At 34.4% G+C, this 70,885-nt stretch overlaps 7 protein-coding genes across 10 annotated transcripts; 2 read left to right on the plus strand and 5 right to left on the minus strand.

Moving 5' to 3' along the window:
- Nucleotides 1–7,514: 7,514 nt before the first annotated feature.
- Nucleotides 7,515–14,262, minus strand: LOC148203865 (uncharacterized). Its single transcript, XM_088106335.1, has 2 exons — nt 13,715–14,262; nt 7,515–7,721 (listed from the first exon to the last, which is right to left on the minus strand). The coding sequence occupies exons 1-2, from the start codon at nt 14,109–14,111 to the stop codon at nt 7,690–7,692; spliced, it is 429 nt and encodes a 142-aa protein (XP_087962461.1). The 5' UTR covers nt 14,112–14,262; the 3' UTR covers nt 7,515–7,689.
- A 17,548-nt stretch (nt 14,263–31,810) lies between these two features.
- On the plus strand, nt 31,811–36,668 carry LOC124840003 (autophagy-related protein 18d-like). The gene is made up of 6 exons (XM_047315970.2): nt 31,811–31,926; nt 32,522–32,613; nt 33,186–34,003; nt 34,432–34,690; nt 35,348–35,471; nt 36,056–36,668. Exons 3-6 carry the CDS (start codon nt 33,248–33,250, stop codon nt 36,129–36,131), a joined length of 1,215 nt encoding a protein of 404 aa, XP_047171926.1. The 5' UTR covers nt 31,811–31,926; nt 32,522–32,613; nt 33,186–33,247; the 3' UTR covers nt 36,132–36,668.
- Nucleotides 36,669–37,538: 870 nt separating this feature from the next.
- Nucleotides 37,539–45,495, minus strand: LOC124840026 (GroES-like zinc-binding alcohol dehydrogenase family protein). Its single transcript, XM_047316006.2, has 6 exons — nt 44,923–45,495; nt 44,741–44,849; nt 44,545–44,636; nt 39,963–40,221; nt 38,669–38,812; nt 37,539–37,998 (listed from the first exon to the last, which is right to left on the minus strand). The coding sequence occupies exons 1-6, from the start codon at nt 45,264–45,266 to the stop codon at nt 37,906–37,908; spliced, it is 1,041 nt and encodes a 346-aa protein (XP_047171962.1). The 5' UTR covers nt 45,267–45,495; the 3' UTR covers nt 37,539–37,905.
- A 495-nt stretch (nt 45,496–45,990) lies between these two features.
- On the plus strand, nt 45,991–50,412 carry LOC124839976 (alpha/beta-Hydrolases superfamily protein). Of its 4 annotated transcripts, none has more exons than XM_047315953.2 (7): nt 45,991–46,623; nt 47,119–47,185; nt 47,534–48,009; nt 48,509–48,839; nt 49,233–49,331; nt 49,429–49,549; nt 49,876–50,412. In XM_047315953.2, exons 3-7 carry the CDS (start codon nt 47,567–47,569, stop codon nt 50,088–50,090), a joined length of 1,209 nt encoding a protein of 402 aa, XP_047171909.1. In that variant the 5' UTR covers nt 45,991–46,623; nt 47,119–47,185; nt 47,534–47,566; the 3' UTR covers nt 50,091–50,412. The 4 variants fall into 4 exon arrangements, with proteins under 4 accessions (XP_047171909.1, XP_047171902.1, XP_047171889.1 ...); XM_047315946.2 differs by having other exon boundaries at nt 45,992–46,623; nt 47,529–48,009; XM_047315939.2 differs by lacking the exon at nt 45,991–46,623 and adding an exon at nt 46,647–46,983 and having other exon boundaries at nt 47,529–48,009.
- A 235-nt stretch (nt 50,413–50,647) lies between these two features.
- Nucleotides 50,648–52,321, minus strand: LOC124840046 (uncharacterized). The gene is made up of 2 exons (XM_047316032.2): nt 51,522–52,321; nt 50,648–51,334 (listed from the first exon to the last, which is right to left on the minus strand). Exons 1-2 carry the CDS (start codon nt 51,976–51,978, stop codon nt 50,769–50,771), a joined length of 1,023 nt encoding a protein of 340 aa, XP_047171988.1. The 5' UTR covers nt 51,979–52,321; the 3' UTR covers nt 50,648–50,768.
- Nucleotides 52,322–52,454: 133 nt separating this feature from the next.
- On the minus strand, nt 52,455–54,604 carry LOC124840057 (Acyl-CoA N-acyltransferases (NAT) superfamily protein). The gene is made up of 4 exons (XM_047316051.2): nt 54,020–54,604; nt 53,863–53,921; nt 52,938–52,994; nt 52,455–52,863 (listed from the first exon to the last, which is right to left on the minus strand). Exons 1-4 carry the CDS (start codon nt 54,515–54,517, stop codon nt 52,764–52,766), a joined length of 714 nt encoding a protein of 237 aa, XP_047172007.1. The 5' UTR covers nt 54,518–54,604; the 3' UTR covers nt 52,455–52,763.
- Nucleotides 54,605–55,436: 832 nt separating this feature from the next.
- On the minus strand, nt 55,437–60,595 carry LOC124840069 (cytochrome P450 714A1-like). Its single transcript, XM_047316060.2, has 5 exons — nt 60,011–60,595; nt 57,893–58,119; nt 57,195–57,448; nt 56,352–56,736; nt 55,437–56,114 (listed from the first exon to the last, which is right to left on the minus strand). The coding sequence occupies exons 1-5, from the start codon at nt 60,321–60,323 to the stop codon at nt 55,689–55,691; spliced, it is 1,605 nt and encodes a 534-aa protein (XP_047172016.2). The 5' UTR covers nt 60,324–60,595; the 3' UTR covers nt 55,437–55,688.
- Between the last annotated feature and the right edge of the window lie 10,290 nt (nt 60,596–70,885).

Consider the following 70,885-nt stretch of genomic DNA (forward strand, 5'->3'; position numbering starts at 1 on the left):
TCCTTAAAACCATTCCTATCACTGCTGAGGGCAAACAGAACCCCTCAACGCAACCTGTGCAGAGAACCAGCAAGCAAAACAAGCTTAAACACCATTCTGCAGAAATCGTGCTCAGGGGAAATTTTCGCTGAGCGACAATTCTGTAGATCTTTCAAAATGCCCCAAAATGCTTCTAATCTCCACACACATGCATTCTTCCTAGTTCCAGACCCAAATCAAACAATTTAATCGGTCCAAACAGTGATTAATTCATCTAATCATGCATAAAAATCAAAATTCTTCAAAAATCATGCTTAGACAACCATGTTCATACCAATTCATGCTTTCAAAAACCCTAGAATGTAAAGTGCATGTACTTACTTGGGTGGAGATTCTAAATATGTATAGAATGCTCTAGGAAAGTGAAGAAATCAACCCCTAACAGCAATGCTCTCACACAACCCCAAACTTGGATGGAAACTTGATGCAAAAATGGTTGAAAGAGAGGTTTTATGAAGGGGAAAGAAGGGAAAAGTGAAGAGAACTCTTTGGAGAGTGCTTGAGAGTGTTTGGGAAGAGTGGGATCTGAAAGTGACGGCCAAGACGCGGCCCAGGGTATGAAAAAGACCTAATGGGCCAAATACTACTGAGCCCAATTTTAAAGACCCAAAAAGAAAAATCTGCAGCGTTCGCGCTCAGCTGTAATTACCGTTGAGCGGCATACGCGACACCCACTTTCTTCCTTTCTAGCTTGCCCTAAGTGTCCTTTACTAATGTCTCTCAACTTCAACTCTCAATTTTTCAAATCTCATATATTTTCCACTCACTCTCACTTAACCAATGCACTTAGTCTCTCACACCACTCAAACATTCAAGTCAATCCCTATAATGCAACTAGTGCATAACCAAAACAAACAAGCAAAGATAAAGTCAATCAACTGGGTTGCCTCCCAGGTAGCGCTTGTTTAACGTCAAGAGCCTGACCCAAAATCCTCCAACACCCATCAGTAGGTGCAAATCTTACCATCACCCTTCAATAGGTGTACCTTCTGAGTATCCTTCAGTAAATACTCACCAACCTAGCATCCATCAGTAGATGCTAAACCCAAATATAACATTGTTCCAAAGTTTCAAATTACATCATCAAAATAAATAAATTCAAAGAAATTAATGTTCTCAAATCACTAGGGTGCCTCCCAGCAAGCGCTCTTTTAACGTCACTAGCTTGACCCAATAAAGCTGAAGCTCCTTCTTCAATGTTGGTGTTCCTCTTGCTTTCATCACACCAACTCATCAATTGCTTTCGGTCCACCTTCTTGACTCTCCTTGAATATGGAGCTTTAATCTCTATCACTTTGTTTTCTTTGAAATCTTTCACAACCCACAACTTGTTCTTGAATCTTACCGGTGTGCCAAGTTTGAATTGTGCATCCATCAAGTCACCATGAACCATCCTTCCTTTGCCATCTTTTTCTTCTTCCCTAACCTGTGACAAAAAATAATTTTTACCATTGGTGACCGGCTTTGCAACTTTAGGGCTAGTCACTTGTGCATCCTTACATGCAGCTTTATGCTTAGTCTCCTTCTCTTGAATCTGCTGCTCAGCTTTGAAGACATTAAAGATCACCTTTTCCGCTCGGTCTTGAAGCACTATCAACCCATCATCCACATTGATGATTACTTTTGCCGTTTTCATAAACGACCTTCCAAGAATAACTAGGATCTTCTCATCTTCCTCCATCTCTATCACCACAAAATCCACCAGGAATTTAAGTTGCTTTATACAAACCACAACATCTTCCACTACATCATAGGGTTTCTTCGAAGATCCATCCGCCATGAGAAAAGTCACCTTGGTTGGCTTGACTTCAAGATCACCCATCCTTTCAAGCATAGATAAGGTAATCAAATTAATGCTTGATCCTAAATCAATTAAGGCCTTCCTTATATTCTCCTTCCCAATGACACAAGGAATAGTAAAACTTCCTGGATCTTTCACTTTTGAAGGAAGTGGTTTCTCCAAAATAGATCTGCATTCTCTCTACCTATCACGAGTTTCCTCCTCTAAATATCTCTTTTTTGCGAGGATTTGCTTCATGTGCTTTGCATAAGCAGGAATTTGTTGCAGTGCTTCAGTCAAAGGTATCTTAATCTCCAATAGCTTGAAGATCTCTTTAAAACGCTTATATTGTCTCTCTTTATCAAATTTTTCACTCCCTTTAGGATAAGGAAGAACTCTTCCACTTTTTTCACACTTTTTCACTCCCCTCTTCTTTTCTTTCTCTTTTTTCTCATCCTCACCTTTTCTCTCTTCTTTTTCGTCTCTCTTTTCTAACTCAACTCTGTCTTTTTCATCTACCCTCTCATCACATATACTCACAATAGCTTTACACTCTTCCTTAAGGTTAACCTTAGTATTAGCTCCAAAACTCCTGTCAGGCATATCCTCCAACTTCTTAGCCATTTGGCCAACCTGGATCACTAGATTTCTAATTGTAGCTTCAGTGCTCTTGTGATTGGAGATAGTCACCTGGATAAATTGTTGAAGAGTTTCTTCAAGCTTTGTTGATCTCTCATTAAGCGCAGATACTTGTTGCCATAGTGATGGTTGTTGTTATGGTGTACTAACTTGCTCTGCTTGTCCAGCTTTTCCATTCTGACCTTGACCCATGCTTGGGTGAGGTTTCCTCCCTTAGTTGAAACTCCCTTGGCGGTATTGAAATTGATTCTGGAATTGATTGGCCATAAAATTGACATCTTCTAGGGCCTCCACTGGAAAAACACATTTACCATTGATATGGTCACCACCACACAATTCACAGAGTTGTTGTTGAACCTGTGAAACGTTCTTCGACTCCTTTGGAAACTGAGCGAGTGTCTTTGTCAAATTCTCCAACTGTTGAGTTATGATTTTATTTTGTACAAGCAAGACATCTTGAGATTGCAACTGTACTCCCTTCTATTGAGGTGGAGCTCCTCTTTCACTATGCATCTCATTGTCATTAGTAGCCATGTTGTCAATCAATTCAAAAGCTTCCTCTGGAATCTTGCATTTAATATTACCTCCAGCTCAAGCATCTAGCATCAATTTGGTTTGTGAACCAAGACCTCCAAGGAAAAGAATTACTATCGTTGCTTCGTCAAAGCCATGAGTGGGCGTATTTCTCAACAAGCTCTTGTATTTATCCCATGCTTGACCTAGCGTCTCCTCCATGCCTTATCTAAAAGAAGAAATTTCTTGCATACCTTTGTTGATTTTGGATTGTGGGAAGTACTTGCTTAGAAACTTTGAAACCACGACTTCCCATTCAGTAAAGCTATCCTCTGAGAAAGAATTCAACCATAGCTTAGCATTGCCTCCCAATGAGAAAAGAAACAAGCTTAGCTTTATTGCACCATTCGGCACACCATTGATCTTCACAGTGTTGCAAATCTCGTTGAATGTGGTTAGATGCTCATATGGACTTTCATGTGACAGTCCATTAAATTGGTTGCTCTTCACCAATTGTATCAACGCCGGTTTCACCTCCATGTTTACAGCATTGACCCTCGGCCTTGCAATGTTATTAAAGTGATGATGGCCAACAACATTGGTGTAATCCATCAGAGTATGTCTACCATTATTTTCTCCAGCCATTTCTTCAGTACTTTGGTTAGATCTTTGTGGTGAGGGTTGTAGAAGTGTCTCCGGAGAAGGAAATAATTCTCTAGAAGTTCGGATCCTCCTTCTCCTTCTACTTTCGTCCAATCCTTCAAGAAGAGGTTTCGTTGTTTTCTTGCTCCTAGTCCGAATTGTATCCTGCATACACAAGAAAACAAACCCTAGAAACAATTGTTAGCACAAAAAGATAAAAAGATAAAAAGATAACAAAAATAAAAAGATAAACTAAAAAGATAAAACAAAAAGATTAAAAAAATAAAAAGATAAAACAAACAAGTCAAAGCTAATCAATAATCACACAAATAGAATAGTTAAACCACGAGTCCCCGGCAATGGCACCAAAAACTTGTTAACACTTCGGCAAGTGTACCGAATCGTATCAAGTAATAATAAAATGGTAAGATCAATTATCGTTTCCCAAAGGACTCACGGCCTAGACAGTTATGTGATTTATTGATTAAATTATACTTGTGAACAAAATCATTGTTTTTGATTTGCGGAAAATAAACATGAATGCAAGTTTTGATCAATTGGATTGAAAGAAGCAAAAGAGATTCATGTAAAATATGGAATAATGATGTTGTTGGGGTTTCCAACTTATCCTATCCACTCTAATGTATTCATGAATTCATCTTTCTTCATTAATGTTAATGCCACTTTCTAATTTACCTTAAACTCGGTGTCTCGGTGAAGAAAGCCTACTCCTAATCACTAGTTTACAATGTCTTGTCTCCCTAGCAATTATTCATGCATTACAATCGCACAGAAGCTTAAAGGCAATCGATCCTCCTATTCCTATGTCTAGGTAATATTGCTTCTGGGAGAGTTTCCCCAATTCTAGATTTACCTATATGTGTCCATATAGATAACATCAATGATCATGCAATTGAATGAGTTAAACAAAGCATGCATAGAGCGTAGAAGAAAAACCCTAACAATTAATGAAACAAAGAATATAAAATATAGAACCAATTCAATACATGAGAGTTTCAAAGGATTACATCGGTTCCCCAACAACAATGGAGGTTTAGTTCACCATAGAAATGGTAAAACTAGATGAAAATAATGAAAAGAATGAAAGATAGAACCCTAGAATTTGAAAAAAGGAGCTTCTGCATCCAAAATCTGCCTTCAAGGGGTGAAGAAAGTGTGATTTCGCATGTTTCTATCCAAAGATATCAACCCTAGATCGACTAAAACCTTATATAGTTTATTAAAAATTACAGAAAATAGGCCCAAGCCCAATTAAATGGCGCACAGTGGCAGAATTGCGCTCAATGGTAAGTGCGGTTCTTCAGAATGACGCTCAGCGGCAGTTTTAACCCTCAACGATGACTGTGGTGCTTCAGAATGTCGCTCAACGGTAAAAGTTACGCTCAGCAGTGACTGAGGCTCTTCTTTTGTGCAATTTTACTTCCTTTTCTAAGTCTAGCTCCTTACTACTTCAACTTCTTTCATCTAATTGATCTTAATCCCTGCCAAAACAAAGAAAACCAAGCATAAAACCCATTCAACTTTCTTATTTCCAAAACTTAAGCAAAAACATGATTCCAAGCTAGTTTTTAAGTCATAAAGGTTGTTTTTAATATCAAAATTAAGTGTAAAAATAACGGTTTTTCAACCGTTATCACAAGGTCGTGAGTTACACGAAAAAAAAAAGAAAGAAATATATATTACAAAGCCAAAAATTACAATCAAATCAAAGCTACCACCAAAGGTGTTTCTCTCCTTTCTTTTTGGCTACCACTCTAGACTTCAAGCTTCCTTTGGGTATCCACCAAGGCTACTTCTAAGATAATCACCTCACAAAGAGAACCTACACCACACAAAGTAACCAAAGCCGAAATTGTGCAAGAAGAAACAAGGGATAAAAGAAATAAAAAGGTTAAAACAAGAAAGGCTTTGCAAAAGGAATTTAATTATGAAAAAACTAATAAATCTAAGAAGACAAGCAAGAAATTAAAGGTTAAGAAACAAAGGTTAGCACTCAAAAGAAATACTAATGAAAGGTGCTAGAATAGATTCACAAAACAAAAACTACTAGAAGAAAAGTGAGTGGTTCTTGTCTTTTGGCAACTTTGAGCAAATGAGGCTCTAAGGCCACTCTTTTAACATCCTAGCCAAGACTTTTAGCCACTGGAAAGTGAAGAGAAAAAGCCCAAAAACAGTGAACAAAACGTTCCAAACAGATTGCACAAAAATAGTGGTAGTGGTCCAAGCACACAATTTTTTTTTCAGCACTTTTTAGGCTCTCTTTTGGTACTCTTTTAAAGCCTTTTGCTTAAAAGCTTTTAGCACTTCTTTTTCTACTCTTTTATGATGCAAAATAAGACCATCACACACTTGGAACAGAGGTGATATATGGGTTTTAAAAGCCACAAAGACAAGAAACACAAAATAGAAGAGAATCCTACTAGAATCAAAATGGAGTTGAAAATTAAAAACGTCAATAGAGAAATTTTCTTTTAAGAGCTTGCCAATGATCTAATGGCAAGTATGAATCCTAAACATCAAAGATAAGACCCCCAAATGGGTGTATATGTGCAGTTTTGCAAACTAAGTTATATATTTTTTGATGATTTTTCAAAGGTTACTAGAGAAAATTGACAAACTCTGGTTGAGTAGTTGACTAGTTGACTTTTCTACATTCGGGTTAACTTTTCTGCACTCTGGTTGACTTTTCTGCATTCTGGTTGACTTTTCTGTATTTCAACCATTTTCTGTATTTCAACCATTCGGTACTTTAACTTTTCTTTCAAATCATTCCAATAACTTACAAAATCAAGGGAATCTAGCACAAAACCATTAAATTCACCTTCAACTTTCTTATTCACAAAACTAAAGCAAAAACATGAGTTAAAGCAAGTTCCTAAGTCAAAAAGGGTTGCTTTATTATCAAAATTATGTATAAAAATAACGGTATTTCAACCGTTATCACAACCCCAAACTTAAAACTTTGCTTGTCCTCAAGCAAACAAGATGTAACTCAATCTTCCACCAACTAATGCAATGGTTCAACACATTAAAAAACTCTTTCTTCTAAGACAAGTAATTACTCAATCCAGCTCATCAAATAGAATTCAGTCAAGATGTGCACATGCTTTGATTAATAATCACTCATCATGATGTTCACATAATCACATAATATCCCACAGATGTTATCTTCATGAATGATCAATTAACTAAGCACAGATGTAATCATGTATTCATGGAACTCTTCCTCACCAGACAAAGTGTTTCACTCAATCACCCAGGTGTATATAGAGGTCACTCTTTCACTCTACTATCCCAATGTCACATAGAACAAAATTGCCTTTCATTTACCACAATCAATCATACTCACAGACAAGAATCATCACAAGGACTTTTTATGGCTTGTAACATGGTTGGGCTAAGAAGAAAAATTGATTTTTCAAGATCACAAAATCCTTGAGTTAAGAGAGTCATTCATAAATTTATCATTCAAATACAATCTCTCTTTAGACAAACCAATCTCACTCATTCCCAACTTTCCCCTTTTTACATTGAGCTTTTCTTTCTTTGCATTCTATTTTCTTTTCTCTTTTTCATACTTGCTTAACACTTAGCTCAATGCTTTCCTTTTCAATTCTCCCAACAACCCCAAACTTAGACCTTTATTAATACCACACAATGATTCTCAACTTAACTTAAGGTAAAGATTTTCACAAAAGAGTTGTTTAAGGCTTGAGGTTCCAAAAAAATAGAACACTTCATGCTCTTTTTCATTTGGTTACAAATCATGCATTGGCTAAGAAAAAGGGTAATCAAAAATGGCGTTGATTGTAACACCCGAATATTTTAAAGGGTATTACTGATAGTAGAGACTAAATTAATTTGATATCTCATATAAACAATCAAACTTTATTTCAATTACTTCAAAGTACAATACCAAACTTACAAACTTTAAACAATATAGTCTTCACCATTGAAATTTCAACTTATAAATTTTACACAACATAATCTTCCCAATACAAATTTATTCTTTTTACAAAAATCCCTGAAAGTTTTTCCCCGCATCTCTCTCATCTCTAAGCTTTTTCAACCGCATCTGCAACATTATCTAATCACATATAACATGAGTTATATGATCATAGTACAAACAAATAAGGGTAAGCCAACCATATCATAAAATCATTAAACTTGTAACAAAAATATTAAAATCAGGTATTTCTGCAATTGATAAAATATCATTATTCCGATGTCATTAATTCATCATTATCAAAATCATCATTCTCATTTTCATAAATCTTACAAGTGTACCATGCTTACTCATGAAGCCTTATGGTCAGACCGCTCTCTGCCTGCTTCCTTAAGCCTCACTTACATACTATGTCTTACTTTCTGAAGCCTTATGGTCAGACCCCTCTCTGCCTGCTTCCAAAAATCTCAGGTGTTACTTTGCTCATACCAAACTCTCATGGTATAACTCGAACATACTACTCCCGGTAGTAAACATCATTTCATAAGTAATGATTTCTCATATCCACTCCAACATTTCATAAAAACCAACAATTCATACCCTCTTATCCACCTAACTCAATCATGTTCATTCTTTAATCATGAATTCATAATAACCCGTTTTGGTATCGATAAATTAAACACATTGCCAGATATCATGCTTCATATTATAAACTCATTTTGCCCATAACGAGTATAACTCAACATATTTTCACCGAACAAAGATCATGGATCAACCAAAATACATCAACATATCTTAGGAACTACATATTAATGTCTGGGCTCAATGTAATGATAAATAAAATATATATGAAATTTTTACCATGATAATATTATGCATCTACAATCAACTTGTTTTATTTTATTTTCATCCTAGTAGAGATTTTTCTTTACCCCAATTGGTCACCGGAGAGGACCCAGATGTCTGAACGCATCAAACTCACCTTCGACGCCAGCACATATGACTAGTCACAACTGACTAGACCAGGCCAGGGCTGCTCTATGATCAGGGATGTGCCAACTCAGGTTTTTAAGGTTCCTCTATCCTACCAACAAAGGGAGGCCTTCAATAATTAACAATTTATTTATTTAATTTATCTACCTTGTTTTCTTATGCTCTAAATCTTAAAATGCCTAATTTTACTTCCTCTCACAACAACCTCAAACACTGTATATATATTTAATACCAATATACAAGCTATTACAGAACCCTTATTCCAAACCTTCCAACAAGATTAATTTCAGCCAACAAACTCATTCAATAAAATCATTACAATAAACATCCATAATAGAATTCATACAAGATAATTATAAACAATTAACAATAATAAAACATTACTATAAATGGTCATAGAAGAATACAATATTTGACTATCATAACAATAATCTTAATATAAAAATTCATGGGGAAACAAGAAGTTGAATCTGGCAGAGCCGGTTAGACAACTTCTAATCCATCCATCAATACAATATAATTAAATAACAAGAACAATACATGTCTGGGGAAATAAGAAGTTGAATCTCGCAGAGCCGGTTAGACAACTTCTAATCCTTCCAAAAATGCAATAAAATAAATAAGTAAAGAAATAAATAGTTTGGGGAAACAAGAAATTGAATCTGGCAGAGCCGGTTAGACAACTTCTAATCCTTCCAAAAATGTAATAAAATAAATACGGAAGGAAATAAAAAAATTTGGGGAATCAAGAAATTGAATCTGGCAGAGCCGGTTAGACAATTTCTAATCCTTCCAAAATACAATAAAAATAAATAAGGAAAACAATAAAATGTTTGGGGAAACAAGAAATTGAATCTGGCAGAGCCGGTTAGACAATTTCTAATCCTTCCAAAATAAAAAAATAAACCACTAATAACATACAATTGACATAACATAATCAATATCACATTTTAAAATTTTCACACTTGGATATTAACACACAAAAAAAACATATTCTCATTTAAATTTCAAAATCATACAGAAACAAAATACTCCATATTTAAGATTTAAAATCAGACAAAAGAAAAATATAGCATATTCAAGACTCAAGATAATACAAAAAGAAATACTCAAAGTTAGCTTCCCTTACCTCTATTCCAGACTTAGTTTCCTCTTCTCAAACCGTTCTCCGGAAACTTCCAGAATTTCCCCTCTTTAACTAGAATTTCCTCTAACTCTCTTCTCTCACAATTTCTCTAGAATTTTGGTGTAAATCTTCAGCCTCCCCCCCTTGGCTATTTATAGCCAAAAATTTTACTATTCATTTTTACTATTCATTTTTACTATTCACTTTTACTATTCATTTTTACTATTCAAAAATTATTTTTTTATTCACCATTCTTATCTCTAAATGATTACTTCTACGTGGAGTGTTCTCTTCCATAATTTATTTTAATATTTTTTTTTTAACTATTCACTATTCACTATTTACTATTTACTATTCACTATTCACATTTCTAAAAAAAAAAAAAAAAAAAAAAAATCCTAAATAAGTTATCAAAAATGTGAAGCTCTCCCTCTAAAATTACTATAACTTTATATCCAAAAATTTACATTTTTCTATCCATTAAAATTATTATTACTAATAAAATGTTAAAATTTACTATTATAAATATTTTTTTTTTTCATGGATCTTACATTTTAACATACAAATATTTTCAAGGATCTTACAATCTCCCCAACAACAATTATTTTCGCCCTCGAAAATTATTTATTTAAACAAAGACTATTTAACAAAAAAAAAAATTACTTACAAAAGAGATATGGATATTCCTTTATCATAAATTCTTCCAATTCCCAAGTCATTTCCTGTGTGTCTTCATTCCAAAGTACCTTTACCGTGCGAATATCCTTCCCTCTTAACTTTTTCATTTGAACATCTAGTATACGCACTGGGCCAACTTCCATTGTTAAATTTTCCTTGACCTGAATTTCATCAACTTCTAACACATGCTTTGGATCTGGAATATACTTCCTCAGTTGGGATACATGAAAAACGTTATGCAAATATGTCAATCGAGGTGGTAGTGCTATCTCATAAGCCACTGGCCCAATCTTTTTGAGAATTTGATACGGTCCGAGAAATTTTGGTGTCAGTTTCCTCATCTTGATAGCTCTCCCGACTCCTGTAGTTGGCGTTACTCGTAAGAATACATGATCTCCTTCTTCAAATTCTAACGGTCTTCTTCTTTTGTCGGCATATGACTTTTGTCTACTTTGAGTTGCTTTCATCCGATCTTGGACTAATTTTATTTTTTCTGTGGTTTGTTGTAATAGCTCGGGTCCCACTGTCAGTGCTTCCCCATCTTGAAACCAACACAACGGTGTTCTACATCTTCTTCCATATAAAGCTTCATATGGTGGCATACCAATACTGGAATGATAACTGTTGTTGTAAGTAAATTCTACTAATGGTAGTATCTCATTCCAACTTCCAAGATGATCTAATACACAAGTTCTCAGCAAATCCTCCAAAGATTGAATAGTCCTTTCTGTTTGACCATCAGTCTGAGGGTGATAAGCCGAACTCATCTTCAACTGTGTTCCCAGAGCCTTCTGTAGCGTCTGCCAAAACCTTGAAGTAAACCTTGGATCTCTGTCTGACACAATGCTTGTAGGTATGCCATGCAACCTCACTACTTCCCCGATGTATAACTCCGTCAGCTTTTCTAGTGACATACGTTGATTAATAGGCAAAAAGTGAGCGCTCTTGGTTAGTCTATCAACGATAACCCAGATAGAATCGTGACCTTTTGATGATTTTGGTAAATGTGTTACAAAGTCCATCGAGATACTGTCCCACTTCCATTGAGGAATGTCTAACTGTCGTAACATCCCTCCCGATTTTTGATGCTCCACTTTTGCTTTTTGACACACCAAGCAGGCTGCTACAAACTCGGCCACATCCCTCTTCATTCCATTCCACCAAAATGACTCTTTCAGGTCCTTATACATCTTAGTCATACCTGGATGTATGCTAAGACGACTTTTATGGCCTTCGTCTAAAATTAAATGTTTTAATTCACTCTTTGCAGGGATACACACTCTGTTTTTAAATCGAAGTATGCCATCTTTACTTAGAACGAACTCCTTAGCTTGATCGGTGTCCAACAACCTGATCTTTTGCTGCAACTCTTGATCCATCGACTGCTCAACCTTCACTTGTTCTAAGAAGTCACTAGTGATTACTAAATGACTACACCATATGTGATCTGGGTTTAACTGCAACCCCAAGTTCATATCACGTAACTTTTCTAACAGTTCTAATTCCTTCACCATCATCGTTGTTATCTGAGCTTGTCTCCTACTCAATGCATCTGCCACCACATTGGCTTTTCCTGGGTGATATAAAAGCTCGAAGTCATAGTCCTTCATATATTCCATCCATCTTCTTTGTCGCATGTTCAATTCCTTTTGATCGAACAAATACTTTAGACTCTTATGGTCACTAAAAACTTGGAAACTTGCCCCATAGAGGTAGTGTCTCCATGTCTTTAATGCAAATACTACTGCTGCAAGTTCGATGTCATGCGTTGGGTAGTTCTTCTCATGCGCTTTTAACTGCCTAGATGCATAAGTTACAGGTCTCCTTCCTTGCATTAGAACGCACCCCAATCCTTGATATGATGCATCGCAGTACACCTCAAAAGATTTGCTAGAGTCTGGAATGATTAATACTGGTGCTGACGTTAGTCGTTGCTTCATATTTTCAAAACTGGCTTCGCACTTGTCAGTCCACAGAAATGGTTGATCTTTACGAGTTAACTGAGTTAGAGGACCTACAATCTTGGAAAACCCTTCGACAAAACGTCGGTAATAACTGGCTAATCCTACAAAACTTCGTACTTCAGTTACAGTTTTCGGCCGCTCCCACTTTAGCACAGCTTCCACTTTTGCTGGATCCACTGAGATTCCTTGAGCAGAAATCACATGACCCAAAAATTGTACTTTCTCTATCCAGAATTCACACTTTGATAGTTTCCCATACAGTTGATGTTTTCTTAAAATTTCCAACGCCACCCTCAAGTGTTCTGCATGCTTTTCCTTATTCTCTGAATAGATAAGAATATCGTCGATAAATACTACCACGAACTTATCTAAACATGACCGAAATATTCTGTTCATGTAGTCCATAAAAATCGCTGGGGCATTCGTCACACCAAACGGCATTACCACGTACTCAAAGTGTCCATAACGAGATCTGAAAGCCGTCTTTTGTACATCTTCCGTCTTGACAAGAATCTGATGGTAACCAGATCTGAGATCAATTTTTGAAAACACCTCTGCTCCTCTCAACTGATCTAATAGATCATCGATTCTTGGCAAAGGGTACTTGTTCTTTATTGTAACCTTGTTCAACTGTCGATAATCCACGCACAACCTTGAACTTCCATCCTTCTTCTTCACCAGCAATACAGGAGCTCCCCATGGAGACACACTTGGACGGATAAACTTCTTCTCCAACAGATCTTCGATTTGCTTTTTCAACTCTGCTAGTTCGGCAGGAGCCATTCTGTATGGAGCCATAGAAACCGGGCCAGTTCCGGGCACTAGATCTATTGTGAAATCGATCTCTCGACTAGGTGGTAAACCTGGCACTTCTTTTGGAAAAACATCAACATATTCTTCTACCACAGGTATTCCGATGATTTGTTCTTCAGTATTCTCTCTTTTCTCCTGAGCTAACACCACATAGCAGGTAGCTCCATCTTTGATATCCTTCGCAGCGACTCGAGTTGAGCTTAGTTCTAAATTGTTCAAATTTAGAAACTCTATCTTTTGTTTCCCACAATCAATAAGAACGTGATTGGCAGTCAACCAATCCATTCCTAAAATAATGTCTAGATTTTGAAGGGGTAAGCAGATCAAGTTCACTTTGAACTTGCGTCCTGCAATTTGGATCGGGCATCCGACACAGACTGAACTGGTCGTAACTGGTCCCGATGCTGGTGTAGAAACTACTAATTCACACCCTAGATCAAGCATCGGTAATCCGAGTCTTTCTAGACATGCTAGGGATATAAAGGAGTGTGTGGCTCCAGAGTCAAACAAAACATATACGCATTCTCCTAACAGCATACAGGTGTGTAAGATTAATGTACCTGGCTTAGTAGCCTCTTCTGCAGACATTGCGAATACTCTTCCTGTTGCCCGGGGCTTTACTTCAGCAGAATCTTGTTGTTGTGGTTCTCCCACCTTCTTTTTCTTTGGACAGACATTAGCAAAGTGTCCCGGATCATTGCAGATGAAACATCTCTTCCCTTCAATTCTTTCCCCAGTAAGTTTAGGGCAGTCACGTCTGAAATGTGCCCCTCCACACTCAAAACACTTCACTGTTCCTCGATATGATAATTGTGGTTTTTCATAAGGTTTCTTGTTGAATTTCATTGAAGATTCTCCCTTTGCAAGTCTGGAAACTCTACTTGGATCAAACTCCAACAATTCTATCATTCTGGCTTTCTCTACCAATGCTGGAAACTCTTGTATTTCCAATGGCATAAGTACCTTCTTCAGTTCATGCCTTAGTCCTCCCTCGAATTTTCGACATCTCCATTCTTCTGTGATATTCTGAGTATAAAACCTCGAGAGATAATTAAATTTTACTACGTACTCTTGTACTGATAACCTTCTTTGTTGTAAGGTCAGAAACTCCGCCTCCCTTGCAAATTTTGCACTGTTTGGAAAATATTTTTCCAAGAACCTTATCTTAAAGTTCTCCCAATTCACAGTCTCACCACGAACCGTCATCAACTGTTGCATACTTTCCCACCAATATTCAGCCTCACCCACCAAAAGAAATGATGCATAAGTTAATTTTTGTTCTTCTGAGCAAGTTATTACCCGAAAAATCTTCTCGTTCTGCCTTAGCCAAGAGTCAGCCTCATCAGGAGTAGCCTCCCCATTAAATTTAGTTGGATCATGCCTTAAGAAGTCATTCAAGCTAGAATGATTTTGAGGTACTTGATCAACTTGTTGTTGCTGCATCTTTGTCGAGTTTAAATGATTTCTTCAAAAAGATAACAATACAATTTAGCATATGATATCAATTTCCTCCAAATAGTCATTTTCATCATAACCATTAATAGTTTTACTAAGAATAATAATTTCACTCCCCATAGTCCCAAAATACTTTCGAAAACCATTGCTCTGATACCATAATGTAACACCCGAATATTTTAAAGGGTATTACTGATAGTAGAGACTAAATTAATTTGATATCTCATATAAACAATCAAACTTTATTTCAATTACTTCAAAGTACAATACCAAACTTACAAACTTTAAACAATATAGTCTTCACCATTGAAATTTCAACTTATAAATTTTACACAACATAATCTTCCCAATACAAATTTATTCTTTTTACAAAAATCCCTGAAAGTTTTTCCCCGCATCTCTCTCATCTCTAAGCTTTTTCAACCGCATCTGCAACATTATCTAATCACATATAACATGAGTTATATGATCATAGTACAAACAAATAAGGGTAAGCCAACCATATCATAAAATCATTAAACTTGTAACAAAAATATTAAAATCAGGTATTTCTGCAATTGATAAAATATCATTATTCCGATGTCATTAATTCATCATTATCAAAATCATCTTTCTCATTTTCATAAATCTTACAAGTGTACCATGCTTACTCATGAAGCCTTATGGTCAGACCGCTCTCTGCCTGCTTCCTTAAGCCTCACTTACATACTTGATAACAGTTGAAAAACTGCTATTTTCATGCTTAAAAGTGATACTAAAAGCAACCTTTAGACTTAGAAACTAGCTTGAAATCATGCATTTTGTTTATATTTTCAGAAATAAGAGAGCTGGACAGGTTTATGCTTGATTTGAGTGTTTTTGTGCAGGTTTTGAGGTGAATCTGGTGAAAGAAGTGAAGAATGAGAGAGAGGACATTAGAAAAGACAAGAAAGAGTGCAAAAAGAGAAGTCGAAGGCACCGCTCAGCGGCAAACTACCGCTGAGCGGCACTCAAGAGGTGGCGTTGGAACCGCTGAGGGGCAAATGGCCGCTGAGGGGAAGAAAGAAGACGCGTAACCACCGCTGAGCGGTAAATGGCGCTGAGCGGCACTTTTTGGGCTTGGGTTTTTGTAATCTTTTGTAACTCTAGATTAGTATATAAGGGCTTGCACGTCCTTTAGTTAGAGATCTTTGGCAGAAACGAGGAAACACTCTCTCTTTCACCCCTTTGAAGGAGGATCTTGGATGCTCAGGCTACCTCTTCCACTTTATTGGGTTTATTCTTTCATACTTTCATTGTTATTCATCTAGGTTCACCATGAATATGGTGAACTAAACCTTGTATGTTTGTTGGGGAATCAATGTAATCTCTTGAAGCTCTCATATATGGAATCTGTTGAGTACATCTTTGAATTAAGACATATGCTTTCTTTCATCATTAGTTAGGGTTTTTCCTCTTTGCTCAATGCTTGCATTGTTTAACTCATTCTAATGCATGATTATTGGTTTTGTCGATACGGACACGTACGGGGAAGTCTAGATCCGGGGAATTTCTCCCAATATTATACTGACAATATTCTATTGGTTGCCTTTAAGCTCCTGCACTCATGAACTAATCATTAGGAATGCTAGGAATTGTATGAACTATTTGATTAGGGAGAAGCCATCTAGAATGGTACATTAGAGAGTGGCATTAACAATGATGATTTGAATGTTGAATTCCTAAAATATATGAGAGTGGATGAGATGAAATTGACCCCCAACAACATATTCATTCATATATTCCATTGAAAGTGTTTATCTTTTGTCTTTGCCATTGATCAAAATTCATGCATACATGTTTATTTTCTGTCTTGCATTTTAAACTCAAATATTTCGTTTGTAAGTCTTAGTTAATCAAGAAACCACATAACTAAACTAGGCCGTGAGTCCTTTGGGAAGAACGATACTTGGTCTTACCAAGTTTTATTACTTGAACGATTCGGTCATACTTGCCGATTGTGAAACAAGTTTGTGACATCATATTTTGGTGCTTACAAATTTGTCCATCAAGTTTTTGGCGCCGTTGCCGGGGACTCGTGGTTTAACTGGTTAATTTGTGTGATTATTGATTATCTTTGACTTTTTTTTTTTTTTATTTTATTTTAAATTTCGAATTTTTATTTTATTTTATTTTATTTTTTTTGTTTATATTTTTCAGTTTGTATTTTATTTGATTTTATTTTATTTTTTTTCTGTTTTCTGTTTTTCTGTTTTATTTTCTGTTTTTTATTTTTCGGTTTTTATTTGATTTTATTTTATTTTTTTAGATTAGATTTTATTTTATTTTATTAGATTTTATCTTTTTATCTTTTTAGATTAGATTTTATTTTATTTTATTCTATCTTTTAGGTTAGGTTAGATTTTATTTTATTTGATTAGATTAGATTAGATCTTTTTTTTAGGTTAGATTTTATTTTTATCTTTTAGATTAGATTTTATTTTAGATTAGGTTTTATTTCATTCTATCTTCTAAATCTTCTATCTTCTAAATCTTTTTATCTTTTGAATCTCTATCTTCTCCTATATCTTTTTGCGCTAACAATTGTTTTTAGGGTTTTGTGCCTAATGTCTGCAGAATGCAATTTGGTCAAGAGTTTAACTATAGGGGCACTCAATTCTACCAAAGTAATCTCAACCAATGGTGGGAACCTCACTCAAGCATGGATCAAAGCCAATTTTGGCAAGCTGCTGGACAATTTGAGAACCAACCACAACAACAATGGCAGCAACAACCCTTTCTATCAGGAAGTTTGGATAGGTTGGAGGACACCCTTCAACGATTTTTGAAAAATTCCGACTCTACTCAGAAAAGCATTGAAGAATCATGTAAAAGAATGGAGATGCAACTTCGTCACATTAGTCAGATATTAAATGATGATGTTAATACTGATGTTAACCTTAAGGAGGAAGGGCAAGTCATTATCACTGAAAGTGACAAGATTCTTGATGAGGAAAAATTAGAGGGAGATGAGGAAAGGGTAGAGAGAAAAGAGAAAGAAGAGTTGAGTGAGAAAGATAAAGATGAAGAAAAAGAAAAAGAATTGGTTGAGAGAGAAGAGAGAAAGAAAATTTGTGTGAAGATAAAGAAGTTGAGGAGAAAAAGAGAAAGGAAGAAAAAAATAAAAGAAGAGAAAAAGAGAAAATTTAGGGAGAGAAAAAGGAAGAAAAAGAAGATGAGAGGAAAGAAGAAGAAATCACATGAAAAATCACATCCTCATCTAAAGAAGAATCATAGGAAGGAAAAGAAATTTAAGTGCTTCATGGAAATCTTCAAGAAATTGGAGATTAAAGTTCCTATGATTGAGACACTGCAACAGGTTCCTGGTTTGATCAAATTTCTGAAGAAGTTCAGTAGGAAGAAGAAGAAAAAGAAGAAGGAACTTGAGCTTTACTGGGTCAAGCTAATGACGTTAAAAGAGCGCTTGCTGGGAGGCAACCCAGTGGATTTAAAAACTTTTGATTTGGTTTTGTAACTTTTAAATTGTGGATATTATTCTGTAATTATTTTTTTTGTTGGATCCAGCATCTACTGAAGGATGCTAGGTGGTTAAGCATCTACTGAAGGATGCTAGGTTTGTAACACCTGCTGATGGGTGTTGGTAAGAAAATTTAACACCTACTGATGGGTGTTGGTGGATTTTGGGTCAGGCTCGTGACGTTAAACAAGCGCTACCTGGGAGGCAACCCAGTTGATTGATTGTTTTCTGTCTGTTTATTTTTAGGATTTGCATAAGCATTTTTAACATTGAATTGCAGGGAACCTATGAGGGACATGTAGGGAAGGCACGTAGGTCAAGAAAAGAAGGAGAGGAGCACATCACGAAAGTGCCGCTGAGCGGTATTTTACCGCTGAGCGGTACTCTCGCAGACTGGGCTTTAGTTCCCCTTAGCGGGACCCGAGCCCATTAGGGTATTTTTATACCCCAAGCTGCGTTTTAGGGTTTATTTCCAGACTTCTCTCTGCACAAACACTTCCACACACCTTCTCCTAGGTTTTCCACATCTTTTCACTCTTCCCTCTTAAGAAAATCTCTCTTCTATTCACTTTTTCACTAGTGTGCCATCAAAGTTTGGGGTTGGAAGAGAGCATTCTAGTTTGAAGGCATTCTCATTGCATCTAGTATCTCCACCCAAGTAAGTAAAATGCATTTTGTTCATTCTAGGGTTCTTGAATTTGAATGTGATTGTCAAAGCATGAATATTTAGGGGTTTTGATTTCTATGCATGATTTGATGATATATTTGATGTTTGAACCGATTAAACTGCATGATTATGAACTGGAAAACTGAAAATTGCATTTGGGTGGAGTTAGGGAAGCTTTAAAACTGATTTTTCAAAAATCTGCAGAGTTACCGCTGAGGGGTAAATTACCGCTGAGCGGCACTCTGCCAGATTTGGTTTTTTCTGATTTTTGCGTGTTGGAATGTGGCGCTGGTGGCGCTGAGGGGAAATTCTGGCCCTCAGCGGTGGTTTAGCTTCGACAGGAGTTATGTTCTATGTTTTCCTAATGATTAACATCATGTTCTGTGGTTTTGCTTGTGTTTTGAATGTAGGAATGGCATCCTCATCAGGAAAAAGATTGAAAACCATGGCAACCAAGAGAAAGGAAAAGGAACCAGAGCAACCCCACTCTAGCAGGTTCCTCTCTAGGAAACATGAGAAGCACTTTAGGGTGGTTCAGGACAGGAGACTTCTGATGGAGAGAAAGGTTGGAATGATACCTAACTTTGCTCCCCAATTTGGAGAGCAAGTGTTAGGGAATGACTGGGGAAAGTTAGCCACCTATCCTGCACCTGCCAACATAGCTGTGGTGAAGGAATTCTACACCAATGCAAAGAAGATTGGTGATTATCCAGCTGAGAATTATTTGGGCTATGTCAGAGGCCATGCTATCAGGTATGATCCTGATTCTATCAACAATTTCCTGGATACTGTGTGGGCTGGTGAGCAATGCCAGTTTGCTCTTAGCATGGAGGAAGGTGCTGACTTTGAGGATGTTGAAAGAGTATTGTGCATACCTGGAGGACACTTTCAAAGGAATAGATCTGGCTCAGTGGTTAATATTAGGAGGACAGATTTGACTCCTCTTGCAAAGTATTGGATGGCATTTTCTCATGCCAACATTCAGCCATGTTCACATGTGTCAGATATTACTCTTAGCAGGGCACTCTTCATCTACTGTGCTATCAGAAACTTGAATGTTAATATTGGGCAGGTGATAGCTGATGAGATTAGTGTGTGTGCTAACACCTCAAACAACAAAGCACCACTGGGACATCCTTCTTTGATCACTCACCTTTGCAAGCTAGCTGGGGTGGACACTTCTGTTCCACCATTTGAGAGGCCAAGAAAAGCTATAGATGAGGCCTATTACAGACAGTACTGTGGAGGTGAGGAGGCAGCCCAGCCAGTGCCACCACGTCAGGCTCGTAGAGAGAGAAGGCCAGCACAGAGCAGGACTTCTGCTGATACTCATGAGGCAGAACCATTCCAGATGAGGGACATGTATATGTCTCTTATAGGTGCTCAGTTGCAGTCCATCCACAGAGGGCAGGTGGCCACGGCTGAGATGATAGTGGGGATGTATGATACCCCTCCAGCACACAGGTGGACTATGGATGAATTCCATAATGTGGTAGCTTGGCCAGAAGAACCAGTATATGGAGGAGCTGGAGCAGCTGAAGCTTCAGCCAGAGATATGGAGGAAGATGAAGCAGAGGAGGAGGATGCATTTGATGAAGATGATGATGAAGAGGAAGAGGAAGATACAGAGAGCTCGGACTGATGAGGAGCTGAGATAGCATTTACTGATGAATGCTATCATATGATTATGCTTTTATGGTTTAAGTTTTCTGAACTTATTTGTTTTTGTTTTTAGATTAGGGTTTGATGTACTCTATTGAACACCTGGTTTGTTATGATGGTTTGCTATTAACTGTGATTGTGTGATAAGTAATGCTTGATGATGCTTATTGATTGATTGATGTTGAGATGATGTGCACATTAAAATGCTTATACAGGTGATTCACAAGCTTTGTGAACAAATGCATAATATCATGATTGTGATTGTGAAATTAAGCAGGATGTGCATGTCAAATGTGAATGAGCTTATATGTGAGGTTTTGAGCTCCAGAGTTGTTATTGTTGAATGTTATTACTTTGAAAGCATGAATGACTTTGCCCAGGTTTTCTAGGATTGAATCAATTGCTTGTTTTGCATCATATGATCAAAGGCCGTGTTGTTGAAACCCTTTTTATTGGCCAAATTCATAAAGTTAGCCTTCCAAAAGAGAACACGTTGTGTTCTATCCTTTGAACCCTTAGCCTTAAATATACACTGAACACCCTTGATTGAAAATCTTTACCTTGAGTTAAGTAGAAGATCTTGTGTGGTATTGTTAAATGTTCAAGTTTGGGGTTATTGGGGAAACATGAAAAAGGAAAAAGCATTGAGCTAACAGCTAAAAAGTAAGAATATGCAAAGAAAAGAAAAGAAAAAGAAGCAAAGCTCAATGCAAATGCAAAAGCAAAGGCAAAAGAAAGTTGGGAATGAATAAGAAGATTGTGTTGTTATGATTCTCTTAACTCAAGGATTTTGTGATCCAGAAAAACCAATTTTCTTGTTAGCCCAGCCACATTATAAGCCATTGAAAAGTCCTTGTGATGATGCATGCTTGTGAATGTATTTGATTGTGGTTAAATGAAAGGCAAAGTTGATTCATGTGACATTGTGATAGTGGAGTGAATGAGTGAAACACTTTACCTCTTATACACTTGTGTGTTGAGTGAAACACTTTACCTAGTGAGGAAATAGTCCATAAGCACATGAACATCCATGCTTAATTGATTGATCATTCATGAAAAATAGCATTTGTTGGAACTTAAATGACTTTGTGAACACTAAAGCATGTGCACATCTTGAATTAACTCTTGGTCATAAGTTTGAGTGAAGTTATTACTTATCTTGAAAAGAGGATTTTGAGTGAGTGAACCATCATATGAATTGGTTGGAGATGGAGTTACATTTTGTTTGCTTGAGGACAAGCAAAGTTCTAAGTTTGGGGTTGTGATAACAGTTGAAAAACTGCTATTTTCATGCTTAAAAGTGATACTAAAAGCAACCTTTAGACTTAGAAACTAGCTTGAAATCATGCATTTTGTTTATATTTTCAGAAATAAGAGAGCTGGACAGGTTTATGCTTGATTTGAGTGTTTTTGTGCAGGTTTTGAGGTGAATCTGGTGAAAGAAGTGAAGAATGAGAGAGAGGACATTAGAAAAGACAAGAAAGAGTGCAAAAAGAGAAGTCGAAGGCACCGCTCAGCGGCAAACTACCGCTGAGCGGCACTCAAGAGGTGGCGTTGGAACCGCTGAGGGGCAAATGGCCGCTGAGGGGAAGAAAGAAGACGCGTAACCACCGCTGAGCGGTAAATGGCGCTGAGCGGCACTTTTTGGGCTTGGGTTTTTGTAATCTTTTGTAACTCTAGATTAGTATATAAGGGCTTGCACGTCCTTTAGTTAGAGATCTTTGGCAGAAACGAGGAAACACTCTCTCTTTCACCCCTTTGAAGGAGGATCTTGGATGCTCAGGCTACCTCTTCCACTTTATTGGGTTTATTCTTTCATACTTTCATTGTTATTCATCTAGGTTCACCATGAATATGGTGAACTAAACCTTGTATGTTTGTTGGGGAATCAATGTAATCTCTTGAAGCTCTCATATATGGAATCTGTTGAGTACATCTTTGAATTAAGACATATGCTTTCTTTCATCATTAGTTAGGGTTTTTCCTCTTTGCTCAATGCTTGCATTGTTTAACTCATTCTAATGCATGATTATTGGTTTTGTCGATACGGACACGTACGGGGAAGTCTAGATCCGGGGAATTTCTCCCAATATTATACTGACAATATTCTATTGGTTGCCTTTAAGCTCCTGCACTCATGAACTAATCATTAGGAATGCTAGGAATTGTATGAACTATTTGATTAGGGAGAAGCCATCTAGAATGGTACATTAGAGAGTGGCATTAACAATGATGATTTGAATGTTGAATTCCTAAAATATATGAGAGTGGATGAGATGAAATTGACCCCCAACAACATATTCATTCATATATTCCATTGAAAGTGTTTATCTTTTGTCTTTGCCATTGATCAAAATTCATGCATACATGTTTATTTTCTGTCTTGCATTTTAAACTCAAATATTTCGTTTGTAAGTCTTAGTTAATCAAGAAACCACATAACTAAACTAGGCCGTGAGTCCTTTGGGAAGAACGATACTTGGTCTTACCAAGTTTTATTACTTGAACGATTCGGTCATACTTGCCGATTGTGAAACAAGTTTGTGACATCATATTTTGGTGCTTACAAATTTGTCCATCAATACTATGTCTTACTTTCTGAAGCCTTATGGTCAGACCCCTCTCTGCCTGCTTCCAAAAATCTCAGGTGTTACTTTGCTCATACCAAACTCTCATGGTATAACTCGAACATACTACTCCCGGTAGTAAACATCATTTCATAAGTAATGATTTCTCATATCCACTCCAACATTTCATAAAAACCAACAATTCATACCCTCTTATCCACCTAACTCAATCATGTTCATTCTTTAATCATGAATTCATAATAACCCGTTTTGGTATCGATAAATTAAACACATTGCCAGATATCATGCTTCATATTATAAACTCATTTTGCCCATAACGAGTATAACTCAACATATTTTCACCGAACAAAGATCATGGATCAACCAAAATATATCAACATATCTTAGGAACTACATATTAATGTCTGGGCTCAATGTAATGATAAATAAAATATATATGAAATTTTTACCATGATAATATTATGCATCTACAATCAACTTGTTTTATTTTATTTTCATCCTAGTAGAGATTTTTCTTTACCCCAATTGGTCACCGGAGAGGACCCAGATGTCTGAACGCATCAAACTCACCTTCGACGCCAGCACATATGACTAGTCACAACTGACTGGACCAGGCCAGGGCTGCTCTATGATCAGGGATGTGCCAACTCAGGTTTTTAAGGTTCCTCTATCCTACCAACAAAGGGAGGCCTTCAATAATTAACAATTTATTTATTTAATTTATCTACCTTGTTTTCTTATGCTCTAAATCTTAAAATGCCTAATTTTACTTCCTCTCACAACAACCTCAAACACTGTATATATATTTAATACCAATATACAAGCTATTACAGAACCCTTATTCCAAACCTTCCAACAAGATTAATTTCAGCCAACAAACTCATTCAATAAAATCATTACAATAAACATCCATAATAGAATTCATACAAGATAATTATAAACAATTAACAATAATAAAACATTACTATAAATGGTCATAGAAGAATACAATATTTGACTATCATAACAATAATCTTAATATAAAAATTCATGGGGAAACAAGAAGTTGAATCTGGCAGAGCCGGTTAGACAACTTCTAATCCATCCATCAATACAATATAATTAAATAACAAGAACAATACATGTCTGGGGAAATAAGAAGTTGAATCTGGCAGAGCCGGTTAGACAACTTCTAATCCTTCCAAAAATGCAATAAAATAAATAAGTAAAGAAATAAATAGTTTGGGGAAACAAGAAGTTGAATCTGGCAGAGCCGGTTAGACAACTTCTAATCCTTCCAAAAATGTAATAAAATAAATACGGAAGGAAATAAAAAAATTTGGGGAATCAAGAAATTGAATCTGGCAGAGCCGGTTAGACAATTTCTAATCCTTCCAAAATACAATAAAAATAAATAAGGAAAACAATAAAATGTTTGGGGAAACAAGAAATTGAATCTGGCAGAGCCGGTTAGACAATTTCTAATCCTTCCAAAATAAAAAAATAAACCACTAATAACATACAATTGACATAACATAATCAATATCACATTTTAAAATTTTCACACTTGGATATTAACACACAAAAAAAACATATTCTCATTTAAATTTCAAAATCATACAGAAACAAAATACTCCATATTTAAGATTTAAAATCAGACAAAAGAAAAATATAGCATATTCAAGACTCAAGATAATACAAAAAGAAATACTCAAAGTTAGCTTCCCTTACCTCTATTCCAGACTTAGTTTCCTCTTCTCAAACCGTTCTCCGGAAACTTCCAGAATTTCCCCTCTTTAACTAGAATTTCCTCTAACTCTCTTCTCTCACAATTTCTCTAGAATTTTGGTGTAAATCTTCAGCCTCCCCCCCTTGGCTATTTATAGCCAAAAATTTTACTATTCATTTTTACTATTCACTTTTACTATTCATTTTTACTATTCAAAAATTATTTTTTTATTCACCATTCTTATCTCTAAATGATTACTTCTACGTGGAGTGTTCTCTTCCATAATTTATTTTAATATTTTTTTTTTAACTATTCACTATTCACTATTCACTATTTACTATTTACTATTTACTATTCACTATTCACATTTCTAAAAAAAAAAAAAAATCCTAAATAAGTTATCAAAAATGTGAAGCTCTCCCTCTAAAATTACTATAACTTTATATCCAAAAATTTACATTTTTCTATCCATTAAAATTATTATTACTAATAAAATGTTAAAATTTACTATTATAAATATTTTTTTTTTTTCATGGATCTTACATTTTAACATACAAATATTTTCAAGGATCTTACATTGATCATGTGACACAAGTAAGCAAGTAGTTCAATCATAGAAATCTGGGCAAAATCATTCATGCTTTCAAAAGAATAGCAATCATTCAAACAAATACTCTAGAGTTCAAAACCTCACACAAGTTAATTCATGTTCCGCATACATCAAATACACATCCTGCTTAGCATCATAACCACAATCATAACATCATGCATATGTTCACAAGTTTGTGAATAATCACCTGTATATCAAGCATCATGTGCAACATCTCAACATCAATCAATCTCAAAGCATGATCAACCAATACTCATCACACATAAATCAATATCAAACCACCACATCAGATATAGGTTTCAAATTGCGTACATCACAACCTATTCTAAAAATAGAAGCAAATAAGTTCAATAATACAAAACAAAAGATAAGAAAAATCTTGCTCTAGTGCTGATAGCATCCATGAGTAGATGTTATCTCAGATCCTCACCAACTCATGTTATCATCAGAGTCTTCCTCCTCTCCTTCTTCAGCATCTTCAAAATCATCATCCTCATCATCTTCCTCCATAGCTGGAGCTTCAGCTGCTTCAGCTGCTCCAGCTCTACTGGCTTGTGCCTGGTCCTCTGGCCATGTTATCTTGGACAATGAGGAAGTGTTGTTCATATCTTACGGGAAAGGAACTTATTAGAATAAGGATGTTCTGGTTCCTTCCTCTTGGCTCCCACAGTCTTGATTCTTTTACCTTATAAGGAGATCATCCCTGCATCAAACACAATTCACAAAACCACAAGAAATATTGTTAAGCATTAGTATACCACAAGCAACTTCCTTGCACTCTTCCTATCATCGTTGAGGGCTCCTGTTCTGCCCTCAGTGTCACCTGTGCAAAGAAACAACAAGAAAGCACACAAATCATGCTTCTGCAGAAATTGCGCTCAACAGTAACTGGCGTTGAGCGGCGATCAATATTTTTCTGCATAATGATCCTAGCTCGCCTCTAATCTCCATGCACGTGCATTTTTCCTAGTTCCAGACCTTAAGCAAGCAATTTAATCGGTCCAATTTCAATCAATCATGCAAAAACATCAAAATCCTTCAAGAATCATGCTTAGACAACCATATTCATTCAAAATCATGCTTTCAAAACCCTAGAATGTAAAATGGATGTACTTACTTGGGTGGAGATGCTTAATGAGTGAAGAATGCTCTATGAATGTGAGGAAATAAACCCCTAAAAGCAATGCTCTCACAAAACCCCAAACTTGAATGGAGAATTGGTGTAAAAATGGGTGGAGAAAGGGTTTTTTTGAAAAGGGATGAAGGGAAAAGTGGATAGAATCCTTTGGATAGTGCTTGAGAGTGCTTGGGAAGAATGGAAGCTGAAAGTGGTGGCTTAGACACACCATAGGGTCAGAAAAATGCCTAATGGGCCAACCCCCGCTGAGCCCAACTTTTTAAAGACCCAAAGAGAAAATCTGCAACGTTCGCGCTCAGCGATAGTTGGCGCTGAGCGGCAGACGCGATACCTAATCTCCTTCTTCCTAGCTTGCCCTAAGCGTCCATCACCAATGCCTCTCAACTTCAACTCTCAATTTTTCAAATCTCATATATTTTCCACTCACTCCATATACTCTCACTTAATCAATGCACGTAGTCTCTCACACCACTCAAACATTCAACAATGAATCCCTATAATGCAACTAGAACAAAACCAAAACAAACAAACAAACAAAGACAAATTCGATCAACTGGGTTGCCTGCCAGGTAGCGCTTGTTTAACGTCACGAGCCTGACCCAAAATCTTCCAACACCCATCAGTAAGTGTCTGATAGCATAGTATCCTTCAGTAGATACTCAATCACCTAGCATCCATCAGTAGATGTTGTGTTGTAACAAACTCATTACCAAAACAAAAATAACAAAAGTTCACAATTATATCACCAAATAACAAAAATTAAAGTTTTTAAACCACTAGGTTGCCTCCCAGCAAGCGCTCTTTTAACGTCATTAGCTTGACCCAATAAAGCTCAAGTTCAATCTTCAATGTTTTTTTCTCCTTTCTAGATATTCTTTTTTTTTCTTCTTTTTGCTGAATTTCTTTAGGAATTTGATAAAACCAGGAACCTGTTTCAATGTCTCAATCATAGGAACTTTAATCTCCAATTTCTTGAAGATTTCCATAAAGCGCTGAAATTCCTTCTCCTTCCTATGATACTTCTTTGGATGAGGAAGGGGTTTTTCATATGATTCTTTCTTTTTTCCTCTCGTCCTCTTTTTCTTTTCTCTCACTTTCTTTTTCCCTTCTCTTTTTCCACTCACTTTCTTCATCTTCACACAAATTTTTTTCTCTTTTCTCTCTCAACCACTTCTCTTTCTTTCTCTACATCTTTATCTTTTTCACTCAACTCTTCTTTTTCTTTTCTCTCTATCTTTTTCTCATCTAAAACCTTGCCACTTTCAGTGATAACATCTTGACATTCCTCCCTAGGGTTAACTTCTATGTTACTACCAAGATCATTCAGCTTCTGAAGTATGTGACCAAGTTGCATCTCTATCCTTCTGAATGTTGCTTGAGTGCTTTTATGATGAGGATCAGACACCTGCATTAACTATTGAAGTGTGTCATCCATCTTAGTCATTCTTTCTGAGAGAGAGGGTTGTTGCTGCCATTGTTGTCGTTGCAGCCTATCAAATTGTTCGGCACCTTGCCCAAATTGACTTTGATCCATGCTTGAGTGAGATTCCCTCCAGTGGTTGAGATTACCTTGGTACAATTAAGTTCCCATATAGTTAAATTCTTGTCCAAATTGCATCCTGCAAGTATTAGGCACAAAACCCTAGAAAACATTTGTTAGCACAAAAAGATAAAAAAAATAAAAAGATAAAAAGATAAAAAGATAATAAGATAAAATAAAAAGATAAAAAACCAAGTCAAAGCTAATCAATAATCACACAAATAGAATAGTTACACCTCGAGTCCCAAACAACGACGCCAAAAACTTGTTAAACAAATTTTTGATCCCCGATAACGGCGCCAAAAACTTGTTAACACTTCGACAAGTGTACCGAATCGTATCAAGTAATAATAAATGGTAAGACCAAGTATCGTTTCCCAAGGGACTCACGGCCTAGAAAGTTATGTGATTTTTTGATTAAATTAGACTTGTAAACAAAATCATTGTGGTTGAATTGCGAAAAATAAACATGAATGCAAGTTTTGATCAATTGGATTGAAAGATGCAAAAGTGATTGATGTAAAATATGGAATGATGATGTTGTTAGGGTTTCCGACTTATCCTATCCACACTCATGTATTCATGAATTCATCTTTCTTTATTAATGTTAATTCCACTTTATAATTTACCTTAAACCCGATGTCTCGGTGAAGAAAGCCTACTCCTAATCACTAGTTTACAATGTCTTGTCTCCCTAGCAATTATTCATGCATTACATTCACATAGAAGCTTAAAGGCAACCGATCCTCTTATTCCTATGTCTAGGTAATATTGCTTCCGGGAGAATTTCTCCTGTTCTAGATTTCCCCGTATATGTCCATATCGACAAAATCAAAGATCATGCAATTGAATGAGTTAAACAAAGCATGCATAGAGTATAGAGGAAAAACCCTAACAATTAATAAAGTAAAGCATATATAATCAAGAATTAATTCAATACATGAGAGTTTCAAAGGATTACATTGTTTCCCTAACAACAATGGAGGTTTAGTTCACCATAGACATGGTGAAACTAGATGAAAATAATGAAAAGAATGAAAGATAGAACCCTAAAAGTTGAAGATCGGAGCTTCTGCATCCAAAATCCGCCTCCAAGGGGTGAAAGGAGTGTAATTTCGTCTCTTTCTGTCCAAAGATATCAACCCTATGTCGACTAAACCCTTATATAGTTTACTAAAAATACAGAAAATTGGCCTAGGCCCAAGTTAACAGCTCTCAGCGCCCAAACAACGCTCAGCGGTAAGTGCGACACTTAGAATTAGCCCTCAGCGGCGGCGGTCAGGCGTGAAACAGTGGGTTTCAGCTCTAAACTGGCGCTCAACGCAACTTTTTCTGTACTCTGGTTGACTGTTGACTTTTTTGCATTTTGTTTGACTTTTCTGCACTCTGGTTGACTTTTCTGCCTTCTGGTTGACTTTTCTGCATTCCAACCATTCAGTACTTTAACTCTTCTTTCAAATCATTCCAATAACCTACAAAATCAAGGGAATCTAGCACAAAACCATTAAATTCACCTTCAACTCTCTTATTCACAAAACTAAAGCAAAAACATGAGTTAAAGCAAGTTTCTAAGTTAAAACGGTTGCTTTATTATCAAAATTAAGTATAAAAATAACGGTATTTCAACCGTTATCATTAACCCACAAAAAATGAGTCGGACCAAACTGACCTACACATAAAAAAACAAGTTAGAAATTGTAACTCACCCATCATATTTATCAAATTTTTTAACTTTTAAAATTTGTTTATATATATATATATATATATATATATATATATATATATATATATATATATATATATATATCAATTAAATTTTAAAAACATATTTAATCATATAAATATTTGTTCTGTTTTTAATTGATTAATAATTAAAACAATTATTATATTTATATGTTAAATTAGTATATTATAAGTAAGAATTGAAACTTAATTTATAACAGTTAATGATTTAAATCGTGATATATATATTTATAAAAAAATATAATATAAAAAATTTTATATTTTCAATTATGTTAATTTTTAATTTAAGAACCCAAAAACAAAGTAAGCTAGATGGCTGGTCTTTAATTCATTAATTTGTTAGATTAGATAGACGAAATCTAAACAAGTTAAAAATTCTACCAACACCTTTTAGGAAGGACGTGTCTTAGATATGACAACGAGTCGGGTCAGACATGGATAGTGTTTATCTGTAACTCGACCCACTAGATAAAATTGTACCCGATATTCGATTCACTACTCACTACTCGCTGGATATGGGTGTTACTCCCTTTACCACCACAATTTGCTTCCTCCACCACCCCATTCCCCTTTTACCCTTTTCTTTATTTTTTCATTCCTATTTTACCCTTATTAAAATTTTAGGGTTAATATTATTTAAAATCTCACGTGGACATTCATTCTCTTTATTATTCTTCCCTCTTTCTTTTTATTATTTTTCTCACGTTGTCTCTTACGTTCCACTACCCTTGGGTTGTCTCTCATGTTCTTCTTCTCTTTTATAGAATTGTGATGTGAGAGTGTAGTGGACTTTGTGTTTAGTAAGATTGAAAGTGGGGAAAGCAATTCATCTTCAGCCGTAAGTGTGGTGGTGCTTCAAGGTGCTGGTTCAGAGGCGTGAAAGGTTCAGAGGTGTGAAGGTGCGTAATAAAACCCTAAAATATAAACCGTATAATCTTTAAACAGATGCTCACATCCGTTTAAAGATTATACTGTTTATATTTTACAGTTTTTTTTTATATTAATTTTGAAGATATTTAAATAATATAATTTATATTTTTTGATATATTATTTTTGAATATATTTTGATGTATTTTAATAATGTATTTTTGAGGATCTTTATTGTTATTAGTATACACCGATGAAGGAGGAAGAAAACGGATATGAAGAAAAAATGGAAGATGAAAAACGGATGTGATGGAGTTTGGGTGAGAATATGAGAGGTTGGGAGGTGGGTGAGATGGGGTAGAAAGATAGATTTTAGGGTTAAAGTAAATAATTAGGATTAAAAAGTACAAAGGTTATTTTTGTAATTATAAAAGGTTAGTTTTGTAATTCAAAAAATATGTAATAGAATTGGGGAGGTGGAGGGAGAAAATGTGGTGGTGGAGGAAGTAACACCCCCGTATATTCATCTAAAAATTCGGATGACTCATAACCCATTTTCCCATCATTAATATTTTGTAAGTAAAAATTGTCAATAGCTTATATTATATTGTATTATTGAAATATATATGAAAGTAGTTTTATCTAATTTTTATTATTTTTATTTTACAAATAGTAATATTATATATATATATATATATATATATAAATTAATATGCAAATTCTGTATATAATGTTATTATAGATATAATTATTATTATATAATATTATTATTTCTCGTTTTAGATACATCATAACTGATTATATATACTTTTAATAAATTTTGAGAGAACAAATTCAACTTTTATAGTTGGAACAAATCAACAAAATAAGGTAGGACCTAAAATAAAAATAAAATAAAATCTCATGCACTCAATTAAAATAATAGTTGTATGTAGTAAAAAATTAGAAAAAAGAGAGTTCAAGACCTACAAATTAATTTTACAATAATAATTTATCCACCTTATAAATTATAAATTAGTAATTACATTTAATAAGTTTTTACATATTTCTTAATCATGTTTATTTTAATAATTTATATTTTAAATTTCATACTGTTAAAGAAACAGACATGAATTTGGATGGATCCAGTAAATCCTCCTATATACAACCTTGAAAATAAAGAATTACAAACAAATAAGGAAAAGTCCGTAGAGGTATGATTCTGAATTATGAACACAATCGTTTGCTTCACCTTCACCATTCTGATCTCCACTTTCTTGCTCTTTCTAACACATGTGGTGCAATTTTGTGCATTTTAGGTTTTTCTTCTTTCGTCTTCTTCTTTTCTTTCTTTTTCTTTTTCTTATTATTGTTTTGGTTTGATGATTTTATGGTGCCCTTTTTCTTTATCACCCTCTACTGGGAATTTCAATTTTCATTTTCGATTTCGCAAACTCAAATAAACCTCTTCCTTTCTTAATTCGCCATTTTTGTTTTTATGTAGTTTTGCCAAATTTTGCTTGTTTTTTGTGAAGGTTGCATCTTTCTTTTCAATATTGAAACTTTTTTATTAATTAGTCGGTGAAGTGAAGTTTGTTGCTGGAAAGAGTTTTTCCAGTAATTGCTTCTCTGATACTCCCTCTTTGTCCAATCAGAATTAAACCATTACATGCAACATTGACAAGATGTAAAAGTTAGATACATTTAATTGATAAGCATTTACAATAAGCATTTTTGGTTGAACAATTACTGTTAAACTGGTTTAACAATTTCTGGAGAAGTATAAAATTATGATAAGAAATAAATCTGTTATCAATTTTTGATGGACATTTTGGTTGCTATATTAATTAGATAAATTGCCTTAAAATTGTTTTTTCATAACACTTGACTGATTAGTCTGTTTGAACTTTGAAGGACATCAAAATCTTGGATGTAGTTGGAACTGGAACGCGAAAACAGATAGCTTGCAGGATAGGACTTAGGACTAACTATAGGATATATCTCAGGTACAGAAGTTTACAAAGGTTATGAAATAGAGATCAAAGTAATCAGGTTTAGAGTTTAAATGCTAAATATATGTGATAGTATCAAGAAAATGAGATCGGAATGGACTGAACTGCAGAAGGGTTCTGCTTCTTATCTGACTTGAAGAGTGTATTGTGCTGTTAATTGAAAAGGGTGTCTTTAGGGTTAATGATGCATCTAGCTGTTTAGGTAAAAGCTCAGTTTTTGTTGATTTATTTATCTAAATAATGAGATGCTCCTATACTTGCAATACATTTTTTTGTAGGTAATCTTTTTTTGCTGGCCTTAAAAAAAGATGTAAATTCTTTGCAATCTTATGGATTTCGGTACCTTCCTATGTATTCATTATCAATGAGTTTGAAGGACCATCATTAACACACTCAGTTATTGTAGAAAATGTATGAAGACAATTGTAATATATTTATTTGAATCTGTTAGTATGAGTTCAATTTTCTCCCACAATTATCATTTCCTAGTATTTAATCTGTAAGACTTTCTGATTAATAATTAATTTAAAGTAATATCAATGAATTTTTCTTGTCTGTTAAAACAGAAATCACCTTGTGGAACTTCACCTTCTATACCTTGGATAATTGAGGTTATTGAGTGCAGCAAATGCTGTCAGGTTCACCGACTCAAGGAATGTTTTCAAATTCAAGGATTGGAAACAGTGAATCTCCCAATAGTGGGGCCTCTTCTTCTTTTACCCAGCCTATTGTAGACATGAGTGAAAATGATGAAACAGAATTGCTCTCAATAACATGGAATCAGGACTATCATTGCTTTGCTGCTGGAACAAATCATGGTTTTCGTATATATAATTGTAAACCTTGCAAAGAAACTTTCAGACGTGATATGAAAGTTGGTGGTTTTAAAATTGTAGAGATGCTATTCCACTGCAATATTCTAGCACTTGTTGGTGCTGTAGCTAATTCGCACTACCCACCAAATAAAGTTTTGATATGGGATGATTATCAGAGTAGGAGCATTTGTGAATTCACATTTAGATCTGAAGTTCGAGGAGTGAAATTAAGACGTGATCGAATTGCAGTTGTTCTTGAACACAAGATATATGTTTATAGCTTTACAGATTTGAAGCTTCTTCATCAGATTGAGACTCTGGCAAATCCTAGAGGGCTGTGCTGTCTTTCACACCATTCAAATACATTTGTTTTGGTTTGTCCAGGTTTAAACAAAGGACAGGTTCGAGTTGAACACTTTGGACTGAACGTGACAAAATTAATCAGTGCTCATGATTCTCAAATTGCATGTTTCACTCTGACATTGGATGGACTCCTTCTTGCAACTGCTAGTATAACGGGCACTTTAATTAGAATCTTCAATACAATGGATGGAACTCAATTACAAGAAGTAGGTTATTATTGTGTGGATTGTATTGTTGTGTTAAATCTTTATTAATTTATTATGTTTAACGTTCTGTTTTATACTTTCCTTTTAAGAGAATTTTAAAATGATTTTTCTTTTTCATTTCTGTACTATTGTGAATAATTTTTTGTTTTGTTTGCACACTCCCATTTGATATTTCATAAATATGACTAGGATATACCAGTCTCCTTTGCAACATTGGATGTCTTGTTACATTAATAATGTTTTAGTATGTTTTATAGTTAATCTTTTTTACTGTCCTTATAAAAAGCTTTTACACCATAATAGTGTTGGGTTGTCCACAAAAATTCCAAAAGTTATATATTGTTTTCAGCAGGAATTGGTTTGATAATGTTTTAATAAATTTCCTCTTTTGTTTTCATGCTCTATGATGCATTCACTCTTTCTTGTAGGTAAGAAGAGGTGCAGATAGAGCTGAAATCAACAGTATAGCCTTTTCTCCAAATGTTCAGTGGTTGGCAGCATCAAGTGACAAAGGCACTGTTCATGTATTCAGCTTGAGAGTGAGAGTGTCTGGGGAGGATATTTTGACTCAGCCAAATGTTGTTCAAGGTCCTGCACTGTTTCATCAGAATTCTTCTACTTCTTTGGATCCCTTGATTTCAACAAATACTGGCGCCAACCCCAATTCTACGTTTTCTTTCATGAGAGGTAACATAAATTTCTTAAGTATAATGCTGTGAACGTTTGGAATCATCATAATTTAGTGATGCAATCATTTTATTCAGTTTATCCATTTGAATAGTTATCCAGGGAGCTATATTGTGTGTTTGATTTTTAAATAGAAACTTATATAGATGGAAGATCTTGACTGATTTATTCAATTCAGTTCAAATAATCTATCTGAAGTCTACTATTTTTGTACAAGTGCCAGGTATCAAACGTGATAATACATTGATTAAAAAGAATCAGCACCCTCTCTACCCTCAACAGTTGTGTCTGTGCATTCTTGCCCTCTGCTGATTGTTCATTCCTTTATAACACAAAATGCCAATTTCTTCAGCTCCATTAGATTTCTCTTTGGATTTGCTCGGGGATATATTTTCTGAACGCTAGATGTAATCAATGGCTCAGATAGTTAGTTATGCATTTTTTGGTTCATATATAACTGTTGCTGACTAGGTGTTACCCTTTTAAAAATCAACTCTTTTCAAACCAATGTTCATAATCTTTATTTTAAAGATATGGGATCTTGGGACGGTAAATCTGCTCATGGTTCTGAAACCTTTCTATTAAGTCAGGATATTTTGCACAATGTTCTTTGCGTATGATTTGTTGTGTGCTTATGATTCTTCCTTGATATTGTAGGACTTTTACCAAAATATTTTAGCTCAGAGTGGTCATTTGCACAGTTCCGTTTGCCCCAGAGCACCCATTTAATTGTGGCTTTTGGATCTGAGAACGATGTCATAATTGTAGGCATGAATGGGAGGTATGTGTATATTTTGTGGGCTGCCCTTTTTTTTTCTGAAATTGAGTAGTTGATGTTTGATTAAAATTTTCATTAAGTTAAGATAAACATAATATCTTAGTGATGCATGCTGTTGAGATTAATGGCTAATTTAATATATAGTGGTGATCCAGGTAACAAATGTAGTTGTATCATTGAATAACTTTCGTTGAAAGCAAATTTTATAAACTTGTCATTGAATCGTGTGAACTTATTTTGGTGTTTGTGCATATTGTATAAATATGACTAGGATAAAACATAAAGTAGATATTTAAAGTTCTACTTGAATAGTTGATAGCAAGCTTCAGGAATTGCATCTGTACAATTATTGTTTCTGTATAATTTGTTTCCGCATACGCTCATGCAGAGGTTGATTTCATTTGCCTAAAAAAAGAGATATGTAATAGCCTCGTCAAGATCACTTATAGGAACTTAGTTTTCATCATGCTTGTCAACCTTACAACCCCTGATCGCTTTATTGTTTTCTTTGACATCAGCTTTATTCAGTTCTTTTCATTCTTGTTGACTTCACTCAACCTTTTCCCTATTGTGTTCTTTGATATCAGTTTCTACAGATGCAGCTTTGATATAGTTCATGGGGGAGAGATGATGCAGAAGGAGTATGTTCGTTTCCTAAAATAAGCGATAAACAACTAGTTTCTCAACATCTTTGTCAAGCATCAACAACTCTCCTCAAGCGCTGTAAATATGTTCCAGCACCAAACAATAAACTGTTCACATCATCTGTGAAAATGATTCCCCGGTATTGGAGGATCTCGAGATACATTGTTGAATACCTTGTATATTTTGAGGAACAAATTAGATTGAAAAGGAGAAATACCAAGCAGCAGCTGCATCACAAATAAATCACTTGCTGGATATCTCTTTTATATCATAGTGGAGTGGAGTGCATCTTGTGTTGTGATATATTGTCATATTACGTGGGTACATTACATTCACATCACGTGTATCAGCTCAGGTTGTGCTTGGAACTCCTCAGTTGTATTCCATTTACTCGGATTAGGTCTGAGAAAACATACACAGAAACTGAAAACTTCTATCATTCCTTTTAGGTCTGAGAAAACTTACACAGAAACTGAACTTCTACTGTCATTCCTTTTGTACAGTATCAAAGTAACATGATTAGGTTAAATCATTTATTTAGTTTTTATAGTTAAACATACTTTAATTTTCAGTTTTTACACTTAAAAATCATCCTATTTAATCCTCGTACATATAATTTTTTATTTATTGTCTTAAGTTTAAACATTAAGGATTAAAATAGTTTAAAATAGATTAAAATAGGGGGAAAAGATAAATCTTCTATGGTGGGGAAAGAAGTAGTTGCTTTATTGGTCTTTCCAAAACTAGAGAACCACATTTTTCATAATCCAGGAGCCTCATATCTAATTATGCAATTCATTAGAGTTATAACTTTCTTTTCATGATTTATTTGGTTTTCACTGTGGCAGGTTAATTTTTTTAATTCTTTATAACACGTTATCTCTAACGATTTTATTTTTCTGTAGTTCAATCTTGAGGTGTTCCTCTGATAATTTATTTCTTTGGTTAAAGACTGTTGCTTAAGTAATTATCTCTTGTATGTATATTTTCCCTTCAACTATAACTCAATTTAGTACATAAAGGTTGATTTGGTGGTAAAAATAATAGAGTAATTATCTCTTGTATAAACAATCTTCACTTCAACTATAATTTAATAAATAGAAGTTTACTTGGTGGTAAAAACAAAAGACTAAGAGGAATAGATTGTAAGTTTAAATTCCCACAAACAAATATTTAAGTATATGGATAAAAAAGTAACATAATACCATTTTTTTCAGTAAATCAACTAGATGATGTTCCAAAATCAGTTGCCACCATAGCTTGTAATCTCTAAAAGAGCGATTCATAAGAGTTGTGTTGGCCCGTGTAAGATAAAAAAGGAATCTTGAATCTTTAGGATTTTGAGGTTTGATCAGGTTACTAAAATCTTACCATCACCATGCTATTATTATATGCAAATTATATACAAATTAGTAGGATATGGCAGACATCACAAGATAATGAGATGCATAGAGAGTGATTACTAGACAAATTTTGCAAGACGAACCAATTACAGCATAAAACGAATAAAAGAACCGGTAATACCTAAGTTTCTGTATCATAGAACTAAAATCTCTATTTATCAATAAGTAAACCGCTTTGAAACATTGTACAGAAAATTTCAAGTAAGTAGCACTAAAGTAAAGATTTTACATAATAATGTGGGGGCTTCAAGGTAATATTTTTTGCACAAAATTTTGGCAATTATTGCTCCTTTTAGTTTGTTTACTTGTACTAGCATATCTTGATTGCTTTAAACCTTCAAACCTTGCGTTCCCAGAACATTCAACAATATAGCATAATTTTGGTAAGGTCACAGCTTAGATCTTGTATGTTTCTCATCGAAAACAATCATCACCTTCCCAATAACTTTCCTATCTTTCATGGCAGAAAAGGCAAAGTTGGCCTGCAAAGATAAGCAATTGTTTACAACAGATTGCATTGAAAGTCTTGAAGCACAGAGATGTAAATAGGAAAATGATACAGATTTGTAAACATGTATACCTTTCCCATGAAAATACATATAACTGATAAACTCAACCAACGTATGGAAATGATTTAATTGTGAAGCAATGACTGTAATTTGTGTTGCATAATCACCCAATTAGCACGTTAATCAAATCTAAACTAAAACATAGTGAATAATAGAGAAAAAGGCACCAAAACTAATTAAAAGATAGTTCAATGCTCCATGCTTTTTATAGACTTAACCTTAAACTAAATGACCCCAGTGACTAAGTCTCTTTTTGAATAATTATACTAAATGACAATACAACAACTTCAGTGAGAAAGGGTAAGCATTAAGCCAGCGCTCAAACCACAATGGTGATGGACAGATGACAACCATTGCCACTCCATTACGAAGGTTAAACTGAATTCACCTTTGACTGAATATGGCCACCTAACATGGTGATTTTAAGTATAGTAAAAGTGAAATATCTAAAAAGAAAAATACTTCCCTCGGTTACAACAGTAGTAAAATCCCTTTAAAATAAAGTCTCGGAATGTTTAAAGAATTAGAGAAAAATGAAAGAGACACAAATTAGTAGAAATGTTTTGACAAAGAAATTGCTGACCTCTGACGGGGGATATGAGTGAGAAATATGGATGGAAATCAGGCCTCTTGCCAACCAAGAGAGTAGCTCCTTCACAGAATCTTCAAGAACACCTGGGCGGTGTATCTTATAGCTACCCCAGTAAAGGCCATGCACCGTCCAATTCTGGTATAATAATTTTAAATAAAAGCAATCATAACCAACAATTTATACCATCTACTGCAGAATTAATGTAAATATGCAATGTAGGAAGCAAAACCCAAGGAATAAGTATAAAGATCCAAAGTTCTTACTAGTTCAGTTTGATGTTGGTATATATATAGTATTTTCCGCCTTAAAGAGTGTATTTTCGTTGGATAAGGCAGCCATAAAGAGTGTGGTAGTGATTTAATCAACTTTAGTATAGTACAACTGTACATTAACTGTATCTTTATTCATCTTAAAGATATTATAGATTATATTTTAAAAATTAAAAAAAATTGTCTTGAAGTTCAAATTGGTTTTGGGCCAGTTTAACTGATTATGAAAATGTCCAGTCTTTTTGAGTCAACGAACCAGCCACCAGGTCAATTCCTAGCAAGTGGGACTGGTCAATCTGGTTGAGTTTCAAAATTATGACAATACACATATCATATAATATATATATATATATATATATATATATATATATATATATATATATATATATTGTTAGGGTTATACTATAAAGTATAACAGCCAATTTCTTGAATTTAATAGTAATATTTTTCCCCATCAAAAAGGAGGTGGGGAGACTCAATCAGTGCCCAATATTGGGCGACATACCAAGCCAGATGGAGCATTCTCATTATACATGCAAATAATATATATATATATATATATATATATATATATATATAAAATTATGCTACATGATGATAATGGTGATCAAGGTATTTGCAAGCTAACTAAAAGATTATTAAATCACTAGGAAGCAGAGAACTACGAGTAATGCACAAATTGTATTTATGTAATGGTCTAGTGTATGTAATTGGGCCATTTATTTGAGAACCCAAGTTGGGATGCCTTTTGGTTTGCTAAAAACAAGCAGCATTCATAACAACAACAAAAAGTGGAAATAAGAGATTGAATTTAAATGAATGTGGCAGCCAATTGTCAAGTACAATGTGATTAAATTCAAATTTCAAATTTGTGTATTGCAGTGTGATTACAAATTTAAAGTTCATGTGAATAAATCATGACCAGATGAAACAACAAAGCATTACACAATTTAGTGATCAAGTAAATTAGGTTAGACAAGACAAATTCATGGTCTGAAACTTAATTTTCACCGTACCTTAACAAGAGCTACGTTAACAGGGATGACAGGAACTTCACCACTTGCAAACCCAATTATGAGAATGTTAGCTCCCCATTTTAGAAGCCGCAAAGATTCTTTAGTGAGTTTACCTCCAACCGGGTCATACAGGACATCAACCCCCTTAAGCCTTCTAGTCTGAAGGAACTTCTTCACACTCTCTGTTACATTTTCACTACCCAAGTCCACCACATGATCAACACCAAGAGATTTCAAAAGTTGCACCTTTTCAGCTCCCCTGATAACAGACCACAAAACAAAAAAGACTCAACTCACTAGTAGATAAGGATAACTATTAAATGTTTGATCATCCGAAATCACAATAAATATCAGCTAATATGATTCTAGTTAAATATTCGTATGTTTGATCCCTGCGTGAAAAAATTGATTCTAAGTCCAAAATTGATCTTGATTTTAAGGAACTTTGCTTTGATAAGGCATTTTTACACTAGATTTACGACTAACTTCTTTTTAGACTAGACACATCCAAACATAGACGCCTTTCACTTCAAAATCAATTTTAACCAACTAGTGTGTTCGGATTCCCATCAAGCATGTTCAGATGTGGATCCCTTGGTTCTATTTCTTGTCTTTAAGATTGACTTTTTGACATAAATTCTGGGACAAGTGTGGATCTCCAATGCTTAACCAAACAGGAACAGAATTAATTTATTCTGAATCAGTGCTACAAAGATTCATCCAAAGACACATTTAAGGTATATTTTGTAGGTGAGAATTAGAGGAAAGGTGATTAGAAACAAGCTGGACGGTTTGGAGGATGAAAAATAAAGTGAAAATAATTTTAAAAATAATGGAATTTATTGTACAATTTATCATCTATTTCTACTAATATCTTTCTCTCTTCATCTCTTCATTGTTTTTCTTTCCCTGATACCTTTGTTGAGAAGAGAGAAATCAATAAGGCATACAATGAATTTTTTGTATTTTGACCACATAAATACAGGCATTCAGTTATTCTATTCTAAGCTGACAACATAAATATAAAATCAATATAATAGATGCTAATAGCATCGACTGATTCTAGCCTATCTACAAAATTTTATCACTCTTTCTCAAGCTGAAGCATATAAGTTATATGTACCAAGCTTGTTACACATGTAGTTTATTTGAGGACCCCTTAGTGACTTAGAAAATATATATACCAGTTGATCATGAGAACTGACAGAGGTAGCAGATATTTCCCCGAACATGACTTTCTCTCCTGACAAAGTGAGAATCAACTACAATATTCTTCATCTTTTCATGGAATACTAGATCTGAGGCAATATCTATGGCAACCTGATTATCAACATATAATTGATAAGTGTGTAATCTCCCCAAACATTAGTTCTTGAAACACTTGTTTGGGTCATATAAACATGACTGCCACATCCATAGCCCAATACTCTACCTTCACACTTGACTGACTACAATTTTTTTCTCCTTTCTTTCCAAAGAAACAAGGTCAGCTCTGACAAATATGCAAAACTCAAATGTGGATCTTCCATCGGTGGGGAAGCCCACCCAATCTTCATTGGAATACTCCACAATTTGAGTATATCCTTTGGCTTCAAACAAAAGACAGAGCTCGTTTGATGTATCGAACAATACAAGTCACCGCATGATAGGATATAATATGATAGGATATAATATGATAGGTTATAATGAGTAATAGGTGTGTAGGAAAGAGAAAACAGTTTAGGAATTAATTGTTCAGTTTAGGAATTAATTGTTGTTGGGTAGTTAGAAGTGGGTTGCCTCTATAAGAAGGTCAGGGAGGTCTAGTAGAGAGGAGAGTTTTGGGATATTGATTGTAGACAGATTCATTAGACCTGTGAAGGGGATTATGCCCCTGGATTGTGATTGTATAGACAATTTTTTACTGTGAATAATACAGATTCATTTCATTCTTTCCTATCTACTGTTTTGAGAGAGTGTGAGGGAGTTCTTGGCTAGGTTTCTCGTTCAAAAACCTAACTTCTCAAAAACAGCAGATAGCCCAATTTTGTGAAGTCCTCAAAATCTCAACTCTGACTTTATCGGCTCTTGTAGCAACAACACTTTTGGCAGCTGCTCCATCCACTTGCAAACTCTCATGAAAAATTTCCACACTCCCCATCTGTGTTATTGCTGCCCAACTCTCACATAGAATGCTTCTTTTGTTCCCTTCAACTATCTTTAGTAGAATTGTCGCCAGATTTTTCCAAGAAAGGTTCTTGGATTTTTGATGCCAAGTCTTGCACCCCTGGACTACATTTTCTTTGTTGTTTGGGTGTGCTTTTGTTGCTCCTTTGGTGTTTTGAACTGCAGAAGCATTGGCTGCCCTGTTGTTTGATCTTTGGTGTCAATCCCTTCATAAGTGGTCAACTCTTGTCTTTTCACTCGCAAAAAAACTGGTGTCTCCTCACCCTTCCTAGCTCCATTATTGTCAATGGCATCCTCTTCTTTGTGCTCCCAATTGCTTGAATTTTCTCCTTTCCTTTCTTGATATCTTGCAGCAGGTCCTCTCTTGCCCTGCAAACAGACTCCACTGGGTTGCTCTTTGACACCACTGTTTTAACCCCAGGCCTCAACAATTCTTCCCCTTTCTTTATTGTTTTGACATTCCCACCACAACCTACCACTCTATCTCCACTACCAACAACAACTTTTGCAACTTTACTTGGAGAAACAAGAGTCACAACCTTCCCATCATGATCTTCACCTGATGTATTTCCCTACCAACCTTTGCCACCCTATCCGCCCTTGCAGCAGAAACTTCTGCAACTTTCTCAGCAGCAGCTTTTGTAACTCCTGCAGTTTGGGCTAACTTCTCAAAAACAAAGCCTCTATCTCTTTCTCCGAACCCCCTTATCAATACCTCTTTCAGCCCTTTCCAAGAAAGGTTCTTGGTTTTATTTTTCCAAGCCCTAAACCAATAAATTGTGCCTCCCTCCATGCAGCTGTAAGCCAACCTGAGCCTCTTCTTCTCTGTGACATTTTGGGTGTCAAAAAACTTCTCAACCTGAGAGATCCATCCCAACGGGTCCAGCCCCTCAAACCTGGGCAATTCTACCCGCTGCCTCCAATTCTGTTCACCCCTGTCTTCTTCCAACTCTTCTTCTGAACTCTCTTTCTGTCCTTTCATGACAAATTTCTCATTTCTTTCTAAGCCCTTTATGTGAATCTTGATTTCTTGCAGCATTTCTCTCATTTCTTGCATATTTCTTCTCCATTTTTGCATATTTCTTCTCCATTCTGCCATGCTCATTTTCGATTCGCTGGTCCTCCTCTCCAAGGTATTGTCTCTTCCTTCCATCATGCTTCTCTCCCAAAGATCCAACACTCCTCTCCTAAGAATATCCTGCAGGCCTCTCCTAAGCGGATCCGGCAGGTCGGATCAATTTGTTAGGTTTCTAAACGAGAAACCTAGCCAAGAACTCCCTCACACTCTCTCAAAACAGTAGATACGAAAGAATGAAATGAATTTGTATTATTCACAGTAAGAAATTGTCTATACAATCACAATCCAGGGGCATAATCCCCTTCACAGGTCTAATGAACCTGTCTACGATCAATATCCCAAAACTCTCCTCTCTACCAGACCCCCCTTGCCTTCTTATAAAGGCAACCCACTTCTAACTACCCAACAACAATTAATTCCAAAACTGAACAATTAATTCCTACACTGAACGATTAATTCCTAAACTCTTTTCTCTCTCCTACACACCTATTACCCATTATAACCCATCATATTATATCCTATTACCGCATCATGATGTTCCTTAAATGGAGAGTTAAGGAACTCACTTACTACACTTGCATGTCATTTGAGATATCCGGGTAGATAACAGTAAGGTAGTTCAAATTCCCTACCTTCCTTTCAGATAGATGCAACATGAGTAGTGACCCAGAAGTATGATTAGGGTTCCCTTCTCGTGAGGATCTTAATACCATGTTAAGAAGAAAGAAACGTAGAAGACATACCATGAATTTGGTGTTTAGACCACAACAAAGCTATTCAATCTATAACGGAGACAACATAATTACAAAATATTCATTATCCTATTTTAGGTTAATAACTCAATCACATTACGTGATTCTAATATCATCCATTACCATATCTACATCATTCTAACACCTATTGCTATGGAATTAGCTCATAAATTCACTACAGAGCATCTACCCAAAGCCAAAGCCATTCAGACCAGTCAATTTTCAACCTCATACTTTGTAGATGTCGTGATGACTGAATTTTACGTTCACCACACAAATTCCCTGTAGAGCTTCTACCACAAACAGAATTGATAATAGAGAAAACTACAAGTGCTAGACAATTGAAGGTACTTAGAGGAAGAACAAGAAATAATCGCACACAGAAGTAATGTGTTTGATCATGATTTTATTCAACCAATTCTTCATATTTATAATCTACACTTCATTTCTAGCAACTTTTAGTCGTCTTTTCTATTTCTATCCATCCTAATTCTCTCGTCGATATCAAATAAGGACCTTAGCCATCATGCCATTGCACCACCATATGCAGTCCATATATCAAAAAGTAGAAAACAAAAGTTACTACCTAGCCACAGCAATGACAATGGCCCCACAAGCTTTTCCAATTTGCACAGCAGCAAGGCCCACACCTCCAGCTGCACCCAAAACCAACAACACCTGCAACACAGTTCCATGACTCATTTAAGCACAAAGAGACAGAACAATAAGTATTATACATACACAGCAACAAGTGAATCAAATTCAAAGCATAGCATATATACTTGACCAGAGGCCAATTGGGCCCTGTGGACGAGTGCTACATGAGAAGTGCCAAAAGCCACAGCAAGTGCTCCAGCAGCAACAAGATCGCAACCTTGGGGCACCCGAAACCTTCAAAACCAACAACTTTACACTATAAAACTCCAAAACCCAACATTAAAAGGTAGTAGGAGCGGAATCTCACAACTGGGACTCGTCCACGACGATGAACTGAGCGAATGAGCCGAGTCCGGCGAAGGAACAAACGGGGTCCCCGACTCGGAAGTTCGAAACTTTGGGGCCAACGGCGTCGACGTAACCGGAAAAATCGGAGCCTGGGATGAAGGGCAAAGAGGGTTTCTCTTGATACTTACCCAAAATCTGCAGGTAATTGGCGAAGTTCAAGCTTGTGGCTTTTATTCTGACTCTTACAGCGGTGGGAGAATCGAGTTGGGGAATTGGGTGATTCTTTGACAAAACTATTGAGCTATCGTTGTCTTCCAAACTCACCGTTGGATCACCCAGTTTTCTGCACAATAGTGCCTCCATTTCTCTCTGTTGTCTTTGATTTACCAGAGAAATATTTCAGGTAAAAGCTACGAACCTAAACAAGGAAAAGAATTGGGTCGAGAATTACACAGTTACAAACTCTCCCTTCTATTTCATAATTGAAGTAAATAAAAAATAAAAAAGTAGCTTTTTATTATTTAAACGTCATGCTATAATTTAATCAGAGATCAACATCTCAGAAACAGATGTAATCATCCCAAAAATCAGAAAACAAGGGGATTCCTATTATAAAAGACGATACATTATCACATGTATCTATTTATAAGTGCATGATATTGACTCTGAAAAAGAACTAAGTGATAAAGAAATCATATAGGTTTAATATCTATTTTAAAATTGTCTTCTTTTTTTTTAACTTCACTGACATTCTACTTTTTGCAAAAACAGTTTAAGTGGATCCTTTTTACTTACGGCGTTAAAATACTAACGGCAAAGTTGCTTTGCTGGCCAAAATTAGATGACCTATCCAATTAGTTGGCAAGTTCAGTCAATAAGAGAGTGTCACGTAGCAATCCTCTTTCCACTCAAAAGTTTTATCACACTTCTTCATCCTCATCATTAACTAATCATACTGTAATTCAGTTGCCAAGAAACAAAAAAAAAGTGAGGGAGAAAAACCTTCAGAGGGTGAAGACCAGCTTTGAGTTCATGAGATTGTTGTTTTTCGGTTTCTTTGCTGCTTGAATCAAGTGTCGACGTTAACTGAGAAGAAGAATTTAATGTTTGATGAGCATTTTTGGGATTATTGGCGTTGTTGTTCTCTGATTCCTTTTTCTCCGCTGTAAAACCCATAGTCACGCACCAAACCCTAATCCCATTTTTCCATCTTCCCAAACCCTAATCCCTAATTGCACATTGCTTCAGAGATAATTTAACGTACTTTTATTTATGTTTATATTCAATTTTGTTTTACTGGGATAAAAAACCTCACTATCTTCCAATCTCAGTGTTTCACGGTTGTCGTAAACCAAGATCATCGTCGCCCCGTACGCCTCCGCTCTCTCCGCTACTGCGCCGCGCCCCATATCTCCGCCCTTCCCGCACTCAAAACAAACAAACAATTTAAAAATACCTTGCAGGGAGGGGCGAAAAATCCCTCCGGGGGCTCCGATGGGTTGAAGTCCATGTCTTCTAATGGGTTGACGTTGTCAAAGAAGAATGTGTCGATGTCATAGGAGGGTTTGCATTTGGCGTAGAGGATGGAGGGGTGGTGTTAGGGTTTGGCGAAGAGGAGGGAGATGGTGTGCAGCGGCGAAGGGAGGAGAGAATAGCGAAAGAGGGAAAAACCGAGAAGGCCACTTAGTAATAAACTGTAAAGCTAATTCAGTTTCGCCAAGTAAGCAACTCTGCCGTTAATCTTTCTAAGACAATAAGCAAAAAGGACTAATGTACACCGTTTTTGTAAAAAATAGGATGTTAGTGAACTTTTGGAAAAAAAGAGAACAAACAAACTCTTCAAATCGAGTGAACAAAACAGATATTAAACCAATCATATATCTCGATCACTTTCCCTAAAATATCTGTAATTTAAGAATGTTTGTGGTTAAAACCTTAGTGGTTTAAGTGCACTGTTCTTTACTTATTTTAGTACTGCTGGTAGTTGTATTCTATCCGTTTGAAAACCATAAAGCTGAAACTCGATCCAACTTTAAGAAAAGCTGACAGAGGTTGAAGATATTGGAGTGAGACGATGAGGGTAATGCTATTTTGTGGGAAACTGAGTTTTCTTACCCCTTCTCCTACTCTCTATATATCTCATGGCAAAAGTTCTACCTTTTTATATACACACAAGCACACTTCTTCTCTAATATCTCCGAACTATGCTACTCAGAACAAACGATTCGTTGTTTCTGCTTCTTCAGCTCCATCACTGAGCGGTTCAGGAGCTGAATATTCCGGTATAGTTTATCTTCAACTTTACCATGTCTTCATTTCTGTTTTCCATTTTTCTTTTATGTTAGTTAATGCTCGTTTGTAGTCCGTGAATTGCTATTGCTTCCCTTTCTCTCTTTATTTGATGGGAGGAAATATAAATGAATTATCGGAGAAAAAACCTACATAAGTTCTCTCGTTTTCTATAGTTTCATTCTGGTTTGGTTACTACGACATACTAGGAAAGAGAGACAGAAAAAATGGATGCAATTTTTCATTTGGGAATTTTGTTTTTTTTAATTGGAGAAAAGTCGTTATTGTTGCTAGGTTACTTACATGTGTGCTTAATGTTGAACCCCATATCTGCAGAGCAGTTGGTGGATGTGGGAGCAGAAAAGAAAAAGAAAATGATTGCAGGCATAGATCAGGGGGAATTAGTGGATCCAAAGCTTTTAGCTGATCCAGACAGTTGTTTTTGTGAGTTCAATGGAGTGCATATACACCACAAGATATGTGATGCTGAATCCCAACCACAAAGCATGCTCCAGAGTCACACTGTTTCTCATCAAATCAAGAAGCTAGGTTATCCAATGATCCTGTTACATGGGTTTGGAGCTTCAGTTTTTTCATGGAAACCAGTTATGAAGCCTTTGGCAGAGGTTGCTGGTTCAAAAGTTCTTGCTTTTGATAGGCCAGCCTTTGGATTGACATCAAGGGTAAATTTGTCTAAGCATCCTTCTTCAGAAACGGAAGACACAAAACCTCTGAATGCATACTCAATGGCATTTTCCGTGCTTGCTACCCTGCATTTCATTAAATTGCTAAATGCTGAGAAAGTGATTTTAATGGGGTATGTGAATATTCTTTCTTCTGTTTTACCTAGTGGCTTTGTTTTTCTGAGGCATCAAGCAGTTTTCAGCAACGCAAGTAAAGCATACTTCCACTCTATTTATAACATGACAGATAAAGGGGAGATTATAAGTTGCATCCCTGCATATGGATATGCATCTGATTATCTTTCATTTATGAATTGCTGCATTAATCTAATTTCGTTTTTCAAATCATGTATTTTAAATTGGTCAACTTTTCTTTTTCACCATTATGAAGTCATAGTGTAAGGATTCAGAAATTAATACATGAATGCCTCCTGTAGGAAAAATAAAATTACTTATATTTCTCCTGATATTGTAATACATGTTCTTCATCTTAACCTATCTGGCCGTTGAATGCATATTTTAATGCTGTATATCTGGCAATGGATTAATAACAATGTAAAGAAATATATTTTCGTATGCCTATGCACATTAATCCTTTCTAGAAGATGAGATGTCTCCAAAATGACATGCCAGGCACTCAGCTGGTTCACTTGTAGCAGTTAATACATATTTTGAAGCTCCTGAGCGTGTTGCTGCTCTGATACTAGTTGCCCCAGCAATATTTGCTCCACTTACTGCACCAAAAATTGTAAAAGAAAATCAATCAAGGAATGATAACCAAAGGAAAGAAGACAGTTCAATCACAAAAAATCCAATTTTGGTACTTTACGAGATGCTGTCCAAGATTACCAAGTATATTGCAGAAGCAATAACACAAATGATGAAGTGGACAGTAGATATTCTCAACTCGTTGTATAGGAAATTTTTATCAGCTATCCTTCGTTCTTCCCTAGCAATAATGCTGGTAATAAACTTGTTCATTGTAATGCAGTACCAATATTCAATTGTGTTATCTCAACCTTCTCGGTTCAATCATTTTTGGAAAATAAATATTGACAAGGAATTGTTGGCTCAAATGCAACTACACTGAATTAGTGAAAAACATTTGTTGTTATTCCATACAATTCCTTTTCTCCAATTTTGGTTTTAATAATTCATAGGTTGAAATGGAAATTTGATGAACAGATAGTAAGCTACACAAGTAAAATATGGTTAGATTGTTTGTTGATTTATGACTCTTTTTCATATTTTGGCTTCTGAATTTGTTTAGACTCCAATTCTTAAACTGACATGGTCAATAATTTGTGATGAGTTGTACTTGTTGGACTGATGGTCCTTTTCTTCACATGAATCTCAGGTAAGAATGGCAATTGATAAGTTTGGTACTGCTGCTGTTCGAAGTGCATGGTATGACCCAAAGCAGGTCTCTGAGCATGTACTTGGTGGTTATACAAGGGTAATTTCATGTGATTTCCTATTTTCCTATTTTTTTCCTTTTTGTTCTGTCCTACTCGAATGGTTAGTTCTCACCTGGATGTTATCAATAAATACAGCCTTTAAGGACTAAGGATTGGGATAGGGCATTGGTGGAATACACTGCAGCAATGCTTCTAGATGAGGAATATAAAACAAAGACACCACTTTCTAAAAGACTTCACGAAATATCATGTCCTGGTAATGTCATTAATCCTACGTATAGCCACTTTCATTTGCTTTTTTATCCTGCACTTGCTAGCTTTTACTACTAATAGATAGTAAACTATGAGAGATGGAAGACATCCTAGAATGGCAATATGCATTTTTTAATAAACTGAGAAAATCAATCAGCACGTTTTGATTTATTGATTTGTTTTATAGTTACTTTTTATTTCATTGGATTTCTGTGTTCTTGTTCCTGAGTTCATATCAAATGATACAACTCTTTCCAGTAGCAATCTGAACCCTTTTGATAGATTAGTTGAATCTTTAGCATAATTGATGATGGTTGTTTAAATAAACAGTTCTGATTGTAACTGGCGATACTGACCGACTAGTCCCTTCGTGGAATGCTGAGAGACTTTCACGAGTCATACCAGGAGCATCATTCAAATTAATTAAGCAATGTGGCCATCTTCCCCATGAAGAAAAAGTGGAGGAATTCATTTCAATTGTTGAAAACTTCCTAAGAAATTTAGTCAGTGATTCAAACGAACAATGTCTACAACAAGCAATTTGAAATTCCTACTACTCAAGCATCCCAATTTTTTTCTGCATAGAAGATTGATATTGTATAGGCTGGTGCAAATGCAGTTTGATCAGATTGACAAAGATTCACTGAAGGCATATTGATGCACACTCATTAAATTTATCAAACGCAATGTTGTTATATTACCGGTAGATTGCTATAGTGCAAATCCTCCCTATGTTTACCAGCCAGAATGAATGATCTGTGTCTCCGTTCAAATTATTGGCTATTCAACCCTAGCATAAATGTCTCGGGGATGTAAAAGGACATACGATTAACAAGTGGTATTTAATTTATGTATTTGATTTTGGGATGTGGCTAACTTCAGACAGTACAGTTCATGATCTAACGGTACAATTTATTGATTTGCGCTCTTTTCTTTAATTTAATGGTTATTTTTACATGCAATAAAATAGGATCTTGCGCAGATCCTGATCTATTATTTTGATATTAAGATACTAAAAGAAAAGTTGTCACTGAAAGAAAATATTGCTAGTTACAAAGTAACAAATAACTTGATCTTTCTGCCCTGTAAATGAAACACGCCATTTCTCTAACAGAAGAACACGTAAGAATGTGGAAGTGGAGACCGTATACAATGACCATAAAGGGTTTGCCAGAAGGCTATGTGCAGCCAAATATAATTACTTAAAGCTGATCAAATCTTGTTCAGAAAGGAGGATCCATTTCTAGGTCCGAAGGAACATCAAATCCTGACATGAAGTCATCACCAAATATTACAGCACCAGCAGCTAGTGCTCCAGCACCTAACCCCATTGCACCTCCTGCATTTACCCTCTTACCAAGGACTGCCCTGGCTGTTGACATCTCTGTGTAGCTTGGAGACAAGCCATCATTTATTGGGAGAAAGGTGGGAATATAACCAACATTTGATGGTGGGGGCGGTGGAGGAGTAATTGTTCTAGGCAGCAGATAGCTTGGTCCAGTTGCCTCATGGTAGCTTGGTTCACCCACCTCTTGGTAACTCGTTTCTCCTGTCTCATGGTAGCTTGGTTCACCCATCTCATGGTAGCTTGCTTCACCCAGATATGGATTATAATAGTTTGTAGTGGTGAATGGTTCTGAATGGTAGTCTGGGACGTTTGTATGTACATGATCTTCTGGCTGATGGATTGATGCTTGAGGTTTCCGACGGTATGCTTGCCTTACTCCTCCCTCTATGTTGAATTGGGTACTATCTCCATTATCTAAGAGCAAAATTCCATCCTTGTTTCCTACAGAACAAATTTACAGCACCAGATAATACCAAGAATTTTCCAAACATAACTTCCTCTCAAACTAGGCAACGCATTATAAATAAATTAAAATAAGAGCTTTCGGAAAGATGTGAAACAAAATAACATGGTAAATGTAGAAGAGCAGCTACCACGTTAGGTTGTCAAATATGAAATGATCACACACCTGAGTGGGGATTTGGCTCATTATTTTCCTTAGAAATACAAATTAAAATATCGATGAAACCTCTTGGTTTGCTAGATTTCTTCTTTCGTAATTGGTAGCTTCCAACTCCCTGCTGCTTGGGATTGGATACCTCAGAATTCTTTACATGCTTGACAAGAAACTCTCTGAGAAAAACTGTTGCTGAGCCATGAAGCTTTTCCGTGAAGAATATGGGGTCTGTACTGTAAACTTCCACGTTCAGTACCAAATCCAGGAGATTTGGTGCTGAGTCCTCAACTGGAATGGCAAACTTGGTTCTCCACACAGGATTTGCACTCCCTGAATCAACAACCTTGGTGCAATATTTGCTGTTAATATCGATCCACCCAACAGCAAACCATTGACGCTTCCAAAGTGAGGTTGAATGCTGGAGTCCATGTGCAGATATCAAGCAAACCTCCACCCATATTATCCCCATGGAAAGTCCAGGAATTGAAGGACGAGAAGTTGAAGCGATGTTGTCTACTGTAAGCCTCCTTAGATAAGGGTTTCGCAGGAAAGGAAGTGAACGTCTTTTGCGGTATTTCAAATGATGCCTTACCTCGATATCTGAATTTTTGTTATACCAAAACTCTGTTTGGGGATACCCTCATGCCTAGTTCCTAACAGTTCTCCCAAGTTCTCCCCCTTGCTAAGTATAATACAGGCAAATAGGAATCTGCTACAATCAGATGGGTTATGCAGAGGGAAAAGGTCTTAGCACGACAGAGAAATTGGCCATAGAGTACAAACCCCTGGAGAAAAGCTCTCTACGGATTTATTTTATAGATTTAGTCTCTCAAATCAGTTATCAAATTTTCTTCATTTGTCACACCATTTTAGTCTTTTACAAAGAATATTTTTATTTGGTTCGAGAAAGAAAAGTTTTAATAGTTTGAAGCGAAGACACAGATCTAAATTAAAAATGTGTTCTTTCCAAGAAGCCACAACTTTTCCCACGTTTACACTGAGAACATAGGGGGGGCTATTCTTGCAATTACAAACTTTACCGATTTATAAGTTGAATTTACATATAGAATGAAGGACGTAATAGAATGGTAATGTCAAGCTTCTTCTCTAACTAATCAGAGAACAATCTTTCATTTTCTCCCTGTTTTATATACAATGGAGTTTGGCCCTTTACACTATATTTTTTGAAGTGCCATTGGGTCCCTCAATAAGAGGTGGAATCAACAATAGCTTTCGCCCTGTGCAAGTAACTGCTTATTTACCTTCCTGGGTTATTAATGGAACAGTTCTTCTGTACATCATGGTAGTGGAGTTCAAAATGTCGTCCCCAAATCCACACGCCTTAAAAAATAACCTGAAAAAAGTTGAAAGCGTGATGTGCTATCCACAGAGGAATAACATTAGAAACTCTAAAGAGCAATGAACAACCTTTCATTCTCTGAGCAAAGGGCTGCTATGTCGTATATGTCTCTATTTGCAAGCACTCTGCAAAAGGAGGAAGCCATTTTCAGGCACTTGATGATTTATGTCTCTATCTACATTGAACAAAAAAAAATAGAGGACCATCATGCTACCAGGTCTATTACCAAGAAAAAGGAGAAGGATAACGACTTATGCCATCACCCCTCTTTTTATATTCTTTTCAATCACTAGCAGAGCTTTACCTAATAATTTGTACTAACATCTAATGTTAACCTATACTATGTATTTTCTCAATGCTTTAATACAAGGACATCTCTGTTCGAGGGTCATACACAAGATCATTAACTTAATACTAAGTCTCATAAGACCTTAAACAAAATACTGAATCATAGTATAAAAAATTATTTTTCTATCTTAGAAACATAAGTTTTTTGTTAACAACCAAATAAAACATTAATTAGAATGTGGATCATATAAAAGTCACTGTATAAAAGTAAAAGTTGCAAAAAGATATTAAAAATGGTATAGGATTGTGGAACCTACAAAAATTAAATTAAGTCATCATGGAATGACAAACATCCAAATTTGTTGCTCTATATTTAAGTTTCAACTAATCCAACCTACTTAAATGTACTTATTCCGAAAATTCCCTAAAGTTATTTCAAATGTAAGTACTGTGATACTAATTCAAACAAATATAATTACAATCAGTTTAGAAAATATTGTTCTCTTCTATATGAACAAGACAAAATTGAATGCAGATAACAGTATTAAGTTTGTTTATATTTAAGTGAGAACCAACTTCTCCCAAAAGCAAAGCAAGTGCATCTTAGCCTGTACGTAGAGAAAATGCTATGCTACCAACACTTAAAAATGACAATAACTTCATGGTGAAGGATCTGGTCTCATCAACAAGTGCCGTGCTGCATACCTGGCAATTTTTTTAACTATCATCCGACCAATTCCCATTCTCTGCAAGGAAGGCATAACCTGCAATAGACTCAACCACGGTCATAAACGCATGTTAACCAATACACTTCACTAACGAGGAACAAGCGTTTAATCACTTTCTCTTTTTTCTTTATTACCACGACATCGTAAATCGAAGCGGTGAGGCCATAATCGGAAACGGCACGGCCAAACCCGACCAATTGATCACGTGAAGGAGAAACCGGCGTGAAGAAATCCGCCATTAAAGAAGACGATAAATTGTCTTGATATGGAACCACGCCGTTTACGTGGCGGAGGTTGCAGAAGACGGACAGAACCACGGCGCTGTGAGACAGAGCAATGCGGAGCTTGTGGATGTCCACGGGATCAGGTCCGGGTCGGGTCGGAAATCTTTGGGTAGAGTAGTTGCAATCGGTGAAGAGGTCCCGGAGACGGAGAGGATCGACGTGGCGTGGGTCGGTGGAAATGTAAATTGGGAAAAGCGGTCTCAACTGCTTCTTCGTCTTCTCAAGCTGTGAGCTTTTGCTGCTTCTTCGACTAACCCATTTCAATTCCATGGATCTCGAAGTGAAACCCTCTAACACACGTTTCTCTAACTGTAACTGCGTTTGTGCTGCAACTCCCATTGCCGCCATTTCTATTATCTGTGCTTGGACAATGCTACAAGATTGAAATGAGATAATGAAACTGAATCTGCTCCTCTGATTTCCACCACACCAATCTTTAATTTCTTCTCTATTTAATTAATTCTTTTATTTTGTTTTAAATTAATTCTATTTTTTTAAGTTAATTTCTTGTACATGCGTACTGAGTTTTATGAGGAAACATAATATAACTTTTACTCATTGTTTTCTTTAATTTTGTTAATATTTTTTAACTTCATTTTTATACAGATAACTTCTTGCTCTTTACCTTTAAGTGAAATAGTTTTAAAATTGTAATATAATTAACTTAATATGTTAAAATCTTTTTGTTCAATTATTTTCTATTATAAAACACTTTCAATTTTCAATAAACATAATTTGAATTTATTCAATTAATCATTTTATTTCTTGCTCTCTTTCATTATATATAAAATATATAAAATGGTAATGGAATTATTTAGATTTTCCTTTATCTTACACATGAATGTCACTGTTGTTACAATTTAGTTAAATATATATTTCAAGCATGAAAGATTTAGATTTTATAAAAAAAATAACTTCATTAAAGCATGTTGATGTAAAATCTTAACTTAAGATTTTGAGAAAAACTTTTGATCATAAAAACAAAAGGATATTTTTTTTATGATATAAAAGGTTATAGTTGAATTGAGATGTAAACAAAATAAAATTATAAAAGTGAGGTTCTTAAAATTCTTGCTTTCTAACAAAAACTTTATAATGACAATTGTCCCCACATTAGAGTGTTTTCTAGGTAAGATAAATTTCTTAAAATGAAAAAAATCAACAGATAAAAGAATAGGTACAATTCAAGATTAATTATTTTTCTAATATTTTACTGTGTGAACAATGATAATCATACCATTTTAAAATAGGTAGAGAACAATTATAGTTGGTGAAAAGATGGATATTTTTTCCTTCACATCTTGTGATTTGTAAAAGACATTGGATATCCAGAAATTGATGCATGATCACTACTGATAGAAGGAAATACATAAACATCTTAAAGAAAATTATTAAATTCAGAAGAAACTCTAGTGTAACCTAAGCAATAGTTTTGTGGGTAAACACTGATTTATGAAAAGAAAACACATGCTTGCAAGTTCACCAGAGTTGTTTATTGCTGTGATCGTCTCTCAGTCTGTCAGATCTTCTGCATGATAAGATCAATACCATGTTCTGGTTCCACAATCATTATATATTTTGGAGAGTGCCTATAATTAGGAGACAGAGTGAAGCTAAACCTGGAGATGATAAGGGCTAGCACAACCTTCAATTCAACCAGTGCAAAGTTCTTTCCTAAGCACAAGCGAGTACCCAACCCAAATGGCGCATAAGAACTTGGAAACTTGCAAGCCTTGGACACTCCCTCACTGAACCTTTCTGGTTTAAACTCATTAGCATCTGGTCCCCAGACTTCAGGATCTCTGTGTAGGGTTGGGATCAGAGTCCACAGAAAAGCACCCTTAGGAACATTCAGGTGTCCAATTTGGATATCTTCATATGCCTCCCTTGACACAAAGGATGCTGGTGGGTATAAACGTAGCGTTTCTTGAATCACCATACCCAGCTGTTAGCAGCCATCAACCACAAAGAAATGTGATTAACAATTTGACCACAGTTTATGTAAAAGAATAGATATCTAATGAGAGAAATCAACCCCTTAATTTCAATTATTGTAAAAATTAATCCTTGACTTTTAGACAAAAAGAGCTCAAAGAAATTATATGTACAAATATGGAGAGCAGTTTCATAAGATAACGACATGCAAGACTAATTAATGATTTCTCAAAACCAAACAGCATACCGTTTTCAACTGAGGGAGAGAATCTGCATTTGGTATACCATTGGGGCAATGTTCAGCCACCTCAGCCCTTATACGAGTCTGCCAATCTGTGTGCAAACCAAGAAGCATCAAACACCAGGAGGCTGCTACATAAGTGGTTTCATGGCCAGCAAAGTAAATGTTTTTGCAGTTATCCACAATGAAGCTTTTGGAAAAGTCCTTCCCCAGACTCTGATCACTCGTGGCTGCTTCCAACAGTAACTGCATCAAATCCTTCTGTGATGAGGAGGATGCCTCTGAGCATTCTTTCTTGCGTTCCTCCACTAACTCCCATATCAGTGACTCTATCTCTTTCTCCAAATTCGCTATCTCATTTTTCTTATTTGACCAGAAATTCAGTTTCTCACTGCCATTAATTAATAATCAATAAGCTTTTAGGCCACAATTATACTAACTTGTGACGTGAATCTATAAAGCTTTTAAGACACACTTAAGATTATGCATAGATTTTAGATAAAAATAATCAGTAATCTAATATTTGTATCCCACACAATCTATGATGCTTTTTGGTATAAGTGTCACTCTTAAAATTCTGCATATATACGTGTATGAAGAATTGTACTGTAAGATAGTTGAATTCTAAAGGGTAACATATGCCTGTTAGTTCTCAAATTTTGGTTAAAACTGATTTTAGTTCTAACTTTATAAAAAAGGTAGGTTTCCCTTGTTTGAAATGCATAACCTTGTACAGTTCATTTTAACATGACAAAAGAACAGTATCTACCACATTTTAGAAATACAAGAACCAAATCATTGAGTGAATTAAAACAAATTTTATCCGTTTTAGATACAAGATTGGCATACCGAAAACTGATGCCAAAAAGGAAGCCAGTATCCTTGGTCAGGGCCTTCTGTATTCTTCTAAGCTTGGAGAAGACTTCCTTTCCCTTAGAATAATAAGAATGGCCAAATGAAACCCTTGAAATAACATCAGCTGATAAACCTATGAGATCTTTATCCACTTTAATTTCAGCTGTGGCCCCTCCTTGGCTCTCAATAATTTGCTCCCATTTCAGTAGTAATGGCTGCGTTGACTCTATCATTGAGTCCACCATACCCTGCAATACATAGTAATGAACACTGTCTTACCAACATTTACTAAACTATAAATATAAGAAATGATACATACTCTCTTATAAATACTTTTTCCAAGTCTCCTCAAAATTACAGAAGAGGGATATTTTAGTCCTAACAAATGATTGATTCATAAAAGGTGACATGTCTATCAATTTAATCTTTGACAAAAATCTTTGTGACTTAAAATTTAATCGTAAATATATTAATTAAGATGAATTAGAAACTAAAGCATCTTACATCTATAATAGCTAAATAATCAACGTTTCCTAGGAATTGATATATCATATACTTTTGTAAGAACCAATTTGAACAATTATTATATCTTTTAGCTGAAAATATAAACTGAAAAAAAAAAAGAACTAAAAGAGTAAATAGCAAGGGGTAGTGGTTAAGGTATGGACTGATAATTAAAAATTTATATATACCTTAACTTTGTCCATGAAGAATTCAGCTGCAACAAGTTTCCTCTGCTGTGCCCAACTGTTACCATTGGCTCTCAAAACGCCATTGCCAAGCATAGGTGCAAGTTTGTTTGTTAAGTAACCAGGCTTACCCAGAACCAAAGTGATGCAATGATTCAATTCCTTTATTAGATCTGGTTGATTCACATACAGGTGCTGCTTCAGCCCTGTGGAGTAAGTATACAGTAAACCTGCAAGACCAAATATTCATGTCTTCTAATCATTAACTGTTAGAAAAGATGCATAATGCATGCCATTTGTATAAAGTATGTTAGTCCTGTCATTACATGTTCCCCATCTACTTAACATCATATTTGTTTGAAACTATAGAACTATCTGAGTTATACTTTTTTTAGTAAATTTAACCTATGATAGATAATAATATTACAAGGAAATATGATAAAGGATGTAATGTCAAAACTCTTTGAAATTGTACAAGCATATGTTACTATAACTCTGTTGAATAAAGAAAGAAAGAGAAGAGGAAACATGAACCATAGAATTGATATATGAGTACCCAAATGGAAACACAACAGCTGTAAAGTTGATAACTCCAAATGTAGTTGTCACCCTAGTTTGCACTAGATGCTATATGAAATTTAACATTTAGTCATACAATTAAGGTATGATATGAATCCATTTTTCTCAAAAATATTAATGACATGACATGAATCCATAGAGGGTGGTAGTGCTTGATTATTGCCTTGAGTGGACAACTTCTTGTTGGCTTAGCCTGCATGATTTAGATAATATGAATTTTGCAACAGTCTTTAGTTTTTCAGTACAAGATAAGATACTAATGTATCTTGTAGAGCCCACACTGTGAAACTTATTACCTTTCGCTCTGTATTAATTGGCGTTAGGAACAAATTTCAAGAGAGTAGCCACGTATAGAGAAAAATTTTGTACTATTGGTACTAATGTTCTTTAAAATTGTTTAAACAGAAGGAAGGGAGAGAGAGAGATTCCCCATAGCATTTCCAAACCTTTTCAAAGTTTTCATAGAATTTCCTAATTTTCAATTCAATTTTACTTTTGGATTCTCAATTAGCAGCAAGTGAAGAAGCCTCTTGTTTTCTGCAAGACAAGACTGCAAGTGGTGAAATAAGGAAGAATATATTCTTTTTCTGTTTTTTTTTTCATCTAACAGTAGGTCAAATAACTGAAATCAGTTACATAAAATGAAAATACTAAAATAATATGTAGATTAATTCAAAACATTTGGTAAAATGCTTGATCACTATGCTAAATTATTTAAAAGTTAAAAGAAGATTGCAAAGGATATATTCCTTCTTTTGGTGCCCATCATGCATTATTAACTTTTTAAAGTATCAAGATCTTGCATGCTTTAGGAAAATATCTGCTTTTTTCTCTGCCATCTCATTCAAATATCAAATTGCTAAGTATCAACAAAATAAAGATTAAGGAAGAATGTTCAAAAAGACTGATGTCATGTCAAAAACTTATCCGACTCAGTACCACCAGATGTAACACAGGTTTTTTTGTCTTTTGGCACCTTATTTCACCGTTAAGAAGATAATAACAAGGCAAAAACTACAGGAACCCCATACCCCATCAAGTATTCTCAAAATTAGTGCTCCAGCAGAAGTGCACAGTTAAGCACATAAGCACTTAACTTGACTTTCGGCAAAAGCTAATAACCTGTCTCTAAAATCATGATTGCAAAATTTTGAAACTATTGGTATAGGCCAATGGTTCTATACAAAATACATGAACATTAAAACAGTAGAAAATGCATTTGTTTTGAATATTTATTGCAAGAAAGAGTAAGATGAGAAAATGGATTGAGAGAAAGAGTAAAAGTTTTTAAAAAAGGTTACATGAAAAATATTATATGAAGGTGTAAGTCCATAAGTTAGTTTATGGAAGAAACAAGTTATTTTATTTTCTTTTTAAAAGAATAAATTTGTTCAAAGAGGGTCCAAATCTACAACCATGCAGAAATTTTAAGCAGATTTGAAAGTGGCCAACATCCTCAGCACCAGATTTGTTTACATATTATCTAGAAAAATTGGTTAAGATTAATGAGATCAAAGTACAAGGAGAAGAAGAGAAGAGTACCATATTCTTTCCTCCAGTGTTCAAAATAAGGGAAGAGGGTTGCAGTGTAGTCATGAGCCACAAGCTGATCAGAATGGTTGGAGGTTGAAGCAGAAGCTTTGGCTTGGCTAGCAGCCTGAGCTTGAATTTTCAGAATATCAGGCAGATTTCCATGCAGAAAAGAAGGTGGAGGCCCTTTTATTCCTTGCTTTAGTATCCTTTTTCTCACCCTTTGAGACTCATACCACACACGACCATACCCATAGAGTACCCAGCTTAGAATCCCCACAACAGCAACTGAAACCAGTTTCAATGCAACAAAAACCTCCTCCATCTCTACCTTCCTCTCTGTTGCTCCTTCCTTTCACTCTTGCTATATAAGTAGTCTCAGCACATAAAAACCATATATTATATTATATATTAGTTTGTCAGAGAGCAAAAGCTGGTTATTTTGGCCTGTTGTGGAGTGTTGTTATATATATATTTAAGTATGGAGATGAGGGTGCCAAAAAAGAGAGAGAAGTGGCTTCAGTGCAGTAAAGGCTGGTGACATGTGATTTGGTTACGAATCACTAGGAAAGTCTACGAGGAGCTGAAAGAGGGCTACCATATGAAGAGCCAGTGACATATGCCAAAGATTTATATATCTATGCAGGAATGAATGTATGTAATATATGATGATATAATATATTATATTACATTATATTTATATGTTCACATGCTTTCCTAGTGGAAAACCTATGTTAATGGACCACACAAGTCACATGATTATTAAGTATAAGTATTTTGTTTGTTTATTAAATTATTAGTGTTTAACAAGGAGGACTTACATTTTCTATCATTTGTAGAGTTTAATACTTATACAAAATTATTGTTTAGGTAACTTTCAAAATCACAATTGTAATCAAGCAATTAATTAAGTGGTGAACTTAACTAGCCTTTCTTTTTTTTCTTTTTTTCCATTAGCATTATTAACATATTTTATATAAGATTTAATAAGTTTGAAAGGAAATGCACAACAAATGAGACAAATGAAAGTTAAAGTTACATATTATACTACATACATTCTATGACATGTAATATAGTACAGTTTAATAATTTTTATTTGGCATATAGTACAGTTATGAGTGTATTTGATGCAGAGAGATCCTTCCATACTTTATTCTATCTAATTTTCTTCTCTCTATGACGAGACTTTGTAGATTATTTTAGTGAAGTATAGAGAACGATGAAGAAGGTAAAATTATTTAATGAACTTGTTGATGAGTTTGATGACAAATACCTGCTCTCTGCTCTGACATTTTTGGTGTGCCCTAAAAAGGAAATCCATTACCCCACACCTCTGGTTTCTTTCTCAATTGGTCACTTTGACCTCGGTCAAATAAATTTATAGTTTCAAGTTATTCTAGGTATTTGCTTTCCAGAGTTTTCTGCACCATAATAATATTTATTTTGTATTTTATTTTTTATGGTCATTTTTGGTTGTTCTGTTTCTTTTACAGCTTATTATTTAATATGTTTTTTCTTTTTTTTTTTCTACTATTGTCCAAAGATGATGTCTTTTATAGGAGTGTCAAATAATTTTTTTCCCCTTTATGAATACATAATTTCAGAAGTACCATTCATATTATTTGATTTACAGATTGAAAGGTCCTTTTCACATAAGGATTACTGTAACGGATCAATTTTATGCAAATTAAAGTGTCTTAAAGTGCTTTGAGCTTTTCAATCTTTTTAGCTTAATAATTAGGTGACTTTGGAGAAATTTATGGTCCTTTCTCCCTTGGAATAGTATTGGTCATAAACTTTAAGCATTTGGTTCAACTTCTATCTACCTATTAATTGCTTGGACCATTGTAAAATGATAAATAATAAAGTTTAAGTTATATTTACTATACAAATTAGAATTTTAATTATTTAGATTGATTTTATAAATCTTATTATGTTTTTAATTCCTTTTATTTTTCATTTTTCTCATCAGAAACTTTAAATTATTTATCATATTTTTCATCAACTAAATGACACAATTTAGAAGATAATACTGTTTAGAACAATTTAACCCAACTATATTTTATTAATCTTATCTAATTACGTGTATTGGTATAGATGAAACAATTGTACATTATAAATTTAAATCAATTCACATGTAGTTTTGTAATTATTTAAAAATAATAATGATATTTCAATGCTCTGTTGATTGAGATTAGAGTTTTGAGATAAAATTTTGGATATCTCAAACAATAAAAAATGCATTAAAATTGTGTTTTCCTTCTTGGATTCTTCCTTGAGAATTTATGCATTTCAAGAAACAAAGCACACTTTTAATTAAAGTCTGTAATGGAAGCTTGTGATTACAATGTGGTACGGTCTTCGAGAGACATCAGAGCCCTTCAACTTGTATTCATTGAGTGGTCGTTTTCAATTGTGGATTATACAGTTGTGAAGATTCCATCACTCATGACTGTGGATACCTCGTCCAGGGTTTTCATATTCATTTTCTAAAAACATTAGGCAGAAAACAAGCACTCATTATATCTTACAGATTTTTATATTGGTTAGTTTTTAATGTAAAATTCTATTTTCTTAAACTTCAGCATAGCTTCTAGGTTAATTTTTGGATAGATAATTCAGTCTTTAATAAATTTAAATTTTCAATTAAATCTTTATTAAATTTTTTATTAATTCACCCGTCACAAAGTTAACATAATTATCTAACTCCAAGGATTCAATTGAAAAATTTTAAAATTTTGAGAACTTAATAGACTACAAAAATTTAATAGGGATTTAATTGAAAGTTTTCAATTTTATATGGACTTGAAACATAATTAAGCATTTTTTAATGTAAAACTTTTATATTTGATTATGAAGTTTTTGAAATTTGTAGGAATTATCTACAACTCATTCAATTGTTTTCATTAATTTTTTAGTAATGGAATGATTTGGGAATGAGAAACTATGACAGATCTTAAAAAAATGTTTTATTACAAACTGCCATAGGCACTATTATATAATATATAAGGTTTATATAAGTTTATATGTAATTTTTCTACTAAACATATGAAAAATGATATGCATGATATTTTTATTTTAAATATTTTGATACAATTAGATTGGAGAGAAATTTTTCTCATACAAATCTTTTGACATTTCTTCAAAGTTGGTTGGATTAAGATGTATACTGATAATGCAACTTGTGAAAATTCTGGTCTTATTGTTTGTATTGGTCTTTCTTAGAGATAACAAAATTCTCTCTACCGAAGATATATTTTTCTATCGGTTGGAGAGTGATTATATATTATTATATAAGGTTCTCTCTAATTCTCAAATTGTTAGTTGTATGACACTTCTTGTTTCCAATAACCGAAACATGAATAATGAGGAAATGCATGAAAACCACATCTACCAAAGTTTGAATGCATGGAAAAAGAGCATTTTTTTTCTTTTTGTAACTTTCTCTTAAAATGTGCCAGGAAAGTAAAAAATTATTGAAAAGATAAAATATTAATACAAATTTTATATTAAAGCAATCAAATAATTAAAAAAGTATTAAAATAACAAAGAATGAAATTTATTATTTAATTTTAAATAATTTATTTCAGTGTTTTTTTATTATGAAATATAATTTTTTTATCCATAAAATATATTTTTTTACTGTCACACTCGTTAAATCATTTGCAAACTTATATACATTTTTTTCTTCACTTTCAACTTTTTTTTTTCCTTCAATCAAACCATTTAACTTTCTAACTCTATTCCTCTTCAAATCTACTCTTTCACTCCTGAAATACATCTTCAAATCCAAACTCATGTTTAGAGGAAAATAAAGAAAATGTTTGGAAATAGGTAAAATATAAAGTTTAAGTGTTTTCATATTTTTAAGAAAAAAAATTATTGAACGGATAAGTTAACTTTTGTTCGGATTAACAAAATAAGATTCATTATAAATAATATGATATTATGTTATCTATTATTTGTTCTTAATTTTTTTATACTAAATAAAAATTTCTTATATATAAAGTTGTTTAGCTTTTTCTTAAAGAAATTTATTATATATTGAATTTTGATTTGGTATTATACATCTTTTTTATTATTTTTTTATAATGTTTCTTAGACAATAACAAATGATTCATGTATTTTTAAAGTTTGGTTGTGATTTTTATGCTCATTAAGCTTAAGTCCAAAATTTCCAACATCATATAGTATCAAGTTTAAAAGATTTATCTAGTTGTATGATCTATTAGCAAGTACGCGTTTGTTTTTGGGCTTTTGTAATTGGTATTGATTTTAGTATATATTATATAGATTGAGTGAAGTCAAGGCTATAAGTGGATTTCATCTCATCCTCTTCCACTGAACCACTATATATTGATCTTGCTTATGTATTTACGCAAATCATTCACTATCGTGGAAGTACTCTTTAAATGAAACTTTAGTTCCGTTCTTAACACCTAAAACCTAACGTCACCAAACTATAATATGATTCCTCAGTGACTACTTGAATGAATAACTTACATTAAGATCAAACTTTATAACTAACTATAGCCTTAGATCTATTCCTAACATCTAAAAGCAAGAGGGTAATTAATTGGACCACAACTTGAAACCAAATCTCACTCAATCTCGAGCTAGTAAAATAGGATAAGAGATCAGTTCATCCAACAATAAGCACAAACTAGTTCACAAATAGATTGAATGAAAGCATAAATAAATATCCAAGAAGTAGAAATACAAAGAGTTAGAATTGATTATATCCAACCTCAACACGAGAGAGTTCAACTACTCGTAGAATATTACAATGCAATCTCAATAGCATCTAGACATAAGATTTACAATGAAAGCTCTCTCTCAAGCCTCACAAACTCATTTCTACTCTACTACTACACATTTGATCCTCTACTCAATGCCTAAAATAAGGACATGAAGTCGTATTTATAAACTATTAAGGGAGGTGCTCAACTCTAACTTTAGCACTTAAGCCATAAAGGTTTTTATTCCAATTCTTTCCAAACCGCCTTTCCTAGATCTTAAGATGCATATTTTTGGGATTAAGTTGTAAAAGTTATATTCCAGATCTTTCCAAAGATAGGTGCTTGAGGTTTTCTCTTCATAAGGGTTTACTCTTGTGGCCTAAGCCTCGCGCTTTGATGTTCTAGCCCTTGTGATAACTTCTTTGAGAAGGAGTCTTCATGGCTAAGCCTTAGGTTTAGTGTTTGAGGTTTTCCTTTGCAATGGGTTTGCTTGTGTGCACTCAAGCCCCAACTTTGCTGCTCAACTACACTAGTGTCAATTTTGTCCAAAATTATTTGAATTTCATCCATTTTCTTAAGATATGCAAAATAAACTAAATAGGGGTGAATTAAGCATAATCCAAAAAAAAATGAAAACAATATAAGTGTCAAAATTATTTTAAAATTCACTTAAATTAGACACTTATCACTACACCCCACTTTGAATCTTTGTTTGTCCTCAAACAAAGCACAAAATCAATTTATATAGAATGATTAAAAACAATTTTTGCATTGGTTGACCCATGAAATCATATCAAAGCTCAAGGCATTGCTCACAATACTAAATGGTGTCCATTCAAAGTATTAAGATACAAATGAAAAAATCATTACATAGTTTTGAATTAATGCAATAACTCATCAAAATTCTCATTTAAGCGCAAGAGATTCTCTTCCCTAGGTGAGTGTTTCACTCTAGGAAACCTTGCAAGCTTCTACTTAGTTTTTGTTTTCAATCACTATTAGCATGGATCACTAAGGTCTTTGAAGGACTATAATGTGGTTGGGCTATCAAGAAAATATGGCTTTTTGGGATAAAAAAACTCACTAATAAAGGATATTTAACAGTATGTACATGAAATGAGTTTCTTTCTTTCTTTTCCAACCTTGTTTGACATTTTTCATTTCTCCTTTTTAGGTGTATCAACTTTTTCATTCAATCCTTTGGCCTGCATAAATATGTTTTCATTCTTTTTCTGTAATTTGGTGATATCACCTTGACGTTTGCTTCTTGTTCTTTTTTCTTACAACAAGCCCCCCTTTTTTCTTTTTTGACAATATAAACATATTATCCCTTAACGAAAAGGAAGGTAGGATTTTCACATTTTCAGGCTCATGGTGTGTGTATGTAAAGTTGAGGTTCAAAAAGGACAATTCAATTTATGTTAGGCTAATTTTTTAGCTCTAGGCTAAAAGTATTAAACAAAGAACTTTTCTTTATCCTTTCCACGCTTCTCATACTTAATAGAAATCCAAAAATAAACACAAAACAAGTGAAATTACTCAACACAAAAGCCTCACTCGTCTCACCTTCAATGGTTGGCTATCTCCTCTTACTAGGTGGATTCACTCATTATGTTAAACTATGAAATATGTTTGCAATGCATCTTGAATCTTTAAGCATTAGGACTTACCATTTTTCCTTATTTTGCAATTCCCTAAGGCATTTAAAGTTAAAAAAGGAAGGATTTTTCTAGTTTTCTCTAATTCTTGTTCCAACCAAAAGTCCATAAAATGTTTTCTTTGCAATTCCCAACAGATATCAACAACTTCAAAATATCCACCTCAAGAGTTTTGCAGATATACTTATGCATTAAATAAAAAAATCAAAAATTAAAAACTGAAATTAAAGACAACAATTTAAATGTGCAAGAATTTAAAAGAACTTTATTTTTTGTGTTTTCAATCTTTCTCTGCATTAGGATCTTCTTATTAGCTCCTAGACTGAACCACCTCTTCGAAGAACTATTCATCTTCAAATTTATAGGCATCAACATCCCCTTTTATTATGGCTTTAGTTCTTTGATTGATTGGTCAACTTCAGTATTTACAATTTGTGCTTCTAGTTCAAATCCTTGACTTGTTTAATCGGTTTCAATATTGGCAAGTTATGTCTTTTAAGCATGAGTCAAAGATTCAAAGCCTCCTTAGTTCAATTCCCTTTGAGCAAACTTCATAGAATGTTTCAAGGTGAGCTTAGAGATATTTATGATATTTTCCTGAAAACAAATGTGAAGAATAAGGTTAAGAAATACAGACTTAGTTTGTACTCTTCTTGTTACAAGTGGAATGCCAAATCTAGAAAAAAAAAATTAGGTCTTAGGTACACAACACAATCTCTTTAAAGTACAAGGTATGTCTACCAAAAGCCTTAAATGATGATTTTGTCATCTCATGTATGTCTGATCAACCATTTCATTTGTTGAAGAAGAACTTTCTTTTAATTTTTATTAGTCTTGTTTTTACTTTTCCTTTCTAGCTTGTTTGAAAAAATCAAATCATCTACAGAATATAACATAATAAAGAAAAAAAAATTCACGTTCCCTACAAATTTTCTACCTAGCCCCAAGATTGACATTTGATATGCTCTTGCCTCTATTGATTGTAGCAAGTCATTAAGGTTTTGTGCAACTTTCATTCATTATTCATTCTTTTCTTTTAAGTTCAATTTTCAAAACTAGACTAAAATCACATGATTTAATTTCACAATTTGAAAATTTGAAATGCACTTAAAATAAAAACAGAACTTTTGCAATCTATCTGGTTTTTTCAAAAATTCATCTTCTAAAAAATTCCAAAAGGTATGTTCTTACATTAAATTTAAATATAATTGAATCAAGAATGTAAAGAAAAATGAATAAACCCAATTGGATAACTTTAGTGAAAGTTAATCGTTAATCATCAAATAAGCATTAAAGATCCAAGTCATCCTCAACAATATATTTGGTGTTTTCCAAAAAAAAAATCTATAACTTCCATAGACCTCCAAAAATTGTGAATTTACATTTAAAATTAAAGATAATTGAATTAAGAACAAAAAAAAATCAACTCAATTGAATAATTGTGGAGAAATTTATGCATAATCAATATAGATCAGAATTGTTAGATTTGAATTAAAGAGCAATTTTACGTGGTCAATTAAATATACACAATTCATACAATTTGGATGGTCAAGTTTACGTGGTTGGTTTTTGCTTGTTGTGTGCTCGGTTATTTCCTGAAACATGTACATGATGGTTGTATGGTGGATATGTTGTTTTCTTTGCTGGTTTTTATCTTCGTTAAATAATGGATTAATTAAATTACTCTAGCTTACCCTACTTTTCTGTCTTGTCATTCCCTGTCCGTTCGGTCGTTCTCTTTTTGCAATGATCATCCATATGATGTGAGCAGAAGGCGATGAAGACTCCCTGGAGCAAGTGCTGAGCGAGGAGCCCTCATCTTCTTAGTTTAGGGTCGTTTGGTTTGTACATAGTACTATATGACCGTTCGGTTTGTGTATATATCTTTTTGTACACCGTACAATTGTAGTTAGCTTGAAGAACCGTTTGGTTTAGTCTTTCGTTTTGTAAAGTTTAAATTCTATAGTATTTTTGTAAGGTCGTTCGACCATAAATGCACCTCTTTTCTCTCTGAACTGAACTGTAATATTGTTAATTGTGAGTATTCTATGATATGGTTTTACGCTATATTTTTTAGATGTTACATTATTTAATGAAGTCCCTTTGTTTCTATCTTCATACTTTTTTTAGTGTTCACATTATGCAGTTAAAACTATAAAATTTATTAAAACATGAATTAAATAACTTTTAAATTAGGTAAATAGTAATCATTGAGCTGCTTTTATAATTAAAGTCAAAATTATTCAACTTTTTAATATAAATCATATCTTACTTTTTCTATAAACTATTCAAATAGCTTATTGAAAGAAACTAAAATAATTCATGTGAATGTTTTAACTTTTCAAATCCATCTTAATTTAATGAACTTGATAAAAACCAACCAAATTATCTTTTTTTTTAAATAATGAAGTTGAATTAGTTAATACCCTCTGTTACTATTAATACTTGTCTAGCAAGTCATCCTTTAAGCATTATATAACTAATCATCTACCAAATGGCCCAGGAATATCATTTAGCATGTACCTATTAGCTCCCACGTACATGAAACTTTTGTACATATTAATATATTTATATTTTTTATGAATTGAATTAGTTAGAACAAATTTACATCAAAGCATTTTGTCTAAAGAGTATAAAAAAAATATACACTAATTTTTTTCTAGAAACTAAGACAACTCTAAACATTTTTATTGTAACAAATACAAACAGTAGAGAAAATTAACTATTATATATATATATATATATATATATATATATATATATATATATATATATATATATATAAAAGAATGTAAACTATTGGTCACACCATATGTAAAAATCTAGAAAATATAGTATTATAGTTGATAGGTGTATTAAAATAATGAGACCGAGTATTTTATTTAAAATAATTTTATAATATAAATAGAATTTTCTAAACTCGTTTCATTACTTTAGAAACACTTTATCCTTCTAAAACACTTTCTCTTTGTTTTCTCTTACTTCTTTCTAAGTGTTTTTTTATCTCAAGTCATCTATTTGACGATCAGGAGGTGTCTAGACGATTACGACATCAAGGTCTACCTTTCTATCCGATCAATTTGGTGTTTAGAGCAAGTAAGTTTTCATCCCTTTTCTTGGTACTTTTCTTGATCCTTGATCATGCAAAGAGAAATTGTTTTGCATGTATCAAGTTATCTTCTTTCTAGTTCTTGGTTGATTAAGAGTTTTAAGGACTCTGTCTATGTCAAAATTGGTGTTTCCTAGGTTCGTTTAGAAATCCCTTGTGTTGCAAGCAATCAGTGGAGCGTTTTGAGAAATTAGGACAATTGGTTTATAGGTAAGGGAAGCTAGATTTTTGTTTTATTTGATGTTTATGGTGTAAGTTTGATGTGGTGTATGAGTATTATTTAATTGGTTGAAATTCTATTTTGTGCTAGTTTTAATGAGTTAATTGATTAAAATTGGATAAGTTGTGATGTATACTACTGTGATGTATGTTGAATGAGTAATTGGTTTGGAATTTGATGACATATGTGAAATTGTTATTTGGAATGTACATTTTCTGGAATTAAGAGTTGAATACTTAGGGGTTTTGATAATGTTTGATGAAAATTGGGGGTTTGGGGTAGGGAAATTGTGAGAATGAAATGGTAAATTGGTTTGAAGTAATTAGAATTTGTTATGGGGTGTTTTAGGACTTGTTTAAGTGTTGGAATGGAAGAAATTGGATTATAAAAGGATTGTAATTGATAATAGAGTTAAGCTGGTTTTAGAACTAATATGAAGGGGTTTGAAGTAGTGAAAAGTTGAAATATGGGTTCTGTGAGTAGTTTGTTATTTTGGTTGGTGTTCATAAGTCTTTTAGGACTTGTTGGAGTCCCTAACTTGTTTAAAAACAAACTAAAACTAGTAGAACTCAATTTGAGTCCATAAGTTGAGGTTTGATAGATTTTGGAGTTGAATCTTGTAAGTAAACACTTTAAAATGAGTTTAGGATGGTCTAGATACAATTGTTTAAGTATAATTGAGTGTATAACATGATCTAGGAGTGTTAGAAGTTGGAAAAAATTTATCCATTTGGTCAAGGGTAGTGCATGGTGAAAATTCTACATTTTTGGTGCTACAGAATTATCCATTTGGTCTGGACCACTGTCTCTGTATTCGCCTAGCGAGTTGAGTCGCTGAGCGAAAGGTTGGGGGTTCTGGACCACTGTCTTCGTATTCGCACAACGAGTTAGGTCGCTAAGCGAGAGGTTGAGGGGTCTGGACCACTATTTGTGTATTCGCACAGCGAGCGAAGTCACTTAGCGAGAAAACTCTTTGGTCGCCCAACGAGAGCAACTAGCCCAAGGTTTGTTTGTATTATTTTTTTATATAATTCTCTGATAATCTTGAGTATGTTTGATTCTTTGAATGGTTTACACATTCTATGATATTATATACCATGTAACATGATTAGATTGGAGTGAAATGTGTAAAGTATATGGTGCTAAGTATTGTTTCAAGGT

This window comes from Vigna umbellata, chromosome 2 (genome assembly GCF_029865625.1).
Source record: "Vigna umbellata cultivar VRB3 chromosome 2, Vumbellata_1.0, whole genome shotgun sequence".
Taxonomy (NCBI): Eukaryota; Viridiplantae; Streptophyta; class Magnoliopsida; order Fabales; family Fabaceae; genus Vigna; species Vigna umbellata.

Bases quoted from the DNA above. Each gene is read 5' to 3' on its own strand.
- LOC124840069 (XM_047316060.2), bottom strand. From the start codon at position 60,323: ATGGAGGAGGTTTTTGTTGCATTGAAACTGGTTTCAGTTGCTGTTGTG. The intron at 57,449-57,892 runs GTATATATAAAT...TATGTATTGCAG, and splicing joins TCTTCATGGACAAAGTTAAG to GGTATGGTGGACTCAATGAT. The intron at 56,737-57,194 runs GTATGCCAATCT...AATTAATGGCAG, and splicing joins CTTTTTGGCATCAGTTTTCG to TGAGAAACTGAATTTCTGGT.
- LOC124839976 (XM_047315933.2), top strand. From the start codon at position 46,978: ATGAGGGTAATGCTATTTTGTGGGAAACTGAGTTTTCTTACCCCTTCT. The intron at 47,186-47,528 runs GTATAGTTTATC...CCATATCTGCAG, and splicing joins TTCAGGAGCTGAATATTCCG to AGCAGTTGGTGGATGTGGGA. The intron at 48,010-48,508 runs GTATGTGAATAT...ATGACATGCCAG, and splicing joins GAGAAAGTGATTTTAATGGG to GCACTCAGCTGGTTCACTTG.
- LOC124840057 (XM_047316051.2), bottom strand. From the start codon at position 54,517: ATGGCGGCAATGGGAGTTGCAGCACAAACGCAGTTACAGTTAGAGAAA. The intron at 53,922-54,019 runs GTAATAAAGAAA...AGTCTATTGCAG, and splicing joins CTTCGATTTACGATGTCGTG to GTTATGCCTTCCTTGCAGAG. The intron at 52,864-52,937 runs GTTGTTCATTGC...AACTTTTTTCAG, and splicing joins CTTTGCTCAGAGAATGAAAG to GTTATTTTTTAAGGCGTGTG.
- LOC124840046 (XM_047316032.2), bottom strand. From the start codon at position 51,978: ATGGGGATAATATGGGTGGAGGTTTGCTTGATATCTGCACATGGACTC. The intron at 51,335-51,521 runs GTGTGTGATCAT...TTTGTTCTGTAG, and splicing joins TGAGCCAAATCCCCACTCAG to GAAACAAGGATGGAATTTTG.
- LOC148203865 (XM_088106335.1), bottom strand. From the start codon at position 14,111: ATGCCATTGGAAATACAAGAGTTTCCAGCATTGGTAGAGAAAGCCAGA. The intron at 7,722-13,714 runs GTACATTAATCT...ATATGTGATTAG, and splicing joins AGAAGAGGCTACTAAGCCAG to ATAATGTTGCAGATGCGGTT.
- LOC124840026 (XM_047316006.2), bottom strand. From the start codon at position 45,266: ATGGAGGCACTATTGTGCAGAAAACTGGGTGATCCAACGGTGAGTTTG. The intron at 44,637-44,740 runs GTATATATGCTA...ACTGTGTTGCAG, and splicing joins CCCAATTGGCCTCTGGTCAA to GTGTTGTTGGTTTTGGGTGC. The intron at 37,999-38,668 runs GTCAGCAATTTC...TTATCTTTGCAG, and splicing joins ACTCATATCCCCCGTCAGAG to GCCAACTTTGCCTTTTCTGC.
- LOC124840003 (XM_047315970.2), top strand. From the start codon at position 33,248: ATGCTGTCAGGTTCACCGACTCAAGGAATGTTTTCAAATTCAAGGATT. The intron at 34,691-35,347 runs GTAACATAAATT...TTGATATTGTAG, and splicing joins TACGTTTTCTTTCATGAGAG to GACTTTTACCAAAATATTTT. The intron at 35,472-36,055 runs GTATGTGTATAT...CTTTGATATCAG, and splicing joins ATTGTAGGCATGAATGGGAG to TTTCTACAGATGCAGCTTTG.